The sequence below is a fragment of the Phycodurus eques genome, chromosome 7 (assembly GCF_024500275.1).
Source record: "Phycodurus eques isolate BA_2022a chromosome 7, UOR_Pequ_1.1, whole genome shotgun sequence".
Classification (NCBI taxonomy): Eukaryota; Metazoa; Chordata; class Actinopteri; order Syngnathiformes; family Syngnathidae; genus Phycodurus; species Phycodurus eques.
Window position 1 is genome coordinate 22,288,708 of NC_084531.1, and position 54,914 is coordinate 22,343,621.

Consider the following 54,914-nt stretch of genomic DNA (forward strand, 5'->3'; position numbering starts at 1 on the left):
AACTTTTGGAGAAGACTCGAACGGATAAATTACTTTGTGATATTAACAACAGACAGCCTTATGGGCATAATAGAGGGTGAACAAATTAAAGGAATGGTTTTTAACATGTTATGCAGGTAGCTAGCATACAAAACCATGCCAGTGAAGGCAGACTTCATTTTCTCAACCTTTTTCACTTTTATAACCCCTCAGCAGTCATACATGAATTAAGGTGACTAAATTCAGTCATAGGAAATGGGTATCTCTGGAATGTGTACAATTTGGTGGTTGTATGGTCTCTGCGCTATGATTTTTCTCTGCATACAGTACTTTTGTTGGTCAATCAATACCAGTTAGACTGCTGTGTCATCTTTCATGTAACTCATGACTTTTTATTCAGGAGATCGTTACGAGTCCAAATAGCCATTGCAGATGTCAACCACGCTGACCTTCCACTACTTTGAGCAGCGAGCCTTCCTGCAGGCCTTCAATGGACTTGAGCTCAGCGAAGTTGGCCAGTACGTTTCCGTCCAGCTGCAGAGAGAAGCAGGTGCGGTGGCAGGTGTCCTCTCTATCAGTCAACACCTGATGGATCTCCTGCACCATCTCCTGAGGAGACACCTAAGGAGAAAGAGGAGAAGGAGATTAAAACAAATTTAAAAAAAATAAAAAAATAAAGAAAATCGACCTACTTTTCATTATTTATTCTGTACCTGGAGGTCAAAGGGCTCCGCTCCAGGTGCCTGGATCTTTACGGTGAAGCCCGTGTCCTGGATGACGATCACCTCCTGCTCGTTGGACTCGTCACCACCATTAACTTCACTGTGCCCATCCTTCTTTGATTCCAACTCCTCCGTGTGCTCATGTGCCCCTCCACCATTCACCATGACTGTGTCTGCACAGAAACGCAAACCAACTCTCTCATTCAGTTTCCAGGGAGAACAAGACAGACAAACAAACAAACAAAACACGCTGCAACAAAACCTCCAGACGATTGAAACACATGACCAGCTGATGTCCTGCCAGCCAGTCACATCACCAACAAAAGCACATAGAGCCGGAGGTTGGATGAAAAGGATCTCATGAAATGTACACCAACGGTTCAGGCGACCCGTTTAGCCTCGACGAACAAAACTAGGATTTTGAAATTATGTTTTACATTACTAACACGTTTTAAGCATTACTACCTAAAGATTATCACCTAAAGATGCACATTTTGAACACTCCTTCCTCAATTTAGCAGGGTATTTCCTCCATATAAGAACAAGAACAATCAAATAAAATAATTTAAAAATTTTTTTTTTTTTTTTTAAAAGCATTTGTTTGAGCCAGTGGGTATTCGCACGTGTCCGAACAATGAATCTGGCCCCCCACTTTTCTTTTTTTTAAAGTGCGCGAATCTGCTGGGAGTACAGACAGCAAGGCTGGCGTGTGTTTGCATGCAAATGATTGACATCTCTTCTGTCACACCTACTGTCTTTACAGTCTCTCGTAGACTATTATTTTACAACTTGGCATGGTGTAACAGGAACAATTTAAATTAAAGACATTAGATGTGGCCAGAGAGGGATGATTTTGCTGAAATGTTGATTAAAACTTTTTTTAACAGTAAACTCTAGCTTTAAGTTGAACTTATAATAACCTTAAACACATTAGCCAAACCTGCAAACATCTCCTGACACTGCATGTATCATTATTACCTCCTGAAGTAAATATCAGTTTCAGTGAAAGAGCTGTAGGACTGAGTACAATAAAGTGGGATTCAGCTGTTGTCTCTCTCTGTGTGTGCGCGCGCCTTTGCTCACCCTCAAGGGTGACACAGCGCCAGGGTTGCTAATCTAGGGGGTGGAGCTTCATAAACTAGACCACGACCAGCACTGGCAACAACTGAAGGAAGGGAGGCTGCAGTCACAGGACAGAACAGCTAGCAGCCAGGCTCTGAATACAAAACAACTGTTTCAACTCTCCTAAACCAGGATTAGACGCGATACAAGATTTAAGATAGGTGAGCTAACACACCTGGATAATGTGGTCAGAAACCAATTAACATTTTTTGCAGCATGTATAAATCTTTCTTAACTGGAATAAAATAATCCGTGCAGAGGAAAAACATGCCTCGAAAGTCGACAAAGTGAGTTCAACATATTGCGCAAGACCTCAGTTCAGCAAGCATCAATTATCTCTGCACATGGGTTTTGCTTTTTCTTCAGCATGTTGGGGCCTTTATGCAAAAGCTAAGGTAGTATTGCCACAATACCAAATTTCTCATTTGATGCTATACCTGCACAAAGTACCTCATTCGCGATACGAAAACAATACCACAGCAAAACCCTTAAACGTCAGTAAAAGAGGTGAAATCATACACGTCAAAACATTGAACTTCAAATTGTTAGTATGTTTATACTTCAAAATAATACTGGGCAATGGAACGCCCATCCATCTTCTAAACCGCTTATCCTTACAAGGGTCGCAGATGAGCTGGAGCCCAGCTGACTTCGGGCAAGAGGCGGGGTACACGCTGTACTGGTCGCTAGCCAATCAGAAGGCGCATATCGACAAGCGTTCACACACACACGTGAAATTATTATACATGTATTATTTTCATGCTCTGTTATAATACTTCAGTATCCCCATATGCTGTTTAGACTTAATTAAAACATTCTTAGCATTAGTCCTTTATTTAAATATACATTATATATTAAGTAAAAAATTACTTCTATCTCTGATGATTAACAAATGATGTCACAGGCTTTGTAATTGTAAGCTATGACACAGTTAAAGAATAAAAGCACAATTCATCCTTAATGTAACACTGTAGCTAGCCAATTTAATCAGTTAGAAAGTTGATTTGATTGAGCGGTTAGGAGAGGATGCTCTGTCTTCAGTTGATACATATGATTTATTTTTCTTTTTGTTCTTCAGCTTTATTTCACACACACACACACACACACACACTCACCTTATTTTCACGACCATAAGGCGCACTTAAAAGTCTATTGTATTCAAATGATAGTCCTAAGAATAAACTGTGCATGTAAAAGTACTGGCTGCGATACTAATGCTCACAAGTGTTCATGACACTGTTCCAAGAATTTAGTTGGTCATGCAAGTTCTCCAAAGTCTTAAATATCTATTTGTGACCAAAAGCAGTACATTTGACTGTTGAGTACTTGTGTTACATCTCATGAATGTTTCATGTGCTGATGACAATCATTTTCTATTTTACGAGCAGCAACGCCGTATTATCGTCACAGATGGTTATTAAAGTAAAGCAAAAAAAAATAAGTATAACAGCATTCTTGATGCGTATGGCTATCCAGATGCCCAGTCAGTACACAACTGCCCCCTTTTTTCTATGGAAGAAAGTCAAGCAGGATGTCTGAAGTAGAGTTAGGAGTTACAAAAAGAAAAAGACCAGATAATGTCACTCAGTATCATTTCAAAAGGGAAAGCAATCTGGATGCAAAGGGATATTTATAGACTGTATCACAGGGAAAATGAATTTTGGAAACCCAGGAGGTTATGCAATTAGCTAATGAAATTAAACTGTCGCATGCCCTATGTCAATATCTAATATCTAATCCAATACTCTGTCTTTGCCTTATTTCCACAAATAGAGATATAATGCTCGTTTGCACTCAACAGTAAATCCAGTAAACCATCACTGCCTTGGATCAGCTGCCTCCTTTCTCACTAGCCGGCCGGCTACCCGGGGCTACGTAGCCTTGTGGCTACCTGCCACAGTGTGTTGGATCAACCTTCTCCCATTCATTCCGCCGCGGTTACCGTCCAACTCGGCGATGGCTCCTTTTCGGCTTGAAAAGCTTTGTCACAATAATCATGGACTCAACAACAACCAAAAACAGACCGGATGCCCTTTCACGGGAAATACAGCAGGTAAAAGCAAGATTACTTTCTATCGATAACTAACAGTCGGAAATCTCAAAGTCCACTTGAGAAGTTTGATGTTTAGCAACAAAGGATGGAAAACATGTCTCATAAGAACTTGACTTTTTTGTAAGTTAAACATCTTAACCCATACAAAAGGCCATATTACAGCATGTGTCTCATGAATGGTTTTATGTTGTGATGCATCTAATCTAACCTTACAAGCAGTATTATACACAGCATTTATTGCACTTCAAATTCTGTGGACTATTACACAGTACATGTGTTTGATTTGTGGATGGTTGTTCATCTGTTAGTAAGTTAGTACATTTTTTTTGTTTTTTTTGTTGTTGTTGTTTTTTTTAAATGGTAATTTTGTTTTTATTACACAATAGTTAGTGATTTTTTTTGTTATCTCACACTTGACAAATACCCCGAATAAAAAACTAATACTGAAACTAATAAAAAAAAACTAAAACGAAGCATTTAAAAAATAATAATAAAACAAAAACAAACAAACCTGCTCTAAAAACTAATTAAAACTAACTGAATTTTAAAAAGTCAAAACTAAATAACTAACTATAATGGAAAATCAAAAGCTAGTATAACCCTGCCTACTACCTGGGGAAGTATGTCATTGCAACAAATAAAATAACTTGTTTGTCAAACAATAATGGAACTTGGGTTAAAAGCAGTGAAGTTTATCACGCCTGAGAGCACAAAAATGAAGTCTGCAGCCTGTTCCAGGCAAAAATAGGAGGTCAAGGCAAAGGGATAAATTGAACATTAATCTGACATAGAAGCAGTCAAGTAGCAAAAACAAGACTATAAAAGTGCACAGCCCTCCTGTGAGCCACTCAGAACATGCACAATCAACTAAAATGAGCTAAATGACAAATGTATGCAGTCCAAGGCCCTAGACATGAGGACCCTGACGGCTACCATGACGTCAACCAATCGGAGAACAACTCTGAAAAACAACACACAAGGTCATATGCGATGTTTGGTGCACCCTTGACTCTGTCTTCTGACACATCCAGTTATTAGGTATTTCTATCTACGAGGTGGGATTGTGCCTATGTAGACGTCTGGCATGAGTACGGTAACACAGACAGGAAGTGTCATTATCTAGATGGATCAGATGAGTTTGTGAGCAGGGGAATAGTGCGAGGGTGTCTGTGATTCCCGGGATTAACCCAGTCATCATTCACCCGCCTCGGGAGCATGAAAGACACAGAGAGTCATCCTTGACTGGGACCACATGGTCCTGGAACACAGTTTTAGGTCCTATTCACCTTGCATGTGTCATGCATACGATAAGCAACAATTGAGCTCAATCAACTTAAATGTGGGACGTTCCATTTCGAGAGGGATTGAAGACAAAACTTTGGGGTCAAGATTGGTTGCAAAACTGGGACCAGAAATGTGGTCGTTCTGCTTTGATAAGACCCACATTCATGAGTGTATTTAATGTGTTGTTAATTACAGCTTCCATGGGTTATTATTTGCAGATAGATAAGAGACCTTTGAGCCAAATGCTATTTTTATTTACTATAAATGTATTTTTGTTCATCTAGCTATGCCTCATACAACAAAATAATAGCTTTGTGTTCCACTAAACAGGCCGAGATTTCACAGAGCAAGTGAATTTGCGAATAAATTGAGACAAGGCCATTATTATTTCAGCTCATACAACAGTTAGTTCCAACCAACCAATTTGATTCCATGAGTGATGATATATTTTTTACATTACACCATGGGTATGGCCTAGATCAATGGTCAGTGTTCATTGACAGTAACATCACTGTGGGTTGTTAAAAGCTTTGTGTCACAAAGATGGACATTTCCAGAAATAACATGAAACGTATGAGTAGTCGTGAGATGAGGACGAAGGCAAGGAGATGTCATCGCAAACTTTCAAGTGTGCTGTGCTCACGTGATGAAATGACAGAATAAGTGTACAAACAGGGGCCAGACACTCTGCCAACATGTGCACAGTTGTCAAGATAATTGGCTTCATTTTGTATTTCCGGACTACGTCTAACTTTTGCTTGGCATGAAACGCTCACTAAATGAAGTAATAGCATGAGGCGTCTTGACGTGAAGTGGACTAATCGTCCAACTCAATTCGTTAGAATGAAACAGTAAAACAATCCTTATCCGTTTAATTTTTGTCAATGTTGATGGTTATGCTTTGGCTAGTTAGCATGTCATGCTAACAGCCAACTACGAGCCTCGTGCTACTGTTTGCGGAATCATTTGTGTTGATTGAATACACGAAAAATTATTTGTTGTTGCTTAATACTGTCAACAAATAAATGGCACTTGTACAACTGTTGCATACAAAAGCGATTTCACACTCGAGGTTGTAACGTTGGACTTTATATCAAATATATCATGATCATTTCTGTACCGATTCATAGCCGTGACGATATGAGCAGTGATTCTCAAAAGAGTGGCTTGGGTACCACTAGTGGTAAGCGGGCTCCCTCTAGTGATACGCAAAAGATACACTGAGAATGAGCTACCTGTGAATTAAATTATGGGAATTTATGCTTTAAGTTATCATTATTTAAGTAGTTTTGTATTTTCATATATTTACGTTCAGTGCTAATGTTTACTGTGTTAGTGTTAACTGTGTATAATGTTACAGCGGCTGACAATAATAGTATGTATACTTTTTAGGAATAAAGTCTCTGCTTTGTTTTTAACACTTAGGCCTTCTACACGACTGTTTTTTAATGTTGGTAATGGTACTCAGAGAGCCAAGTACTTTTCGAGGTGGTACTTGATGTTAAAGGTTTGAGAACCACTGAACCAGAGGACAACGTCACTCCCACACAAGAGTTGTGATAATGCTAAATTATGACTGTGGCCATAAATAGTTTATTCAGTTTTTGTGACATTTATGTTTGGTGGTGCACTGTGAGATTTTTCAAATGTTAAATATGTGCCTTGGCCCAATAAAATGTTGGAAACCTCTGATTTATGTCCTTCATGCATAGGATGAAGAACAATTGGGCTTCAATCCACATAATTGGGAGAAGATACAATTTTGAGAGGAATGAATTCAAGATGGATGACAAGAGGATGGCTGTTTGCCTAAATGTGATAGCTTTGCTTGGATAATAACCACAATGCATAAATGTATTGAATGTGTTATTTTGCAGATGTACACGAGATCATTGAGCCCAAAGGTAACTACAACAATAATGTGGATATTTAATCAACACATATATATCTATATAATCAACATTATCACATGGGCAGAGGTGCGACACACACGCCAATGGTGTTTTCTTGTCAAATGATGAGAGTCAAAAAGTGCCACATGACATCCACGCAGGCTGCAAGTGAGTTCCTTCCCAAATTGTGGAACTTCTTCCCTGGCTTGGCGTCAATCTAGCAACACGAACACGGTTCTCCGGCTTCACCGAGAAGCGCACCCCACGCCACAACTTTAGCTCGCCGAATACTCACCAGCTTGCATGTCTCATATGCAGCGTAACCTTCCCTCTCACTGTGAACACACCCACATGACTTTTTCTATGTAACAACTAGCGGCTTCCGCTTCCCGGTCGAGGAGGGACACTCGACTTCATCCTCGGCCGCGGGGGAGGGCGGGACGCCGGGGGAGCGTTTCGACGGCCTCCCGGGTGCTTTGTTGGCTTAACAGCGAGTCGTAGTGTCTATTTATTGTCTACAGTCAATGACTTAAGTGTGAGCTAAATTCATAACGCGTGGGACACACATTTAAGGGAAAAGCTTTGGCAGTAACCTCCCCATGTTCATGCAGAAAATGTGCGACGCCACTGAAGGTGACCTTCAGTATTACGTACGTCATTACGAGTTTGCGCAAATGAGTTCAACTTCGGATAGTTCGTCTTTTTGGTTATCAATTAAAAGTAGAAGTTCTGCGGTTATTGCGTATGCGGAGCAAATTCCTCCCAAGCATGGCTGAAGCGCTTCCAGACAGCCGAGCTGATGTTAGCATGTCAGTTAAATTGTTGGGGTTAGCAACTTATGCATCGGCATCCAGTGTCACGCACTGGTCGTTACGACACACGGATGAAAACAGTCCGCTTCTGTATTCTGCTTTAAAGCTATGGGTATATCGCTATTATTATATAGTATAGATACTCAGCAGGTACTATTCGTGTACCACTGGCAATTTGAACTTTTCGCAAAGAACGGTGAAGTGAGGCAGCAGCAGATTGGGTTTAAGCGGGGACGTCCGCCAAATTAGAAGGCAACCACCCTACTGTTTGAAGCATTTATGGGGCAGACAGGCCGGTATGATTGCTCACCGCAGCCGCACGTTTCCTTCAAATGCGTCCTGCTGCTCTCGTGGGCGTCCTGAGCTCCATCCCCGGCTTCCTCCGCAACATCAACCGGACCGCAGCCTGGCGCTGAAGCCGTGGTGTCGTCCGTCTTGCTCACCATGGTCAAAAAGACAAACAAGCGACGTGACAGTTTTGGAGAAGAGCTATTGACAAGACGGCTTGGTGTGCTTTGGGCCCTTGTGTTAGTCTACATGCGAAGGAGACAGGCTTAGGGAAAACCAAGTGTGCTAAGGAAGGACAATGCTGTGTGGCTCACACGTGCTTTCCTCCTCTCCGCCTCTTGACCTGTTTGCCTTTGCTCGCTTGGCCCCGCCCACTGACTGAGGCTACTACGGAAAGTCACGCGCGACAAATTTCTATCACTCAATATGCTCGTGATATTTTGTAAGGCTGTGTGTTTCCTATCCCTTATCGAGCCAAGGCACATATTCTACATTACACAAATGTCACAAAATGCATATATGGTGAAGTAAACTGATCTCGACTCAATTTACTCACGAATCGTCATTTATTTTTATCCATCCATCCATTTTCTGAGCCGCTTACCTGGAGCCTATCCCAGCTATCTTCGGGCAAGAGGCGGGGTACACCCTGAACTGGTTGCCAGCCAATCGCAGGGCACACATAAACAAACAACCATTCGCACTCACGTTCACACCTACAGGCAATTTTAGAGACTTCAATCAACCTACCGTGCATGTTTTTGGGACGTGGGAGGAAACCGGAGTACCCGGCGAAAACCCACGCAGGCACGGGGAGAACATGCAAACTCCACACAGGCGGGGCCGGGGATTGAACCGTTTTAAAAAGTCTGAACTATCGCTAAAGCGAGTTTCAATTGATGGCCATTTTGTTAAAATTGTGCAAACCTTCAAATGTCTTGGTACAGTCCTTGAAAGTCCCTTGCACATTTCTGAAAATACAGATTTTATCTTTAAAAAAAAAAAATCAAAGCGAAATAGCTTTGAAGATGCTGCTGTCTTTGTGTCAGTCTGCAAATGTTAGAACTTGTCTATTCTGCACATATTGAGAGTGTTTATACATTTTATTTCTGTGCTTGGTTTCATCACTTGAGTCGTAAGTGTGATGTCAAAATTGATGAAATGGCAGGTAAAGTTGTTCGGGAAAACCCAGAAACCTCTGGTCCACATTTGCACTGACAGGGCGAGGCAAAAAGCTCAGAGAATACTAGCAGACAGCTCTCGTCCTGTGTCCTGCCACTTTGAGTTTCTGAAGTCTTGGAGGTGCTTCAGAGCTCCACTGGCTAAAGAAAAATATTTGATTCCAAATACCATCGCAATCCTAAACTCAACAAAGTAACCAATCCACCTTTACGTATGACCTGAACGGCTCCATTTCAATGTTTTATTTTACTTGATCTTATTGTACTTTTATATATATAAATGTATATATGTTATTTCCATTGTCAATATCTATTATAGTGCTGTATATCTTCTGCGTTAGTGAGCCAAAAACAATTTTACATCCCAGTGGACAATGAAGAATTATTGTATTCAATTGAAAATTGATTTAGGTATACTCAGTGTGAAATCTCAGCGTCTTGAGTTGAACACAAATCTACTACAATGCAGACACATCATTCATCATACTCCACATCACACAATACAAATTTTGGGACCTATTAAGTGAAAGTGTTTGGGAATCATTAGTGAACTTCACAGCACAGAAAGAGTGTAAAGACCACCAAACTCAATGAAGAGATGAACTTTGACCATCATATAATCAACTCTTGATAATCTCACAGTGGAGTCAAACAATGAAGGGTATCAATTACACTCAGAGGCATGCATAATGCAGTAGACCCTGCCAACATGTAAAGTATGCCTTACACCTTTATTATTCCATCAACTCTCTAAAGAACAGGTACACTCAGAGTCTAATCTTGTGATGTACTATATTCTAGCTGCATAAAAAAAAACTGATAACACAGTAATACAATAATGTTTGGTTGACAGTGCCAAATACGCTAGAATCATATAGTTTAACCTATATTAGTAGCTTTTTTGGACAATGTGTATAAAAACTAGATAATATATAATTATTTGATGCAGTTTAAGTTGTGGCCAGCGATTGTGTGTGGATATGAATTTCAATAATTTTGCCAAATATTTAATCATAATTAATTTTAAGTTCATGTGCTACATATCAAAATTAGGTTTGTTATACATTTGAAGAAGAGGTTACCCTAAGAATTTAATTACACTGCGAACCTATGGTGACTTCTACTGTGTTGCTCCACACGGGAGGCATTGATAAGCTGTCAATATTAAATCATTACAATTGTAAATGTTGAGGAAATTTCTGTTTGTCGTAAGATGAAGAAATGAAAGTATCTTATTTAGAAATGTCTTTTAAGAATATTTATCTTAGAACTGCTAAGAGAGAAACGTTTTGAAAAAAAAAGTGCTTTCAGCCAAGCATCTGTCCCTTGTCTTCTTGCTTTCTGACTCACATCATCATCATCAACTGTCTATTATACCTTGACCTGAAAGGTGGAAGCCCCCTCCTTAAATAGCAATTAGAGCCCATTGGAAACCTAACAAGCAAGGCATTCGCCAAAGCACTTTGCGATCTTGGTATTTTGCAGAACACCGGAGACAGTTGTATTGTCTGTGCATTTCCTTAGTCTGGTCCACCAGACTAGGGAGAGGTTGCTCTTATCACATCCAAGGACAGATGTTTAGTTTCCCATGCATAATTGTCTAGTTACAAAATACAGTACATTATGCCATGACATGTGTCCTTGTTTCTTTCAATCAAAAACTACATGTGAAGATTACGATTCCTGTAGTGTTCTTGCACTATATAGTCTGAATATGTGTCAGATATTTATTAATTTAGACTCAAGTCCTGCATCTAAATCTATTAAATACAGTGTTAACTGAATATGTAGTTGCGGTCATGTTTTTGACTCATCACTTTCTTTTAATACACTTATTGGACACTGAGGTACTCATGCACTAATTAGATCTATATGGTATATAAAAAAAAAGTTGTAGCGTTTTACAAAATGTGGATATTTGTGGCATGTCAATCAAATCTGAGTATTATTTTCCATTGTGATACAGCCCTTGTATTGGATCGCATTAGATTGTGCCTAGCTAATGAACTGTTCGTGAGCATTCAAAACATGCAGACACTGACAGTGATAGGTATTGGTTTTTATTCCAATCATGTTTAGAGTGGTTTACAGAGTTGATGCAGTTGTCATATTAGAAGGAACTTCTCCTGTGTGGTTGAGAATGGCAAGCATACATCAAATTACACGTCACCGCATGTGCTTTATGGTGCCGCTAAAAGTTGTCTGAAATTGTTCTAATAACTCCAAATGCGATATAAAGATGGAAGACATTTTCTCTGGCTGAGGGATGTGGGGTTACTGTATATTGCAGTCGACTGAGGATTATTGACTTGGAACTACAAATAATGAAAACAATTCATCATACGGGCACTCACTTTCGAGGGAAGCGCTCTCATTCTTGTGAGTCACACTGAAGCACAGATGCAAAACAAGTTCGTTAAAGCTGAATATGCACAAGTCCAAAACAAGTTAGTTAAATCGGAATATACACAAGTCTTGAATGGGACCTACTGCACTGTAGTGCTACATACAACAAGCTCCAACTGGGTGGATAAAGAGTTTAATCTACCTGATGTTTCATTTTTGGATACTGTGTGTTTAACAGTCTTAATTCAGAATTCCTGCTGTACCAGGAATTTGAAAGAAAGATCCCCTACTGGAATAAGTCACACAGTTATGCTATAATGGCTTACCATTTGGGACAAAGGTTCGAGCTGGCATTCTATCCTGACAGTCATATGTGGAATAACGGCATGGCCGCGTTTATCGCTGCCACTCATGCAGCATATAATCAGAATGTTACGGTAAGTGTTCAAATACTCCTATTTATCAGCTCAACAGAATCTTACAAAGAGGTATTAAACAATGGACAACAGTAATGAAATATAAACACATTTAGTCTGTAGAACAGCTGTCACAACCTAAAGATTATATATATATAAATATAGGACTATATTGCTCAATTTAAGACAAAACATAATACTTCTAGTTCTAATCAGACGTCACAGTTAGGATATGCCTCAAGTCTCATTCATTCATTCAGCTTCCATTCCGCTTCTCCTCACTAGGGTCACCGGCGTGCTGGAGCCTATCCCAGCTATCTTCGGGCGAGAGGCGGCGTACACCCCGAACTGGCCGCCAGCCAATCGTCACAACTAAAATGTTTTAAAGCAGGATTGTCACATTAACATAAAGGAATTAATAAATAAAAAAATTATCATCATATTCTTTCATAGAAAACCAAATGAATTGTTTGCTCTCCCACAAACCATCCATTACATTGGAGCTCTGAATGTATACCAGAAAAATTATTGACTTACTGTAAGTATCCAGAGTTTACTTATTGAATTCAATTTGCTCATTCTTACACATAAGGACTTCTTTTTACACTTGCATAACTAACAAGGCTACTCTCTTTACATTCTCCCTGTACATTGATACAGCTACAGTATTAAGAGTTAGTACTGTACACGTGTTACAACTACACCATCGACTTAAAAAAATCCCTCACTTAACCAGCAATCACACTCTTGTTTGTCCATTTTTTCCTGAGATGTAAATAAAAGGAAGCCCCTCGAGCAGATTAGTTGCCTCTGGTGTTTTTGTTTGGAACACAAAATTCAATCGTGGTGAGTGATTCACGGTTGAATAACAACTGAGCAGCTGTTTATACAAAGCAATTTGTGTATCAAGAACACAGTTTTTTAAAAAACGCTTAGGACTGTGTCATTCACGAGGAACATATTCAAATCATTGACAAAAACGTTTAGTATTTCTATTTAAAATTGACAATTTGCGAAAAAAATAAAATTAAATTAAAAAAAAGCCACAGCTACCTCAGCAGTCCAACTTTCAGAGTTTCGTCGTGTTTCATGGGATAATTAAAATGCATGGTGTGGTAGACATTTTAAACATTTTGCTGTCTGGTAAATTGTGCATTTCACCTGTCAAAAGGTAACAAGTGTCAACAGTGAGTTTAATTCGGTCATTAACGAGCAGACTGTTTGGTGTTAATGTATTGAGTGAGTACAGTACAAATTCCAGTACAATTCCTTAGTTATTTTGCCACCACCTCCAAATCTAAACACATAAAATGTATGAGAGATACAGCTGTATGAAATAAAAAAAAGTTCGTCGTTGTTGATCTGCTGTAGTCCAGTAACGGACTCATATGCCTCAGATAGTTCACACAAACACAGTGTGGGGCTGATTTATGGTTCACCTTGAAAGGTCACAGTTGCTCTCGGCCACACAAAAAAAGCTCATGGTCTTCCCAACATGGCTGCTCAGCTGCACTCAAAAAAGAAAAGATTGCTTTACTAATAAGGCCCCACAGTATACAAGTGACACCTGTATGCACGTTCTACTTGAATCAAAGATTGACTTAAAGTGACACGTACTAAGTTCTGTATCGCACTGTAGTTCATATTGAAAAAGGGTCTCTGGCAGAGGTGGGCAAACCTTTGTACTCAAGGCCCAGCTTTGATTTTTAAAATGAAAACATGGCTCAGTTCATTCATACATAAGGTAAAAATAATTTTAAAAAGTTAAAATATGAAAATTCATTTATCCATTTCCTGTATTGGTTAACCTCAATAGGGTCGCGGGCGCGCTGGAGCCTATCCCAGCTATCTTTGGGTGAGAGGCGGGGTACACCCTGAACTGGTCGCCAGCCAATCGTAGGAATACGAAAATTATTATATGTAGATTTTAATATATTACAATAATTTATTTTAATCAATACAATAACTCATGGTGGGCGGCTAGTAGTGCCGGCTAGTAGTGCCTCATAGTTCTGAGGACCCGAGTTCAAATCCGGCCGCACCTCTATGAAGTTTGCATGTTCTCTCTGTGCCTGTGGGGTTTGCTCCGGGTACTCCGGTTTCCTTACACATCCCAAAAACATGCATGGTAAGTTAATTGAAGCCTCTAAATTGTCCTTAGGTGTGAATATGAATGGTTGTTGGTTTATACTGTATGCGCCCTGCGAATGGCGGGCGACCAGTTCAGGGTGTACCCAACTTCTCGTGCAGTCAGCTGGGACAGGCTCCAGCACGCTCGCAATCCTAGTGAGGATAAGCGGTACGGAACATGGATGGATGGATAATAACTCATCATTTTTATTCATTTTATTAAAATTAACCTGTTTAATGCAATAAAAACAAAATGTTGCATATTTTATCTTTTCTAAAAATAACCAATTATTATAATGAATACAAATACAATTTTAAAAAGGAATATATATTTTCATTAAATTGTAGGGGGGGGGGGGGGGGGGGGGGGGGGGGGGGGGAAACAGCTAAATTAAAGCTACGAAAATGACGAGCCTTGCTAATGGAAATCCTTGGTGGGCTGGATTAAAGAACGCAGTGGGCGGTATGTGGCTCCCGGGCCATACTTTGCCCACCCCTGGTCGATGGTGTATATCAGTCAAAATCCAGAATAACAAAAGAAGTTCAAAGATCAGTTCTTTGCTAATCTGCCTGTGCCTTAGCAGCAGGGGCCGCTGCAGTTGCAGACATCAGTCTGGCTGCATCTTCTTGAGGCACCACTGGTTCTTGCTGACCCACTCCCTCCGCATCTTCTTGTTCCACGCCAAGTGGAGGTAGTCTCTGTGTTACGGTTTGCCTGGAGTTCACTCGGAGCCTCCAGGCGTGAAGGAAGAGGGCGGGGTCCGGCATGGCTGCGGGCTCCGCAGGGCCGGTCACTTTCTCCATGGGCACACATTCCCGGGCGCGCTCCATTCTGGAGAAGCCTCTCGTGTTCTTTCGCTTGGGTTTAACTACAGGAGAGGAGTTGGTTGCTCCCAGGAGCACCTGCTGGGGAGAGATGCTGTTGCCGCAGTACTGAGGTGCCTGACTGGAAGCTCTTGTCAGGAGCGCGTGCCTCTGCTGCAGTCGCTGGTGATGCAGCTTCTGCTTGGCAGCATGCAGCTGAAAGGAGAGGTACGCCGCTGCCTCAGTTTGTTTCTGCAGCTCAGTGTTCAAGATGGTGGAGCAGTGGCTGCGCCGTTTGAGCTCCTCCAGGAAGTGCCGTTCTTTTTCCTTCAGATTGGCTCGAAGGGCTCCCACCAATGCGCCCTTGTGGCTCAGCTCCTTGTGAATTTCTCCTATGGTGCACTCCTGCTCGCACAGACGGTCTTCTACATACCTGCAGCGGACCTCCAGCAGCTCCTCCTCTTCTTGTATTTCTAATACAGTGAAAGATCAAAGAAAGAGATGTGAAATTTCAAAAATGATTCACAGCAGTGTTTTGAAAACAATCCTATCACACTGAATAGCAAAATGGATGAAAACACTAATATGCATGCCAAGCAGTGTTACTTTGATAAGAAACATTTCAGTGAAGCAGGGGATACTTTCCAGACCCTTCCGCAGTAGGTGAAAATCTGCTATACAGACCAAACTTACTACAACCCCAATTCCAATGAAGTTGGGACATTGTGTTAAACAAATAAAAACAGAAATACAGTGATTTGCAAATCATGTCCAACCTATATTTAATTGAATACACTACAAAGACAAGATATTTAATGTTCAAACTGATAAAATTTATTGTTTTTAGAAAATAATCATTAACTTAGAATTTTATGGCTGCAACATGTTCCAAAACACATGGGACAGGGTCAGGTTTACTCCTGTGTTGCATCACCTTTTCTTTAAACAACATTCAATAAACGTTTGGGAACTGAGTACACTAATTGTTGAAGCTTTGTAGGTGGAATTCTTTCCCATTCTTGCTTGATGTACAGCTTCAGCTGTTCAACAGTCCGGGGTCTCAGTTGTCATATTTTACGCTTCATAATGCGCAACACCTTTTCAATGGGAGACCGGTCTGGACTGCAGGCAGTCATTTTGAACATTAAATATCTTGTCTTTGAAGAAATAGAAAATGAGCAAGGCAGTGAAGAAACATATTTTTTCTGACTGTAAAGTGGAGACGCTGCTAAATGAAGTGGAGGCGCGGAAGAAAATCCTCTTTGGCACGCTGTCCTCTGGCGTGAACAACAAGCAAAAGAGGAGTGAATGGGCCAGGACTACAGGCAGGCCAGTCTAGTACCTGCACTCTTTTACTCCGAAGCCACGCTGTTGTAACACGTGCAAAATGTGGTTTGGCATTGTCTTGCTGAAATAAGCAGGGGCGTCCATAAAAAAGACGTTGCTTGGATGGCAGCATATGTTTCTCCAAAACCTGTATGTACCTTCCAGTATTAATGGTGCCTTCACAGATGTGTAAGTTACCCATGCCAATGGCATTAACACATACCATCACAGATGCTGGGTTTTGAACTTTGCGCCCATAACAATCCGGATGGTTATTTTCCTCTTTGGCCCGGAGGACACGACGTCCACAATTTCCAAAAACAATTTGAAATGTGGACTCGTCGGACCACAGAACACTTTTACACTTTGCATCAGTCCCTCTTAGATGAGCCATGGTCCAGAGAAGCCGGCAGCGTTTATGGGTGTTGTTGATAAATGGCTTTTGCTTTGCATAGTAGAGTTTCAAGTTGCACTTACGGATGTAGCGCCAAACTGTATTTACTGACATTGGTTTTCTGAAGTGTTCCTGAGCCCATGTGGTGATATCCTTTACACTTTGATGCAGTGCCGCCTTAGGGATCGAAGGTCACGGGCATTCAATGTTGGTTTTCAGCCTTGCCGCTTACATGCAGTGATTTCTCCAGATTCTCTGAACCTTTTGGTGATATTATGGACCGGAGATGATGAAATCCTCCTTGCAATTATACGTTGAGGAACATTGTCCTTAAACTGTTCAACTATTTTCTCATGTACTTGTTCACAAAGAGGTGAACCTCGTCCCATCTTTGCTTGTGAATGACTGAGCAATTCAGGGAAGTTAATTTTATACCCATGGCACCCACCTGTTCCCAATTAGCCTGTTCACCTGTGGGATGTTCGATGAGCATTCCACAACTTTCTCAGTCTTTTTTGCCACCTGTCGCAGCTTTTTTGGAACGTGTTGCAACCATAAAATTCAAAGTTATTGATTATTTGCTAAAAACAAAGTTTATCAGTTTCGTTAAAGACCAATTATGGATACATGAGAAAATGAGACATTTCACTTCATGAACGACCAACTGGTTTCCTCTTTTAGATGATCAACAGTATTTTTCTTAAATTCACATTGTGCAAATAGGAGTAGACTGCATTTTCTTGTTTATAAACATTTCTAGTGAGGCAATTTCAAACAAAAAGAAATATAAATAGATTTCAGTTTTTAAATGTTTTTGCGAGTATGAAAAACATAAGACAATTTTAAAAAAAATAAAAAGAACGCAAGTGCTTCATCTTATTATAAAAGGCACCATTTCATCCAACTGTAGTAGTACCAGTCAGAACACAGGTGGGCACTACGTAAAAAACGAAGTTGACAATGTGGTTGTGTTTTTTTGTTTGTTTCCCACCAAACGTCTTACTGGGATTTACAATTGGTACCGAAAGTATTTAGACCCCCTTAAATTTTTTACTTTTTTAATATATATATATATATATATATATATATAGCAGCCATTTGCTAAAATAATTTAAGTTATTTTTTCCCACATTAAAGTACACACAGCACTCCATATTGACAGAAGAAAAAATGAATTGTTGAAATTTTTGCAGATTTATTAAAAAAGAAAAACTGAAATATCACACAGCCATAAGTATTCAGATCCTTTGCTCGGTATTTAGTAGAAGGACCCTTTTGAGCTAAGTTTTTCACACCTGGATTTGGGGATTGTCTGCCATTCCTCCTTGCAGATCCTCTCCAATTCTGTCAGGTTGAATGGTGAGCGTTGGTGCCCAGCCATTTTCAGGTCTTTCCAGATATGCTCAATTGGGTTTAAGTCAGGGCTCTGGCCGGGCCATTCAAGAACAGTCACGGAGTTGTTCTGAAGCCACTCCTTCAGTAAGTTAGCCGTGTGCTTATGGTCATTGTCTTTTTTGAAGGTGAATCTTCGGCCCACTCTGAGGTTCTGAGCACTCTGGAGAAGGTTTTCGTCCAGGATATCCCTGTATTTGGCCGCATTCATCTTTTCTTCGATTGCAACCAGTCTCCCTGTTCCTGCAGCTGAAAAACACACCCACAGCATGACGCTGCCACCACCATGCTTCAATGTTGGGACTGTATTGGACAGGTGATGAGCAGTGCTTGGTTTTTGCCACACATGCCACTTAGAATTAAGGCCAACAATTTCTATCTTGGTCTCATCAGACCAGAGAATTTTATTTCTCACCATCTTGGAGTCCTTCAGGTGTTTTTTAGCAAACTCCATGTGGGCTTTCATGTGTCTTGCACTGAGGAGAGGCTTCCGTCGAGCTACTCTGCCATAAAGCCCCGACTGGTGGAGGGCTGCAGTGATGGTTGACTTTCTAGAACTTTTGCCCATCTCACGACTGCATCTCTGGAGCTCAGCCAGAGCCTCTTTGGGTTCTTCTTTACCTCTCTCACCAAGGCTCTTCTCCCCCAATTGCTCAGTTTGGCCGGACAGCCAGCTCTAGGAAGGGTTCCGGTCATCCCAAACGTCTTCCATTTAAGGATTATGGAGCCCACTGTGCTCTTAGGAACGTAAAGTGCAGCAGAAATTTTTTTGTATCTCAACGCACGACTGTATGGTGTCGTCGATATATGCGGACACAGTGCAATATTGTGTATGGCCACTATAATTTATTGCTTGTCTGGCATCAATATCTAAAAATAAACCATAGTTGGACTCAAGGAGCGTATACTAAAAGTTCATTCGGTTAGTTCTGATACATATTGTCCCACGAGACACAGTGGCTGCAGCTTCCTCTTCACATGAATTTAAAGCTGACAACAGTATATTCTTTTTGCTTGCTTGCTCTGTATACAACCTTTGCGCCCTTCATTGCTGTCAAACTCTCTGGGGGTGGGGGTGCACATGAAAAGCAGAGTTAGACCTGGCCATTAGGGCTTACTGAGCAAAGCTGGCCAAGGGAGGAGATTGCCGTGTGGGAAGGAATTATCCACTTGTCCGCCAGATATATCCAATTCCCATACAATGCAGTCGAACAGGCCCAGACTAAAGCAGAATTCACTTAACCACTGTATTTAATGAAGCAATTGTTTTTGAGAGGACACCTATGAACTGATCAAGGCGATCATTTATGCCGCCTATTGCCCTCACAATCCCTTGTTGTGACTCCAGCACAGCACGGGCGAGGACACGGCCAGTCAGGCGGGCAGCAGCCTGTTCTTGGGGCGTAATTGCGGCGGATACGCCAGTAACTGTGGACGAACCCTCCGCGTCTGTGACACCAGGGACGGACGGGAGAGGAATCCCGTAAACATGTAGCACGCAGAAAATGCGTGTCCTCTCCTGTGTATTAAAATAATAAATTGAGTAATTAAACATGAGTCACAGTCTTTGATATACTGACATGCTTCTATTTGAATTCAAAAGATTTATTACAAACTAAATACCATACACACAACATTTACGCATGAACCTTTATCTCATAGGGCTGAGTATAGGTTACTGTATGAACATATTTGTTGTGAGTTATAAAAAATAAATGGTATTTACCTTGGGGGTAATCAGAGTCAGCCACCTGTGAGAGTAGCGTCATCCATGATTGCAACTACTCTCTCCTCAAACGTGGTGAGGCCCTCCACGCCGGTTCCTCTGCCAGATCTTGGCGGCGGGCAGCTGTGCGCCACTTCATATCCACCTTTATATCAGCCCACTTCTTTTTTAGTTCAGGGTGTGTGCGCTGTTGTGACCCCTCAGCAATGACAGCCCCACACATGCTGTCCCATTCACTCCTCTTCCGCTTGTTGTTCACGCCGGAGGACAGCGTGCCAAAGAGGATTTTCTTGCGCGCCTCCACTTCATTTAGCAGCGTTTCCACTTTACAGTCAGAAAAAATCATTTTCTCAAATACCTTGCTCATTTTCTATTTCTTCAAAGACAAGATTTTAATGTTCAAACTGACTGCCAAACTGACCCATTGAAAAGGTGTGGCGCATTATGAAGCATAAAATATGACAACGGAGACCCCGGACTGTTGAACAGCTGAAGCTGTACATCAAGCAAGAATGGGAAAGAATTCCACCTACAAAGCTTCCACAATTAGTGTCCTCAGTTCCCAAACGTTTATTGAATATTGTTAAAAGAAAAGGTGATGTAACACAGTGGTAAACATGACCCTGTCCCAGCTTTTTTGGAATGTGTTGCAGCCATAAAATTCTAAGTTAATGATTATTTGCTAAAAACAATCACGTTTATCAGTTTGAACATTAAATATCTTGTCTTTGTAGTGTATTCAATTAAATATAGGTTGAACATGATTTGCAAATCATTGTATTCTGTTTTTATTTATGTTTAACACAACATCCCAACTTCACTGGAATTGGGGTTGTACAATGGAAATGTGCTTGGATTCATGCATACACAGATTCATTCTGGATATTTTTGGATTTGAGCGTACGCTATGTTTCAGTAAGAAATCCACGGAAGTCTTTGTACACGAGGGCCCTGGTGAGCACATTAGTGACCTCTGAGCTCACTCATGCTCTTCTGAATTAATGGACAAAAATTCCCTGACACACGCCAACATCTTGTGGAAAGCCTTCTCAGAAGGGGAACAGAGTCTATATTTTCTTTCATGTTCACTTCCAGTTGGCTCAATACTTGTGTCCATATAATGTACTTAAATGTTTAACTTAAGCTCTCCTTGATATTCCTGCACACCATCTCTCTTTTTTGTATTCCAGGAAAGATACTCAGACATAGAATCCCAGGATTGCAGTCGCTCATCATCACCACACCCAGGTTGAGCTCATAATACTTGAGACTTCATAATGTGATCTTCGTATAACACCGCACGCTTCTCCCCTCCACCCCCATCGTTTCCCTTGAATCTCTCTCTCTACCTCCCCTTTCTTTGCATCTTGCTACCTCTCATTGCCTACTTCTGGTTTCTCTCGCTGTCTGTTGTAAACAGACACCCCCGTGGGACAACAAGGGTAGGACGGATCAATTTGCCAGGGTGGGAGGAGAGTGCATTCTTTTGAAGGATAGGCACATAACTTTCCTTGGAAAAAGAGACGCTTCTAAAAGCTGAGTAATGCAGCTACACAGGCACTGCTCGCCTTTTGGCTCCTCTTTTTTTTCCATTTTCGCTTGCTGTTACAAAATGGTGCACATCTCTAAATTGAAGCAACAATTAAAACATCCAGCAGGGACTGCGTATTGTGTGTCAGAACAGGCTATCTTTGCAGCAGTTCTTCCTATTGCCACTGCCCTCATAAAGCCTTAACCAATTTGCTCTCTTCATTTCAGATTATTGGGTCAGCTCCCATCAAAGCACATACAGTATATGTGAATAGAAAGTCCGTTTTGTGTAAGGGTTGTAAGGACAGTGTGTGTGTGTGTGTGTGAGAGAGTGAGTGAGTGAGTGAGTGAGTGAGTGAGTGAGTGAGTGAGAGAGAGAAAGAGATGTCCCTGGGGGATGGGGAGGACGCAGGGACTGATGCAGCCATGTTACTGATGCTGCATTGGGGGTTGTGCTTGGATAGGGACTGAATGCTTAATCTCTGAGAAATGTAGGCCATGTCGAAAGATGGAAAAGACAGACATAAATTACGTAATGTGATATAACGGGACTGCAAGGGATTGGGCTCTCTTTCAACATACCTATTTGGCTGTGGCCCGGAGGTTTCAACTTTAGTTCAGTTGTCAATTCTGAAAAGCAAGAAAAAAGGCAGGTTAAAGAAAAGCAAATACAGAAATCCTGTCGGAGTGTCAATTTTGAGCCAAACGTCTCATTAAAAAGACATTTTCTTACAAGTTAACATTGCTAGATGCTGCTCCAAGCACATTTCCACATGTTCATACATAAATAATGAAGCTAAATCTGAGACTTTGCATTAAAGAATCACTGTCAGAGACGTGGCCAAGTTACACTTGCTCGTCAAAACTGTCTTTATTGCAGTCAGACATACAGCTTCACATTTATAACCATTGCTCTCCGAAATCAATACGTACTCAAAGAAAAAACGCTGCCTGTGCACTATTATTACGTTTAATAACAGAAGGCAACTGCCACAAAACCATGCAATCGAAAGCAAATTCAATCATCTTAAAACAAAGAAATAGTATCAGATTTTAAATAATACACGATATGGACAAAGACCATGTGACACACCCATTATAAAATCAGAGCAGTCCATCTTACAAATCCCTCCACTGTTTTCCCACTCTCCTATAATAATTAAAATGTGTCCAGTGAGTGTTTAATATATACGGTCACTGTCACACCCATGCTTTCCAGCACTGCAGTATTCTCACATGCATGACCATGCAGCTGGAAGAGGAGAGGGGAAGAATACAGGAAGAGAGATGGAAAGAATCAATAATTTTATGGAGATTACTGTCCTTAAGAGACTACTGTCAAACAGCAGTAACGCAGTATGTCTATGTTACAAGGGGTGGATCATTGTATGGAAATTGAGATTGGTAGTCGGAGGTGTTGTTTATATAAAGGAGCGACTGAACCCCGAACTGCTCTGGCAAGCATCCCTTGTTCAACCTCTCGTCATCTACATTTTGGTGCAGGATCAGACAAATGTACACTTTTTAAAGGCCCAGTAAACTGACCAAAAAATGTCCACAGAGAATAGTATTATTGACAAGCTTGCCAAATTTGAATGAATAAAAAATAAATATCACAAAGTATGTGAACATCACATCAACCTCCGACTGCCCTTCAGGTAGCAGCACTTTAGCTAGCTGGCAGAATGCACTCCTTGGCTATTTTTTTTTTTTTTTTTTTTTAATGTCTGGCAATAACAATCCAAACACATAAAAGACTCGGACCGATGACAACTGATCCTCTTCAGTGTGCTGAGACACAAAGCTGTTCTGAGTCGCTACCAGGTGGTAATGAGCAAGACGGGGTCCTCTGTTCACGAGGAAGTTCCGTTTGCACGGTTTACTGTAGATCTCGTTGTTTTGCAAGTACAGTGGTAACTCAGTACATGAACACCCAGGTTGACAGACTATTGAGTTAGTGAACAAAGTTTTCAAAGAAATACTGCCTTGGTTCATACACTATGCATCAGTTCACTAACAGTCTTGGCATGGACGCAAAAGGCTCAGTCGTGCTTTTTTTTTGTGCCATATAGAGATCATTGACTATGCGTCTCGCATTGCAGGATTTTAGTTTTTTTGCTCAAAAATAGCCATTTTTTTTGGCTCCAGAGAACTGAAAACTGCTAGCAATAGTGTTATTTGGAAGCCTTTTGTACTGCATTACGGTTTAAATAAGTGGACATAATAGCTAAACATGAAAATAGTGTTTGTGATCTCACTGTGCAAATCTACCATCTGTACTATTAAGAACAAAAAGGCAAAAAAGACAGCCATTGTGATTTGCGCATAAAGGAGTGACTGTTTCGACGATGCCAAGAACTCAAATTGCCGAGGAGGAAGAAAAATTATTGTTGGTGTGTATAAATAAAAAGGGGCTTGCTGGTGATATGATTAGCCGATAGCTATCTATATAGCCTCTTTATTTCAAAAAGGCGAAGATGTGATTTGCTAGCGAACACACCGTTATTTTCTTTCCATAATAAAGTGTTTTCACTTATTTCTACATTGCACTGTATTTAGTTTTAACTAAAAACTGGGTACAACAAGGTAAAAAAATTTTTTTGACTGGAACGGATGAATTCTATTTCTCTTCATTTCAATATGAAACAGTGCTTTGGTTCCAGAAAGTTGTAGTTCACGAATAGTTTTTCTTAACCATGAAGGATATACTTTGCATACATCATTCTGAAAGCACTACATTACACTGTATGTGTATACTGTATTTCTGTGAATAAATATATTCTCATATCCGGAACTAAAATCACCACTTATATGGTTAACCTTGTAATTTTAAGGTTTTAGAGAATGAAAGTCATAAAATGTATTGAAGGGCCACAGACATGCACACACACACACACAGACCTATCCTAGTATATGTATATTAGCTGACTTTAATCTAATGAACGATAGATCCACAAGGTGGTCAGAGAAAATGATGTCATCTCCAGGAACTGTAACATGACATCATCACGTTGTCATCATTGTCTGGCATTGATTCATGTCAAAGGGACACTAATAGGTTAGGAGCCTGGTGCTATTCATGCTGATTAATACAGAACACAAGCACAGCATAAATGAATACTGTGCAACCTCTCAAGTGCAATACCCCAAAAAGTACAATAACAATTTGAGTTCAACCTTCAGTTTTCTGTGAAACTTGACACAGTGCACATCTTAAGGTTGAACTACACAAGTGTGTTGTGCTTTTTCTTTGGTGTTTTTGTTTCTTTTGGAATTTCCATTACAATCGACCAACTATTCCATCCAACTATTTTCTATAAGATTTGTCCTCGTTTGGGTTGCTCGTGAACTAGCAAGACAATCACACACACATTCGCACCTATGAACAATTTACAGTCTTAAAATTAACCTAATAAGCAAGCACTTTGAACAGATTCCCCCCCCCCCCTGAGTTTTATGGTGATTATTTGAGCCTGGAAAACATCAATTCACTATACATTATTTGTGAAAGATATTTTTTTCACTTGTATGTCAGCAGTTATACCTGCTTGGTCATGTTAGAGAGTACGAAGTTATTTATGTTAGGAATAATAAGAATTTTTGATAGTGGAAAAATTATAATCTGCAACATGCAAAATATTCAGATCACTCATCATTGCAAAATAAAATATGACTCAATTCATTGCTATCAAAATAGATCAGCATCTTGAAAAACACGCTTGAAAAGTCATGGAGGTGGGAAAAGTATTGATTATGTACTTAACTATAGATACTACTCTGGTAAAAAGTACAAGCACTGATTCAACGGCTATACGAAATGTACTGTAACAGACTTCTTACATGTACTTAAGTACATAAGTAAAAAGCGAGCCATCATTGGCTCAAATTTTATGCAATCAAAACAATGTGTTCCCATAGATTTGCTAATTTTGTGAAGGTAACAAAAAATTATAAATTAGCTCATGATAACAAATGAAAATTAATTGTACAGTATGTTTTTTTCAAATTAGACTTTTTTCTTTAGATTTACAGTAGATTTTTGAGATCCAGAAACTGGTGGTTTAGGCTTGCGCAAAACAACGCATTTGCCGAGAAACAGTCTTCTCGCCAATAACGTCAAACAATTCAATTAAATAACGCCAGGGATGGGGAATATCCAGCCTCAACGAATCTGTTACCATCGTCGGTAATGCGCCCTCAACTGTGGTTGACTTTACCCGTCTCTATTTAGTGACGTCATCCGCGGAGGTTGAAAACGTAATGTGCATGTTTTAACAAAATAAGGAGTAGAAAGTACAGACATGTTTCCCAACGTAGGGAGTAAAGAGTCATCAGAAAAAGAACTCCTCTTAAGTACAGTAACTAAGTATTTACTTCGTTACTTTCTGCCTTTGCATAAGCATAGAAGTAAACTGCTGAATCATAATTTGCTGCATACATTTTTAATAAGACACTCACCCGAGCACCGCCTCTGCAGGGAAAGGATCTCCACGTGGAGCCCGTGGAGCAAAGTGAGGTGCTCCTGCCTGAGGAACACCACGCTCCTCTCCGTGCTCTCCAGCTGTCGGGCCACGTTGCTCTCTTCGCCCATGGCTGGGTTTGCACTCACAGGGAGGCAAGGGGCAGAGGGGCGCTCACGAAGATGGGGCGAGGGTTGCAAAATTCAGGCAAATGGGAAACTTTCCATTGAAAAGAATGGGAGTGTGTGGGTGGGAACAAGTTGGGGGGGGGGGGGGGGGAATTCACAAAATTAAATATTGGTACTTAATAAAGAACTTTAAATCTAGTTGGGGGGGGAAAAAATTATCATCCTGACTAAAACAAGCACATTTCATGCAAGTACGAGCCGTTTCAAAACAAGCACATTTCATGCAAGTACGAGCCGTTTCTTGGGGGATTTTTTTTTTTTTTTTTTTTTTTTTGCTTTGCGTTGCTCGGGAAAATGTTGGAGTGAAGTAAAAAAAAAAAAAAAAAGTAATTAAGTTACTGTAATGCACTCAAATGTGGGGAATGAGAGCTATTTTGCATGGATGTCTGCTGATGACAAAAGAAAATGTTTTAATGTGATACATTTCAATACCCAGTTAAATACCATTAATTCCATAATTTTCATGGAAAGTTTCCAATTTGGAATATTTCCTAAATCCTCCGGTTTAATTTAATTGGATGTAAACTCAGTGGAAACTTTCCAGAAATTTCCTGAAAATGTTCCACCCCTTTGCAAATGTAAATGGAACACACATTTTATGGATGTAGCCCGTGGCGCTCCAGCACTGCTTTTGTTAAAGATGTCATCACTAGAGAACTTCTTGCTGAGGTTCTGTCCAAAGGAAGAAAGAAATTAACATTGGATGCAGCTGGATAGGAAAATAATAACAGCGTTTTGTCTCCTTACCTTGAGTATTAATGCAAAGAATAGACGAAACTCGACCCCCAATGCTCACAAACGTGTTGCTTACAGGCTTGTATCCTTCACGCGACTCCATGCAGTGAGCGTGAAGCAGTCTTAAAAGTGTTGCTGTTGACATAAAAACCGAACAACTACTGCTCCGGTAAAAGCTAAATCCAGCGTTAACATGAGCTACAATCCTTCTGGCTCGGATTCTGTGGGGCGGGTGTGGTGTGAACGAGAACACGGTGGTTAGATCACGCGAGAACAAACGTCGTACCACAGAGGCGACCTGGCAGCTGATTGGTGGGATCACAGATCGGAATAGGTTGATGTGACACGTCACAACGCAGTGTCAGTGTCACATGTCTGTGTGAAGTTGTCGCTAAATGGAAATGGCTGTTTATTATTTGTTCCATACAGATCTCAAATGTTGTGTTATTGGCACACGCAATTCTTTACTTGCATGAACATACGAAAAGAAGTTAACAAAATATATTATGGAGTTTTCGTTTTTCCAGCGTTGGTAGTTATTTTTTCAAAAGCAATTATTTAAAGATAAATATTTGTCGTACAGGGTGTTTTGGTTTTTGGGGTGGCCTATATGGTCTTTCTTGCTTGGGAAACACCCGTGTACGTCAGGCAGAGGTGATAAATGAAAGCTTTGTTATGGCACTGAAGGGGGGGGGGGGGGGGACGTTGTGGCATGACAACAATGTCAATTATTGTTCCTCAAAAAAAAAAAAAGACAAGGGATCTACAATGATTATCTTTATTATGACATGAAATAATGTTATTTTATAAACATAAATGGGAGTGTGATGTAGAAAATAATGTGTGCCAGAAGATATAAGTGATATTGACACTAAACTGAGGTTGTTTTCTCTCAGGTATCTTGTGCTTTGTAATTCATGAGATTCTCACAAGTGTGTAATCACATTCACAGACACTCGTCCAGTTGCAAAAAAAAAAAAAAAAAAAAGTTACATTGCACTGGTCTAAAGAGGTCCTGCAAATGACAAAACAGTATTACAGATCTTTATAAGGCTGCTGGGATAAAGACTGAACAGAACTTCCACTTTCTGATTTGAACTGATGGTATGCGTTCGGTCGGGAACAAGTTTGGGTGGACAACTGAAAGTCCAGTGCAGAATCTGTTTTGTAGTCCAGTGCAGAATCTGTTTTGTAGTCCAGTGGACTCCGTTAATAACAGATTTAATTAAAAAAAGAAATCTTTTTCATCTTTAACGGAACACTTCTTTCAGGACAAATAAATTACAAATATTCACAATTAACCCCCAAAATAAAAATTGACAAAAAAATATAAACACAAATGGACTGTGATGTGTCAAAGCCTGTGCGCACCTATGTGTGTTAGACTGTTTGCAGTACAGTGAACTTCCATATATTCGTGAATTCGACCACTTTTTGGTGGAACCTATATCCTCCATTTGCTGAAAATCTCAACTACTTGCTGTTTTTGTGCTCAAGTCAAAGCAATTAGCTTATTAATCTACCGCCATCTGATGGTAGAATGGTGTTGTTGTTGTTGTTAGATTTAATTCATTGATGCGTTTTTCGACTGCATTTGAGATGCCGTTTTGTTGGCGGTCCATAAATGCACCACGTGGACAGTCAAAAGTGAAAGTCAAAAGTGTTTCTGCTTTTCTCCTGATGCTTAAACTGCAGCCCCTGCGACCCAATCTCAGATAAGCGGAAGAAAATGGAGGGCTGGATGCTAACTAATACTATTGATGAGTCAAATGTGAAGGTGTTTTGTGTTGAATAATTTAAATACTGAAAGTTGTAACATGAGTTCATGATTGTGTACCATCGAGAAGCATGCTGTTGATGCTTTATGATCCTGTTTTAAGTGCTTTGCTGCCGTCTTGTGGCATGTACACACAATTGCATACCTTGTTCGGCGTAATTATTGACAGATTTTCACTATTCGCTCCAGAGCTTGGTCACCGTATTCATAGCTCTCAGATGTTTTTATTCCAACATTAACCTCACAACCAGGCATCGATCACTCATTAAAAAATATAATAGCACAGGTCTCCACACAATTAAGATACCTCTCTTCCTGCCTCATTAAAGGGGACATATACAAATTTGAATTTTATTGTTTGTATTCAAATATTTAGTTCTCTGGTGTGTCTGACCACCTATCATGACTGAAATTCAACAACCGTGGTTAAATTAATCAGTGGCTTTGACACAAATGCCATTGATTTGGAGTCTGTGACCCAGAGGAGTACGGTCATAAAACCACAAAAATCACTAAATTGGCAACACACACAAAAAAAAACAAAAAAAAAAAAACAATCCTTGGCGTTTGCATGAGACAGAACTGACACAACCAAGTGATTCCAAACAATGTGACATTGATCATTATTGAGTGTGCTGCCTGTAATTCTTTATCCTTTGTGTAGTTTAATGGCAGAATCGGACAGACCTTTTATTGAGACATCTGGGAACTGTTTGAAAGTGTGTGTGTGTGTGTGTGTGTGTGTGTGGGCGGGGGGCATAACGTCTGTCTCCGAAATCACTGAGGTAATTACCGAGTGTACTGTCCTCTAAAGGCCATTATAAGAATAACAGTTCCCATATTTCACAGGTTTCTTGTGAGCTCACAAAAGTGGTGACACTTGGCTGCTTGATTTGAACATTTGGATATACAAAGGGGCATCTTATGTAGCTCATTTGAGATCTTTACTGGTAATAACACTACTCATATTTTTTTCAGTTACTGTGCATGGGCCAAATATATTAACACATGGGAAGATCACCCTTAATATGTGGATTGGTTGTGCCACATTTGACAATGATTTACAATGGTCTTTCTGACAGAGGCAAACACGTGTTGAAAGCTTTCTGAGGTAGTAAGTGGCTTGAAGTTAATCTCACAAAAATACATCACCTTTGCATGACTAGTTGAAATAAAGTTTAGATTTGCTTGATTAATTCATTCAGTGGTGATGGAACCCAAAGCCATACGTTACATATACGATGATATCCATTAACGGCATGAAGTGTTGCTATGGAGATGCTTGTGAGCTTCACTCACCATAAGCTACATTTTGGAACACCCAGTCAGCCTATGTAGTGATGCAAGTTAGTATGAAAAGGAGAAGAGAAATGCAGCTGTCAGTGAGGCCAATCAACAACAAAAGCGGAAATAAACGTACCAAATCTAACACGGTGCCGAAATGAATTCTCTCTTATGTTTCCTTGTCTTTCTTGGCCTCCCGAGTGCTGCTCTTCAGGAAGTCACTCCTGAGCAGCCGGTAAAACAGGATGATGTTCATGACCGTCATGATGGCCAGGCCCACGCTGCCCAGAGTGTAGGCCAAGAGGGGCACCTTGTCTCTGTTGAGCACCAGCCAGCGGGTCATCCAGGCCAGGGTGTTGATGCGGAACACCACGTAGGTCCCCAGGTTGATCATGCTGTTGACCCGGTAGACGGTGCTGGCGGCCTGGTTGGCCATGCGCAGGATCTGCCTGAGGTGGAGGAATACCGAGTTGATCTCCACCACCAGGGCCACCACGGCGAAACCCACGTAGCGGTACGTTAGCACAGACAGGCCGAAACAGGTGATCACCTACAGGGAGACACAGGAAAGAAACATGGTAAGGTGGAAGAAAATAGAGAATACAGTGGTGCCTTGACTTAAGAGTTGAATTTGTTCCATGACCACACTTGTAACTCAACCCCCCCGGCCGAGTTGAATTTGTTCCATGACCACACTTGTAACTCAATCCTCCCCCGCCCCCCAATTGTTTTTTTGTTTTTTTTACAATTTCTAAAATGTATTTTAATAGGAAAAATAGCACACACTACCATTTTACTTTAGAAAAACATACAGGAATAATTAAATAGAATGTGAACAATTAAGCAATTTGTGCATCATGATAATTCAATGGGCATTGTGCTGCTCCTTTTGGTGTGCACGCCTTGGCTACCAGGGGGCAATACAATACATATGGACATACTACATATAGAAAAATACAGATTTGATGATGAAACAGAAGCATCGCAGTAAATTAGAATACTGTAGATCAGTTCACTGTATTTCAGCACTCTGATTCCAAAAGTGAAATTCATAAATGATACATATTCAACACAAGAAAATACTTTCCAGAACGCCAGTTCCAAACTCATTTCCATAGTAAAATCTTTTTTTGACTGCTTCTTATGCAACATTCTGATTTCTTGAAAATGGTACAAATTTTGGGGTTTGTTAGCTGTAAGCTAAAATAATCAAAATAGCAAATACACTCATAAACTAGTTTACTCTTTGTTGTGAATGTATATGTTTTTTTTAAATTGAACTCCAGAAATAATGTTTTCTAATTCTAATTTATTGAGCTCTACCTGTGCATCAAGGTATTGAAGAATACTGAAGACATCAGTAGTGTATTTCACTGTTTGACAGGATTTAGGAGAAAGGTCAACACACCTCTGCGAAGCAGTTCTTCTAAAATTCTGTTGAATAACAGCTAACATTAAATACCCACAAGGTGGCAGCATCGAAAAAGCAAGCAATATAACAAACAGGGCCCTCATGAGATGTGACATAATTAAGATATTCCAACCAGTAACATCCGATGTTTGAGCCAACCCATTCGAAAATAAACACTAGCCATTCCAAGTCAAAATGATACAAAGTGAATAGTGTGACAACTTGGTGTCATGGGACCAGGTGGAGACGACACCATGTGAGCAAAAGTGACTCATGACAACTTGAGTTTTTTTTTTGTTTTTTTTTGAGCCATTACTTTTGCTAAAGACTTGAACCAAACATTTTTTCTGTGACCGCTAAATTCAGTAGTCGGCAGGGGTTTGCTTATTTTTCTAATATAATAGGCATTTTACATTTGATCATGATGATTTACTGTGTATAAAAATAATTGCTTGAGCCCTCTGAATTTAGTCTCAGTCTAGAGGCAAAGCTATGATGGAGTACTGGGGAGTGGGCCACTGCTAGGGAGAGTCGTGTGGTCATACTACTCATACTTTGCACCACATACATTTATGACACGATCAAGAAAAAGACGCTTCTCAATTTGCAATTCTGTTGAGCTCTGTTGCTGTGCCTGTTCGACGCTGAACAGTTTATTTTGGTTGTGTTGTCCATTTATAACATTGCTTTTGGAAGAAAACTAACAAAAAAACACTGACACCAAGTTGCTGGTTGCCCACATATAAATAAAAATTATAAAACATGATGACTCACATTTAATAGTTGTAATTAACAGTAAAGGAGGAGTAACCTCATTTCTGAAATTAATACGATTCCAAAATTGCTTCTGTTTATATCCTACTTCTTATCAGTACACATGTATACCTTCGACTCTCTGGACTAGATGACAATGGTAAAAAACAAAAGCATTTATGACGACACACAGAGTGGCCCAACTGGGGTCACAGCCAAAGGCTAAAGAGCACTGTGTGTAGGACACACGCTGTTAAGTACAAAAACAAAAAGGCACAATGATGACGTGGTCATTTTATAACAAAAACATTGGAGGCCATGAAGCGCATGTCTGGTTCTGGCTGGTGTCTGGCTCACCTCCTGTAACAGGAAGCACTGTATTGCAGCGGTAGCATTAGTAACTTGGCAAGTATTTACTATACTGCATATGTCTCGTCATACTGCAACAATCTCACCAGCTTGCAAGAGGAGTCCAAATCAAAGCAGTTTGACAAATAAGGTGAGGCCAAAACAAGGCCACCGCAAGTAGGTTCGTTGTAAGAAGGGTGTGGGGTTCTTAGAATAGTTTTATGACTAATGTTGTTGACTCTAGTTAGTCAACAAAAAAAAAAAAAAATTTTAACGCAAAGGCGACAAGACAAAAAGGTTAGCAGTGACCTGATTTGTCTCAAAAAAGGACCAACATTTTCATGAAAACTCTAAAGGTAGACATAACGACATTACGTCACACAAACTTGCTCAGTTTAGATCATCAATGGATGAGATCAATGAGGATGTTTGGCTTTTTATTTGGCTTTTTTTGCAACATTTGTACTAAGGAAGGACCAGGCCCAACACTAAAACTGGAAACTAAGTAAGCGGATTCACATTCAAAGCAGAAAAATTCCAGAGCCACGTTGTCAATTGTTGTTAAAGTTAATAATATATATTGAGTTATTGTTTTTATGTTTTACGAAGTCTGATTAGTTATTTTAAACTTGTGTGACAAAATGTCCATAAAAACATTGCTTGTACATTTAATCAATGTTTTATGATGGCAACGATTTGACTCTGGACAGGAGTATTTTTATTTCAATTTTTTCCCAATAGAAATTTTGAATAGTTGCACAAGCAGACCAGAAGTGGATGAACAGGCATGATTTGATAACTATTTCCATCTTCGGAAACAGTAAAAATAAATCGACAAATACTGTGTTGAATGGTGGATTGTGCGTGCGTGTAGTATAAACATTAATAAATGCCTTTTTGAATACAAAAGAACGACAGAAAAGAAAAGAAAATATACTGTAACTACAACCTTGAAAACATTATTTCGGTGCGGATACAAGGGAATAATCAAATAGGATGTTTCTAACTCGATGGTGGTTATCCTTCCTTTATGGTTTTTGGTTAAATCCATCACTAATCTGGGTTGTTAAAAACTGATAAACGGGCAGCTACCATGGCCATTGCACAATTGAAGTGACGAGAAATGTCACAAACATCACTCCATGACTCAAATGCATCATAAAAACTAGAAATGGGAGAAAAGCGCAAAGTAGTGAGAGAAAAATCTAAACCCAACTAAGTTCTCTGTGAGCTTGAATGAGACCTGGAAGCCATCCATGGAGCAAAGAGACTAATTTCTATGCTGCTGCTGGCTGGCCTGACTGAAGGGGAATCCCAGTAATTCCCAAATAGCCGGTGGTGATCAGTTGACAGCTCCGCCCCTCTCTTCACCCGACTGTCCAAGACATGCGGCCGCAAGTCCGATGACAACACCACAAAGTCGATCATTCAACTGCGACCTAGGGTGTCCTGGTGCCAAGTGCACGTGTGGACACCCTTATGCTTGAACATGGTGTTCGTTATGGACAATCCGTGATGAGCACAGAAGTCCAATAACAGAACACCGCTCGGGTTCTGATCGAGGGGGGAGGGGCGTTCCTCCCAATCACGCCCTTCTAGGTCTCACTGTCATTCCCCACGTGAGTATTGAAGTTCCCCAGCAGAACGATGGAGTCCCCAGCGGGAGCGGCCAGCACCCCCTCTAAGGACTCCAAAAAGGGTGGGTATTCTGAACTGCTGTTTGGTGCATAGGCACAAACAACAGTCAGGACCCGTCCCCCCACCCGAAGGCGGAGGGAGGCTACCCTCTCGTCCACCGGCGTGAACCCAACGTGCAGGCGGTGAGCTGAGGGGCAATAAGTATGCCCACACCTGCTCGGCGCCTATCACCGTGGGGAACTCCAGAGTGGAAGAGAGTCCAACCCCTCTCGAGAGCACTGGAACCAGAGCCCAAACCGTGTGTGGAGGCGAGCCCGACTATATCTAGTCGGACCTTCTCGACCTCACACACCAGCTCGGGCTCCTTCCCTCCCAGAGAGGGGACATTCCACGTCCCTAGAGCCAGCTTCTGTAGCCGGGGATCAGATCGCCAAGGTCCCCGCCTTCGGCCACCGCCCAGCTCACACTGCACCCGACCCCTATAGCCCCTCCCACAGGTGGTGAGCCCATGGGAAGGGGGACCCACGTTACCCTTTCGAGCGGTTCCCCAGTGTTGTTGATCGAATAATACCTACACAATTACAAAAAAAATAAATATGACTAACATGCATTTTATTCTCATTTATGAGGGATGGACTTCAATCCTTAAACTGCATATGTTGGTACTGAGTGTATGGTATGAATTTGAAAAAACCCGCTAAGTACCATTCAGGTCACTCCTACTTATGTTATCTGTACATTACACATCTAACGGTGTCTTAAAAATCAATTACAGGCGATCCTTTGTTGTTTTTGGCAAGGTTTATCACTTGCCCAACATTGCATCCATCTGTAATAAATGTCCGTGTTAAACATGGGTTCCGGGGCACACCGGCGGCACAAACATTGTTCCGGGGGGAACTTTTTTTGGGTCCCAGTGGAGCTTCGAGGGAAAGATTTTGTGTCGACCTATTTTTAAGTCGACTTTACTGAATTATTAGATTTTTTTTTCTACCCAGCCCTACCCATGACCTAATGAGAACTACAGAAAATCGATCCATTTTTGTATGGATTTTCACCAAAAGATATGGGACTATCCTTGTAAAAATATCTACTCATCACAAATTCAATTACAACCCCAATTCCAATGAAGTTGGGACATTGTGTTAAACATAAATAATAACAGAATACAATGATTTGCAAATCATGTTCAACCTATATTTAATTGAATACACTACAAAGACAAGATATTTAATGTTTGAACTGATAAACATTATTGTTTTTAGCAAATAATCATTGACTTAGAATTTTATGGCTGCAACACGTTCCAAAAAAGCTGGGACAGGTGGCAAAAAAGACTGAGAAAGTTGAGGAATGCTCATAAAAAAAACCTGTTTGGAACATCCCACAGGTGAACAGGCTAATTGGGAACAGGTGGGGGCCATGATTTGGTATAAAAGCAGCTTCCCTGAATTGCTCAGTCATTCACAAGCAAAGATGGGGTGAGGCTCACATCTTTGTGAACAAGTGAGTGAGAGCTCATCGAAGATGGACTGATGCAAAGTGGAAAAGTGTTCTGCGGTCCGATGAGTCCACATTTCAAATTGTTTTTGGAAATTGTGGACGTTGTGTCCTCCGGGCCAAAGACGAAAAGAACCATCCGGACTGTTATGGGCGCAAAGTTCAAAAGCCAGCATCTGTGATGGTATGGGGCTGTGTTAGTGCCAATGGCATGGGTAACTTACACACCTGCGAATGCACCATTAATGCTGGAAGTTACATATAGGTTTTGGAGAAACATATGCTGCCATCCAAGCAACATCTTTTTCATGGACATCCCTGCTTATTTCAGCAAGACAATGCCAAACCACATTCTGTTTTTTATTTTTGTTTGTTTGTTTTAACCGCTTGACTGACTGGGAGCATTTCCGGGGTGTGCATTGTGCAAAACAACATCGGTTTGGCTGAGGACCCCCGAAAATGGCACCTACAAAGAGACACGCTTACGAAGCACAGTTTAAACTGCAAGCTATCAGTTACGCGGAGGAACATGGGAATTGAGCAGCCGCGAGAGAATTCAAGATCAACGAATCCATGGTTCGCAAGTGGAGGAAGCAGTAAAACGAGCTTCGCCAAGTCACGAAGACGAAGCTGAATTTCCGCGGAAAAAATAAATAAATAAAACGCGGAAACAAGGCGAGGTGGCCTGAGTTGGAAGACCAACTTGAGCAATGGATTAATGAGCAAAGAACAGCCGCGAGAAGCGTCTCTACAGTCACCATTCGACTGACTGCAATAACTCTGAGCTTGCCATCATTCCGGGAGGCTTGACTAAGGAACTCCAACCGCTGGCTATCGGTGTAAACAGGCCGTTCAAAGTGAAGTGAGCGGCGTGGGAGCCATGGATGAACGATGGCGAACACAGCTTTACGAAGACTAGGAGGCAGCGCCGGGCGAATTACGCCACAATTTGTGAATGGATTGTGGATGCTGGGGCTAACGTGTCTGCTTGCACTGTTGTTCGAGCTTTCGCACGGCAACGAGACTGACTTGAACCTGGCGTGTTTGATTGAGAACTTGCCCAGCTGTTCATTTCGGATACATAAGACGAGGACTTTGATGGATTTGTGGATGAGGATTGATCAAAAAATAATGTGAGTACATTGTTAAATACTTCAATAAAGTACAACCAAACTCAGTTTTGCTCCCGCTGCCTTTTTAAAAACATTGTTTTAGCGTGCATGCATGCTACCGTATGTTTTAAGATATCATGTTTTACCATGCCTGCGCCGAATAATACGGTGCGCCTTATGTATGAGTTAAATACAGAAATAGACCCTGTAACTGAGGCTGTGCCTTTTAATGCGATGCGCCCTATGGTCGTGAAAATATGGTACATACTGAACTGTTGCAGCCAAAGTCACGCGACCTGCATTTTCTCCCTATGGGCTCAATTAAATGCTCTCTATACACACTACTGCAGGACCGGCTTGTGTTTCCAACTTCAAAAAGGAAACATTAGGAGCAATTACCTGAACGCAGTTACATACACGGGATGAGGTGATCCGAACGGGAGGGATGAAGATATAACAACCAAAGAAAAGAAGCAAACAATCATCACAGGTCCAACAAGTTCAGATGATAAGAATGTTTGTGACCTTCAGCATGAAAAGATAAGACAGGACAGGAAAAGCTGGGACTGATAAGAAAGGAGAATAAGAAATCATAAAAAGACAGCTCACTTACATCCATCCATCTTCCGATCCGCTTTATCCTCACTAGGGTCGCGGGCGTGCTGGAGCCTATCCCAGCTATCTTTGCCCGAGAGGCGGGGTACACCCTGAACTGGTCGCCGGGATGGACTCCGGTGAGTGCCAAAACAATGTGAAAACTCGCTGGTTCCATTTTTTGGAAAAATAGTACGCCCGCGACCCTAGTGAGGATCAGCAGTACAGAAGATGGATGGATGGGTAAAGGTTACAGGTCATATTAAATGTGGAAAATGTTTTGAAATGATTTATCTTGGTCTCATTTTCTTATATCATGAAAACCTGGAATTTAAGCAAGGGTGTGTCGACTTTTCTTAGACTTTAGACACATCTGATCGGTATCGGACGATGATTTGCATTTTATGCTGATCGGCTTTAATGTCATAATTCGCCGATCTGATCAAAAGACATTTACTCTGCGACGCCAACGTGTACAGTATATATGAATCCAAAAGCTAGTTTATTTTTTGCCTTGTCGCATGTTTTTTGACGTAGTATTGTAAATATCAGACAACCAATAAATAAACAAAACACTCTTTTTTTTTTTTAAAACATGTCGGCGGTGTGGGACAGACAACACGTAATGCCTGGATCAGACTGCAAGACAAATTTGGTCTTTCGTGATTATTGTCATAATTCGATGATTCGATCAATCCGCTAAAGACATTGACTCCGGATCGCTATCGTGCACAGTATATTTGAATCCAAAAGCTAGTTTATTTTTATCCTTTTTTAGCCTGACGGCCAATAAAATAAATATAAAAAAAAAAAAAACATCTGCGGTGTGGGACAGACAACACGTCTGAGACAGACAACACATAATGCCCGGCCGGATCAGACTATAAGATAAACAACAACAGGCCGTGGTTCACTGCTCAACTTAAGCAGCTTCGCCAAGCTAAGGAGGACGCATATCAGAGCGGGGACAGGGCCCTGTATAATTGAGCTAGAAACCAGCTGACTAAAGAAATTAACATTGCAAAGAGGAACTATGCAGCAAAGTTGGAAAAACAGTTTGGCGCAAACGACTCTAAATCAGTCTGGCATGCACTCCAATCGCTGACTAATTACAAGCGACGATCCCCCCAAGCTGAGAACAATAGCACACTAGGCAACGACTTGAATACCTTCTACTGCAGATTTGAAAAGGACAGTTTCACACCACACACACACCCGGCCGCACCCGCGACCACAATCACACCTCTGATTTCTGCGTTAACCATCCATGAACAGGATGTGAGACGCATCTTCAAACAAAAAAAGATTAACAAAGCGGCAGGCCCGGACCATGTGTCCCCATCCTGCCTCAAAGTCTGCGCGGACCAGCTCGCTCCAGTCTTCACTCAGATCTTCAATAGATCTCTGGAAATGTGCGAAGTTCCAACCTGTTTCAAAGAGGATGGAACTTTTTTTTTTTTTTGCAATTTTTTGACTTAAGTTTGTTGTCACATTTCTGTGGGGCCAATTATGTATTACTCGTGCACTCACTGTAGTTGTCTCGCCATGCTGCACTATTTGCATATACTGGCCACTCATGCCAGAGTAGCATCTGCTCCATTTGCACACTGATTGAGGAGTATCTGTAACATTTGCACAACCGACATTGTCCCAGATGATCGCACTACTCGTCACTTTAAACCGCATACACTCCTTGAAGTCTCAGCGCCCTTTGCACAATGGTCATTGCACCGGACTATTGCAATATTAGTCATTCGAACTGCTCTAAGTGCTAGAGGACTCTGCATCTTTTTGCACAATTGTTTTTTGTCAATGTCTTTATGTCTCCAAAGTGTTCTGTAAATTGAATGTCTGTTGTACTAGAGCGGCTCCAACTACCGGAGACAAATTCTTTGTGTGTTTTGGACATACTTGGCAAATAAAGATGATTCTGATTCTGAAATTTGCTCTTTTGCAATTGCAATGTCAGACTACTGCAATAAAATCTTGTATTCCGATACCACCGCATCCAGTCTTTTACAATCACTGAGCTTTATCTTGTCAACTCGAACACGACCGCATACACTCATTACCATGGCGATGACAGCAACAATGGATCGCGTCGTGTGTTTTATAAAAACAAAATGGGGGAAAACGTGTGCTGGTGGCCACCGGTGCTCGGGAGATTACGTTCATTTAAGGCTTGCTTAAAGTATGTTCATGTACTTTTAATACGATTTGGATCGTAAGCAGGCAACAAAACGTTATGTAGCCTAGCAAGCTAATGCTAGCACTAAGGGTTGTACCGGCGTTATGTCGAATCATGCTCTGAAGTTTCGGTGTGTGTTAAGTAATTTAATTACAATAAAGTAATTCAACTACAGTATATCCATTATTTCTGTCATGTTGTCATGTTGGTTTGACCTGACTGATTAGAATACAAGACCTGACAAGAGCAGTGAGCAGTTTCCAACCTTTATGGATCGAAGACACATATATTTTACAATTGGAAAATCTCACAGCACACCAACAAACAAAAATGTCACAAAAAGTAGATGCACAGTAAATACTGTATGTACTTCCTGCCATCTAATAGAAGAGCATTTATTTGTTCTGTCGGTCACTATGCCCCACTGGCATAAATATAGATACAAAGATACATTATTTCTTGAATATGAATAATTTTTTTGAGCAGTTAAGTAAAATTTGATAATTTCCCACGGCACACCTGAAGATTGCTCATAGCAGACTAATGTGCCATGTCACACTGGTTGGGAATCACTGGACTAGAGAATGAATACTTTTGAAGATACTCGTTCATTTACTGGATGTACTTGTGAATTGTATACAAGTCATTTAAATAGAGACACTGCTCCATCGTGTGATCGGATCGGTGATATGTTATCGGTTTTTTTTAAACTCGCTGATCGGCCCCAAAAAGCCTGATCGTGTAAAGCCTACTTTTTAAATCCACTGTAGGTAGTATGAGGGGATTTGGGACGATGCCGTTTGAAGAGGAATTATTCGATGGCACGGACAGGGGTGTGAAGTTCAACACCTGACACTCACTAATCCTCTCATGTTGTTTTGGCTGCAATTGTTTTAGATGTCATACAAAACACTGTAGATGAACATTCTTAATTGCAAAGTATTATGCCAGATCTCTGTGAAAGAGGCTTTGTTTAAGAAAATGTTCCATCTGGGCATACGTGAAAACTTTCAACACCAAAGTACTGTCAGCGCAAAACAGAGTTTTATCTTTTTGTACTTACGCTTACACCACTAACGGATAACAAAGTCACATTACTTGCACATTAAATCTATACATATGCTGATGAAGGGTATTCAAAAGACATTTCCAATAACACATTCATGTGTGTGTAGTATTTCTTTACAAAGTAACATTGCCAACTACTGACCTATGGTCTATTTTGATAGTTTTTGCAAACACGGGATCGTTTTGTCTTTGCATAAAATCTTTCCTGAGGGTTGTTTGAAATATGATCTGAATGAAATTCCATGATATCGCACATGGTTGCTTTTTCAAAACAAAGGGGCCCCGCACCGTTTCTGCTTTGACATGTTAGCACATCAGACGAAGAGAAGATGGCAGTTCCAAGCCAGCATCATATCAAAAATGGGGCCGGGAAATTGCTAATAAGACCTACAAGTGTTTATAAAATTACAACTGTGCCATGCAGAATACGCGGCACCGTTGATGGATAACTCAACGGCTGTACGGTTGGTTCACATAAAGTATTGCAATCAGAGGCAAAAGCCCAAAGATCAATGGTTATAAACCCTCTAAAAGCATCCAGTGGAGACCAGCCTGTGAGCTTGCTTTGTTCCTTAAGAGAAGCCATCAGGGAAGAAGACTAAGAGGAAGTTCAACTGAGAAATGGCAACCATGCAGCCTCTTCTAAGAAACAATCATTAAACCAGAGTTCAACGTTTCAAAGGACGCACACATCCGTCTTGAGGACAGGGGGTGGTGGTGGCCGTGACCGTTATCATGCGACTTCAGTTAACTCTTGTCGCCTGACAGCAGGTCACGTTAAAGTCATGGGCAGTTTTGTGCAGAATTTACCAAATGAGCCTACAACAAGATCACCCAGCATAACATTTCATCCTAATTATATTATTGAGGAAATGTTCTTCTCTATCACAGTAGATATACAGTGGGTACGGAAAGCATTCAGACCCCCTCAAATTTGTCACTCTTTGTTATATTGCAGCCATTTGCCAAAATCATTTAAATTCATTTTTTCCCCTCATGAATGTACATACAGCACCACATATTGACAGAAGAAAAAACGGAATTGTTGAAATGTTTGCAGATTTATTAAAAAAAGAAAAACTGAAATATCACACAGCCATAAATATTCAGACCCTTTGCTCAGTATTTAGTAGAAGCACCCTTTTGAGCAAAGGCATGAGTCTTTATGGGAATGATACAACACGTTTTTCACACCTGGATTGGGCATCCTCTGCCATTGCTCCTTGAAGATCCTCTCCAGTTCTGTCAGGTTGGATGGTGAATGTTGGTGGACAGCCATTTTCAAGTCTCTCCAGAGATGCTTAATTGGGTTTAAGTCAGCGCTCTGGCTGGGCCATTCAAGAACAGTCTTCAGAACAGAGTTGAGGACTTGCATGCTGCCAGAACTAAGACAAGAGCATGCAAAATCCTCTTTGACCCTCCACATCCTGGTCACCAGTTCTTCCAGCTCCTTCCCTCAGGTCGGCGCTACCGAACAATGCAAAGTAAAGCTAGCAGACATTCCAACAGCTTCTTCCCTCTTGCCATTAACTTCTTAAACAGATAATTTACAACTGCAACATGCTGCCAATTTTTTGTCTTGACTTTGTTGTCACATTTCTGTCGGGCCAATTATGCATTACTCGTGCACTCATTGTAACAGTCTCGCCACGCTGCACTATTTGCATATCTGTTGTTGACCAATACTGGCTACTCGTGTGCTTGAGTAGCATCTGCACAATCGACTGAGTAGTATCTGCAACATTTGCACAATCGACATTGTCCCAGATTATCGCACTACTAGTCACTTTAAACTGCATACATTTCTTGAAGTCTCTGCGCCTTTTGCACAATGGTCATTGTATCTGACTGTTGCTCTTATTAGTCATTCAAACTGATGTCATTGCTAGAGAACATCTTTTTGCACAATTGTCCCAAAAAAATTGTAAAATTAAAAAATTATACCGGCATTGTCAGATTACTAGCAACCTTTTATTGCTCAGTGACTGTTTTTCTCAATGTCTTTATGTCTCAAAGGTATTCTCTGTCAATTGACTTTCTATTGTCGTACTGGAGCGGCTCCAACTACCAGAGACATATTCCTTGTGTGTTTTTTTGACAAACTTGGCGAAATAAAGTTGATTCTGATTCTAATGATTCTCATTTGCTCTGACATGCACTGTGAGTTGTAAGGTCTAATACAGAGAGGTGTGTGGCTTTCCTAATCAAGTCCAGTCAGTATAATCAAACATAGCTGGACTCCAGGTGTAGAACCAAATCAAGGATGTACAGAAGAAATGGACAGCACCAGAGTTAAAGAGTGTCACAGCGAAGGGTCTGAATACTTATGGCTGTGTGATATTTCAGTTTTTCTTTTTTAATAAATCTGCAAATATTTCGACAATTCAGTGTTTTTCTGTCAATATGGGGTGCTGTGTGTAAATTAATGAGGAAGAAGAAATGTACATAAATTATTTTAGCGAATGGCTGCAATATAACAAAGTGAAAATTTTAAGGGGTCTCAATATTTTCCATACCCACTGTAAATACACTAAATTAAGAGATCAGAACTCCGATCATGATCTGTTTTCGCCTGCATATATTTATGGTTCAACCCATGGACCTGGGTGCGGTTGCTCCAACTTGCCTGTCAGCATAGCTTTAATAAATAGACGCCTCCACAAACGGCTCGCACGTCAAATGTTAATAAATACCACCTCCTTCATTGAATTAATTCATGCTTGGCTTTCCCTGTCTCCAGCCTCTTTGGTATGCATGGCACATACCGGTATGTATTGGACTGTGTGACCCATTCCCAGCTTCCGAAACACAAACAAGTCCAACATGCTCGGTTCTGTGGGAAAGAACCGAACATGTGGATGCTCAGTTTTGTCCTTGATGCTGATAACTAAAATTCAATTGCAAGTGACTTGATAAGAACTGCAGATATATAACAAGTGTTTTTCATTGGTTCCGTTCCATCTCGCAAAACCCAACAACAATTCCTGAAGAGTACAATACAGTTTTTTTTACAAGACTAAGACCGCGGTGGAAAATATTTACCCTGCAAGGGTGTTTAAATTGCCTTTAAATAGACAACACCGCACAACGCTATCATTGGCGGAGGCATGGGAAGTTATGCTCATTAAACCTCCCTTTAAAAAGATGAAAAACTACTAAACCGATAGTGGTGGGCAGCCACTTAGGCCAAGAAAGAACATATTCAATTTTTGGTGAGGACTTCGCTAAAGGTCCAGTGCACTGCTCACTGGGCTCAGCATAAATGAGTGCAAATGAATGCTTTTTATACATCTACTGTATTAGTGAACACAAGAACAAGTTTCAGATTTTTGCTGACAAGATGCAACTACTGTATTGTTGAATTCTTGTGAATTACGATGTTGTAGTAGAACATCATTGAATTAACTAAAAAGGTGTGCACATTAACAAATGTTATATAGAATTTCTAGTGTAGTACGAAAGAGAAAATGTATTTATTTTGAAACAAAACTCATGGTTTTCTACCAAATATGTTGGGATGTTAGCATATTTCCATAGGAAATAATGGAAATCAAAGTAAACATTTCCAGGTTCAAAATGTTGCTGGGATAGAGCCTTAATTAAACTACTGACAATGTTTAACATTGGATATATAACAGTGAAAATAAGTTAACCACTATAATATTAAAATCAATACATCACTTTCTGAAGTAATGAGAAGTAATGAGATGTGAAGTGATGTAATGACAAGATGAGGGGGGTATCATAAAAGCCTTGTCGCAGGCAAGCCTACCAAAAAAGCCCTATGCAACTTTGATAACAGATGACGCGCTGGTCTTGCACGTCAAACATGAAGATAGTTGGATAGCTATGTTTTTGTGGGACTTTTCAGGCATATTTCCCCGCCAAATGTAGGCGCGGTTTCCAAACGGTATGACCTGCGGGTTGTTTTTCAATGAAATCCCTCAATGATAGCGAAAAAATATGGACTACAGTTACAACACAAATATTTGGAGGGGGTGGACATATTTGTGGAACGCCACTCAGGAAGCTGGAGGTTTAGTGTTGGGGTGTGTTTGTTTCACATGAGAGACTGAGGTTCAAGTGGACACCAGATGTCTCTCCTCTTGTCTGGGTCAACACACAGAAAATGAGGGGAGACCCAAGGTCTCCCCTCATTTTCTCCCCTCACTAAAGGGATGAAACAGCTGAGAAATAAACACACCCATCACATTGTTTAGCACACAAAAATGTCCCCCCCCCCCCCCCCATTCTCTGAAACATTTTGTTCTCCATGCCTCAGTATGTGTTGAGGCATAATCTAATCGTAATGCTGTAGGGTAAACACATCAGGAGCTCACAGTTACTAAGAAAAAAATAATAATTGTAAAGACTCAAGAGCAAGGAGAAGAGCCATGAAAGAGCCGTTTCACACACATTGACATTAAAAACTGCTGCCTTTCTGTGGAAGTCCCCGTTGTATCACTATGACAATTAACCACCAAAGTGTGGACTCCACAAGACAGTGAGAGATGACCTATGGTATCGGGCAAGGAAAGTGTTGTTGTTTATTTTTCTAGGAGTATTTTTCCCCCCCGAGAACATCCCACAGATGTTTGTTTGGGTTTACATTTGGGGTATTTGAATGTTCCATCAGCGCTTTATGTCTTCGCTGAAATCATGCATCCATCCATCTTCTCTACCGCTTGTCTTAGGCTCGCTCGCGGGTGAGCTGTAGCCTATCCTAACAGACTTTGAGCAAGGGGCACGATACACCCTGGACTGATCGGCAGTCAATTGCAGAACAACATAGACGGTACTAGAGAGATCGTTACCGAGGCGACCACTCGGTTAGGCGCCATCTTGTAATGTATTCCATTAGTAAAGGCCGAGGAGTCTAAAGGAAGCCAAACCCAACATCCCAGCATTCATACAATTCTGTGTTCAACCAATATTTTCTGAAAAAAAGTAAGCCACAAAAGTCACACAAAAACAAGCATGAGGTCATGCTAGACCTCAGCATATCATGCTTACTGTGTTGTTCTTTTTTTTTTTTTGGGATGCCAACACAGAAGAGTACATATGATGGCAAAGAGGGAAAATAAAAGGATGACCATTGAGCTGAAAATGTTAAGTTATGGTGACTTAGAAAAGTGTTACACACATTTGTCTAAGACAATAGGTACTTGGATTTGCCCTAATAAATATACTGACGACTACTCACAAAGGTCATGGGTGATCACGATCAGTCTACATAAAGTGCATGCTTTTTATATTTCTATTAAATTGGGGGCAACCTATTTTACCAAAAATATATTATAAAAATAAATAAATAACCAGACATCGTTTTCCAAAGGCAGCATGGCGGAATGTCATTAAGAGTGGCTGTGGCATGGCCCACATAGCTCTCAGCAATAAGATGCATGATCCCCTTCAGTCAAAAGGAAAGGAAGAGAAGATTCCATGGAATTATTATCATTATTTTTTTTAATAGTTGTCCTGGCTTGAAACACCAGGAATTAACCACTGTCACCACAAGGAGTCTTGCAAATAGTAAAGCCAACAGTGGCGACAGTCAACAAAAGATGATATGCAGTCATTCAATTATACCTGCATTGAATTGGGCAAATACACGTTTCAAAACAATTGCTTTATTTGAGTAAAGATAGTGACACTATAATCCTCATTAAAGATTTTACAACTGAGGCGTATTGTGTAGCATTCATTTAATTTTCAGTGATAATGTGGTTTCAAGCTTGGAAAAACTGACCCTGTAATGAACCCTAACAATAATCCACAGAGGACTCTTCCCAGATATCATAATGACATGTGCAGTTGTGCTGGAAGTCCAAACCTCACTTGACTGTACAAATACTGAAGATCCTCCAGTTTAGTTAGCTCAGTCACGTTCATTATATGCTATTGCATCACTACAGTTGTTGGGAAAGAGTGAGCAAAAGAAAGCCCAAAAGTTAAAGGAAGGAAAACTGGGAGAAAACGTGAACGACAGTATGGGGGGGGGGGGGGGTGCGGGCATTTGAACAAAAGCCTCATCCCTTCCTCGCTCTGGTGACAATCTGGAGCCAGCTGGCACAACCAAAGCCTCCATTTGTGGCCTTGCAGGAAGGGAAGGAAAGAAATGGAATAAGCAATCGTCTTTTAACCCAACACTGGGATGGTGCTGAAGCCAGTTACCACAAGTCTTTCAGTATGGTACTCTTTACAATATGTTTTCAAAGTAATCAATACATTGTGACAAAGGTTTGCAATGATAATAGTTCAAAATATTATTTACGGTGAAGAATGGGAATCAAAAAATGGTTCCTTGCTGAAAATACCCATCCATTTCACTTCATTAGCATTGCGTGTAAGCGAGTAACCTATGCCAGTGGACTTTGGGAGGAGAGGCAAGCACTGGGAGAACATAGAAAGCTAAGATATGACCCTAAAACCTCTGAACTGTGAGGTAGACATGCGAACCACTAGCTTAACGCGCTGAACCCATCCATTTGGTTTATTAAAATTACAATCTAAACCAATCACATTTTGGAGGTTTTGAGGTACATGAAGACTTGCCAAATTGTGCGGATATGTGTATTTTGGTGAAAATGTACTGATTCCATTAGTCCCAGAAGAAGAAAAAAATAATAATAATGCTAATGTTCCATTGCAATATTGCAAAATTGAAGAGAAACATCAACTAGAAGTAATGGTTATAAATATTCCCAATGAGTCATGTAAGGTCATTTTCCCTTTTAACTGTATTCCCCATGCCAGGGGAATACTGAGCTGATCCAACCTGTTCGTGTAGACGACAGCGGTGTGTTGGCAAGAGAGTGAGAATTTGACTTTGACAAGGCACAAAGTGGCTGGGGCGGTTGTTAGGTTTCTCAAATTATTGTCGCTTTATTCCTCCCTCACTTGTTCTTTGTAATAAGACAAGAAAGACAGGTATTTTTGTCATCTCCTCATTTTGACTTCTGATGGGTGTGCTGGAGCTCTGGTACGACTATTTCTATGCTTTTAATTTATAGTATTGTAGTGTACTGCCAGATTGGCGTCTTGCAAACCTCAAGTTGACCTTTCATGCAACCCAACTTAAGGCCGAGCTTAAAAGCTTATTGTGTTTGAAGACTTACTACAATATGGTGCAAGGCAAGCTCCCAGAACTGACTTAACTTCTGGTACGTCACCATGTCAAAGAGGTCATAGATGAAGTAACCTGTTGGGACAGAAAACATTTCAACAACATAAATGTCATGATTGTTTTTGGCAGTTCATTAATTGACAAAATTACAACAGAATGACTGTCACAACAGCCGCTGTGGTCACATCAATGCAGTCAGGGGGGGACCCGGCTTCCATGACAACCGTGATGGCAACCAAGATGTGTCTTGGAGATCAGAGCTATTCATATCCACGGACACCCACCCACCCCCTTTCCGCCGCCAGCCGTATCCATGGTGACAGCTTTTCAGAATGCTGTAAAAATAATGGAGTGGTGAGAATGAAGGCGGCGGGGTGTGGGCGAGCGTGGGTCTTTGGTGAGGCCAGAATTAGGCACATTATGTTGGCAATTTGACACAAAGACTGATGCGTGCTGTTTTGCGAGGAGAGTTTTAGGTCAAATCTGCATTACAATCTCTACATCCAAGCACACCAGGAAATTGTACTTTCGAGTATAGAAGTCCATTCATAAAAACATTCAGACATTGTTCAGTTTTTTGCTGCATAAAAGAAACTACCTTAATGACAAAGCAAAAACTGAATTTTTATAATTTATTCACGATCCTTTCCTTTTTATGTCATATATTGTATCATGCAATTTAGAAGTTGGGTTAACTAAACTTCTTTGATTGACCAAGGAGAACATTACCGATCGATTCATCGATTGTTTTTTTAAGGTACGAGAGATGCTGTCATATTTTAACTTGCCTTAGCTTAAATCATGTTGTACAGCGGTGCATTGAGATATGACTCACCATGCTCCCTGTGTTTTGCAATACCAACAATCGCAAATCAAAATATTGTGATAATACCATATGGTGTGGAAAATAAATGTTTTAATAATTTTGCCATAAGTCTGCAAAGTACCAATGGTGGGAAAATTAGAAGGCTGATGCCAGAATAATGGTTCTGACCATCATCATTGCAGGAGTCAGACAGTTTCCACTGACTTCCAGCCAAAGCATGACTGGAGCTATTGGCTGGGGGAAAAAAAAGGTTTAGATGGGGCATTTTTCCTCTCAAGGTCTTGCAGGATTCTGAACTATTTGTTCCCTTTTCGAGAAAACCTCTTCTGATGCACTACCTTGGACACGTCATCAGTTATCATAATCATCATCAACTACAACCCCAATTCCAATGAAGTCGGGACGTTGTGTTAAACATAAATAAAAACAAAACAATTTGCAAATCATGTTCAACCTATATTTAATTGAATACACTACAAAGACAATATATTTAAATGTTCAAACTGATCAACTTTATAGTTTTAGCAAATAATCATTAACTTAGAATTTTATGGCTGCAACACGTTCCAAAAAAAGCTGGGACAGGTGGCAAAAAAGACTGAGAAAGTTGAGGAATGCTCATCAAACATCCCACAGGTGAACAGCCTACTTGGGAACAGCTGGGTGCCATGATTGGGTATAAAAGGAGCTTCCCTGAATTGCTCAGTCATTCACAAGCAAAGATGGGGCGAGGTTCATCTCTTTGTGCGTGAGAAAATAGTCGAATAGTTTTAGGACAATGTTCCTCAACGTACAATTGCAAGGAATTTAGGGATTTCATCATCTACGGTCCATAATATCATCAAAAGGTTCAGAGAATCTGGAGAAATCACTGCATGCAAGCGGCAAGGCCGAAAACCAACATTGAATGTCCGTGACCTTCGATCCCTCAGGCGGCACTGCATTAAAAACCGACATCAATGTGTAAAGGATATCACCACATGGGCTCAGGAACACTTCAGAAAACCAATGTCAGTAAATACAGTTCGGTGCTACATCCGTAAGTGCAACTTGAAACTCTACTATGCAAAGAAAAAGCGATTTATCAACAACACCCAGAAACGCCGCCGGCTTCTCTGGGCCCGAGCTCATCTAAGATGGACTGATGAAAAGTGTTCTGTGGTCCGACGAGTCCACATTTCCAATTGTTTTTGGAAATTTTGGACGTCGTGTCCTCCGGGCCAAAGAGGAAAAGAACCATCCGGACTGTTATGGATACAAAGTTCAAAAGCCAGCATCTGTGATGGCATGGGGCTGTGTTAGTGCCAATGGCATGGGTAACTTACACATCTGTGAGGACACCATTAATGCTGGAAGGTACATACAGGTTTTGGAGAAACATATGCTGCCATCCAAGCAACGTATTTTTCATTATCCTTATTTCAGCAAGACAATGCCAAACCACATTCTGCACGTGTTACAACAGCGTGGCTTCGTAGTAAAAGAGTGCGGGTACTAGACTGGCCTGCCTTCAGTCCAGACCTGTCTCCCATTGAAAATGTGTGGCGCATTATGAAGCGTAAAATACGACAATGGAGACCCCGGACTGTTGAACAGCTGAAGCTCTACATCAAGCAAGAATGGGAAAGAATTCCACCTCCAAAGCTTCAACAATTAGTGTCCTCAGTTCCCAAACGTTTATTGAATGTCGTTCAAAGAAAAGGTGATGTAACACAATGGTAAACCTGACCCTGTCCCAGCTTTTTTGGAATGTGTTGCAGCCATACAATTCTAAGTTAATGATTATTTGGTAAAAACAATCATGTTTATCAGTTTGAACATTACATATCTTGTTTTTGTAGTGTATTCAATTAAATATAGGTTGAACATGATTTGTAAATCATTGCATTCTGTTTTTATTTGTTTAACACAACGTCCCAACTTCATTGGAATTGGGGTTGTAATACTGTACATAAATCATGGTGCCCGCATCGGTTAAAAAAAAAAAAAACTCCTTGGCATAGCTAATAATGCTTACCCTTACGATTCAGAAAAGCAGTCTTTTATTATGTTTAGTATTGTGCATATAGTTTGAAGTGGTAGAACTGTACCGTGTCATACTGACAGGTTTCCTTGCATTATTACTGTAAGTAAAAAGGTAAAGGTATGAAAACTGGGTTGAATTTTATCTTTTTAACTACTGTATTTTCACAACCATAAGGCGCACTTAAAAGTCTTAAATTTTCTCCAAAACAGACGGGGCGCCTTATGTGTGCACCGAGTTCCAACATCTATAAATGTTGTTGTGTGATGAGCGCTCCGCTTGACTTTTTTATTTATTTATTTTATTTTTTTTAGCATTTCTTGCCGACACGCTGCTTACACAGAGGAAATGCGGACGTGGCTGAGGACAGGGGAAGGGTGTGTGAAGTAGGACGCTAAAGCTTTGTAGTGTATTCAATTAAATATAGGTTGAACATGATTTGCAAATCATTGTATTCTGTTTTGATTTATGTTTAACACGACGTCCCAACTTTATTGGAATTGGGGTTGTATTTATCTAGTACAGTTACAAGGATATGATCATTTTTGTAGTAGGAAACAGGAATTAAGAAAGTAAAACAGTAACCGTTCTGTGACTGACAAGTGCAAACATGACGGAACTAAACTACTATTTGTGTATGTCAGCATCTTGTCCATCCATCCATCCATTTTCTGAACCGCTTCTCCTCACTAGGGTCGCGGGTGTGCTGTGTGCTACTATGCATGTTTTTGGGATGTGGGAGGAAACCGGAGTGCCCGGAGAAAACCCACGCAGGCACGGGGAGAACATGCAAACTCCACACAGGCGGGGCCGGGGATTGAACCCCACTCCTCAGAACTGTGAGGCAGACGCTCTAACCAGTCGTCCACCGTGCCGCCTCTGCATCTTGTTTAATGCAATTATTAATACTACTGGCACACCCATGAAGAGAGGACAGTAGCACACATTAAACGCAAATGCTAACTGGATTTGTTCTGGAGATAGCGGCGGAGTCCCTAAACAAGGTCTTCATTCAAGAAGATGTGAACTATTGATGAAATGCTGTAACAAGGGTATCGTGGTGTCCCAGTGTGCACATGTGAGGCCAACTTCTTTCCAAAAACATGCAAAACCTCAGAATTACACCACAATCTTCTAATGGAAACAAACTGTCCAAACCAGCGACTTCTTGCATTGTTGTTGCCCTTATGACATCACAAACGTGAGTGGGGGTAACATGTGCTGCCACAGACCGGTCATAATGCACTCCATTGAGACGTTGAGACAAAAACACGCTTCACTCTGCCAGTTTTAGGGCTGGGCTTCTTGAAAGAATGTTAAGCATCCCGGGAATTCTTGGGGGAGTCCAAACTGTGTGGCACGTGGCAAATTAAGTGTTGGGTGGCCGGGGCAATCCTTAAACAGTTGAAGGATTAATCGGGAAAATAGGAACAGCTGCTATTTTAAGACTGTGGACTCAGGTTTGGCAGATTGTTATTTCTTGGAGGAAAAAAACAACTCGAGACTTTCACAGAAAGGGCTGAGTGTTTCTACGGTGGACGCTGCCGCTCTGCCGAAGTCAGCTGGGATAGGCTTCAGCTCATCTGTGGACCCAATGAGATCAAGCAGTATATAAAAAAAAAAATGCATCGATAATATATAGAAGAGGCGGCCCGGTGGGCGACTGGTTAGAGCGTCTGCCTCACGGTTCTGAGGACCGGGGTTCAATCCCTGGCCCTGCCTGTGTAGAGTTTGCATGTTCTCCCCGTGCTTGCGTGGGTTTTCTCCGGGCACTCCGGTTTCCTCCCACATCTCAAAAACATGCATGGTAGGTTAATTGAGAACTCTAAATTGCTTGTAGGTGTGATTGTGAGTGCAAATGGTTGTTTGTTTGTATGTGCCCTGCGATTGGCTGGCAACCAGTTCAGGGTGTACCTCGCCTCCTGCCCAATGACAGCTGGGATTGGCTCCAGCACGCCTGCGACCCGCGTGAGGAGAAGCGGCTCAGAAAATGGATGGATGGATGGATATATAGAAGACAGCATGACCCCCAACAAGTACCACAACATTATGGTTATAGTTGACATGGACTAGAGAGGCATTAAAAAAATACAGTACAGTAATATAATATATATATTTCCACTCCATGATGAATTATAATAAATATACAGTGGAACCTCGATTTAAACAGCCCGGATTTAAAGGGTTCCAGTTGGAACTCAAAATCAGCCATTTTATGCACCAGTGAGGTAAGTTTTGATAAACTTACAAACTTCTCAAACATTTTAAAGCTTATTTTTTTAGATTTATTTACAATAATTTTGTACTATACTGGTGTTTTTAGGCCCCCTAAAAAAAGTGCCTTAATTTAACAGACAATCTTATTTAACGGCTTATCCTCATTAGGGTCACGGTCAAGCTTGAGCCTCCTATCTACTAACTACTAACTTTTGACTAGAATTTAGAATCGTCAATGAAGTTGACATGGATGTTTTTGGGATGTGGGAGCAGGAGGAAGCCCAAGTCTTCAGAGAAAACCCACAAAAGTACAGAGAGAAAATGCAAACTTCCCACAGGAAGCCCGACATCCTCAGAACCGTGAGGCAGATGAGCTAATCAATTGTACTCTATGCTGCAGCTTACATTTAATTACATTTTAAATGTACAGTATAATAGATATTGGCTGTGTATGTGTGTGTTTTATGTTTACTAATTGTACACTACAGAGGACCACAACGGGTTTCCCATGTTATCTATGGTAATATGAACAATATAAACAGTGAGGGCGCACCCAGGCTGGAATCCCATCAACATAAGAAAGCCTCACAAACAAGGCACACACCCAAGTCGTTTTGAATCTGTCCATGTCAATCAATTACTCACCAATTGAAAAAGACACCAGTGCATGAGAAAACACTGAATGTGTCTCTATCAAATCTTCAGCCATCTCTGGTTTCAGGAAAAAGCTGGAAAACATCAAAGGTTCAGGCAAGAGATGTGTCAACGTTTTTCTTCTTTTCTTTTTTGTTGCTGTAGTTTTTTTCTAATTAAACCGCTCATTAGAAAGTGAGTGGCGAACAGCCTACCAAAGCACTGCCCATATCGCGGTGACGAGGCTGTGCACGAAGGACGTGGAGATGTTTCTCCATTTAAACGTGTTCCTGCGGGCAGCTTCCGGCACAGGTAGTCTGTCCACTCCGGTGTTGATAAATCGGAAGAATCCGTAGGATCCCCCGGTGGTGAGAAGGACCGAGCTCAGCTCCATGGCCCCGAAACCCTCTTAGTTGGTGAACGAAGGGTTGACGGCCAATGTGATGCACTTGACTGTGGCCCCGGCGGCCGTGGCTACCTGTTTGTTTTGTTACAGAAGCTCCACAAAATCGCATGCCCACGAAAGCACCCCCAACCCCCCCCACCCCCCACCACCAAAAAAGGCGCTTGTTTGTTTTGATCGGTTGCTCTTTTCAATCCAGAAGCGGAAAACGTGTTGAACTGACGCCAGGAGGGTACACAGCGCGCGTGGACGAGGAGGTGTAAAGCTCCGTGTTCTCAGGCGAACTCCCCCGGTAGAGATGGAAGGACAGCAAAGGCGTGGCGACTTGTCCACAGTTGTGAAACAGCCCCTGTTGTAAAATCTCGCCCTTGCTTGTGTAACTTTTTGACACCGAACGAAACCAAACAGACTGCTTCTCCCCGCCCTACTACAAGGGGGCGTGGCCACAAGCGAGCGTGTCTTGTGCCGCGTTCAATTACCTCCTGAAAATCCACGATCTCGGGTTTCGAAAGATAATCGACCACCAGAGTGAGATCATATTCCGCATGGGTGTCAAACTCAAGGACCGGGGGCCAGATGCGGCACACCACATCATTTCCGTTATTTTTGCTAAAATTTTTACCCAAATTCCAAATTGTCATAATAATAAACAATAATGTTGAGATATTGCATTTTTCTGTTACCAAACCCTTCTTCTACAGTAACTTAAACAATACTTGAACAAACTATTATCCTTGTCTTCTGATTTCAAAACTAGTTATCCCTCAATTTGTTGTTCCCATGAGCTCACCACCACCATAGGGGTCGGGTGCAGTGAGAGCTGGGCGGTGGCCGAAGGCAGGGACCTTGGCTATCCGATCCCCGGCTACAGAAACTGGCTCTAGGAACGTGGAATGTCACCTCTCTGGCAGGGAAGGAACCCGAGCTGCTGTGTGAGGTTGAGAAGTTCAGACTAGATATAATCGGGCTCGTCTCCACACACGGCTTGGGCTCTGGTACCAGTCCTCCTGAGAGGGATTGGACTCTTTTCCACTCTGGAGTTGCCCATGGTGAGAGGCGCAGAGCAGGTGTGCGTATACTTATTGCCCCCCGGCTCGGCGCCTGTACATTGGGGTTCACCCGGTGGCTGAGAGGGTAGCCTCCCTCCGCCTTTGGGTGGGGGGACGGGTCCTGACTGTTATTTGTGCTTGTGCACCAAATAGCAGTTCAGGGTACCCACCCTTTTTTAGTCCT

At 41.1% G+C, this 54,914-nt stretch overlaps 3 protein-coding genes across 5 annotated transcripts in view; all 3 read right to left on the reverse strand.

Moving 5' to 3' along the window:
* The window catches only part of cluha (clustered mitochondria (cluA/CLU1) homolog a), a 25,728-nt gene extending 17,214 nt beyond the window's left edge, over positions 1 to 8,514 (reverse strand). For all 3 annotated transcript variants that reach the window (XM_061682078.1, XM_061682077.1, XM_061682079.1), the window contains exons 1-3: positions 8,175 to 8,514; positions 693 to 874; positions 429 to 600 (exon numbers count right to left, since the gene is read on the reverse strand). In XM_061682078.1, the coding sequence (XP_061538062.1) occupies positions 429 to 600; positions 693 to 874; positions 8,175 to 8,310 (490 nt within the window). In that variant the 5' untranslated portion in view covers positions 8,311 to 8,514. The remainder of the gene's footprint in view (positions 1 to 428; positions 601 to 692; positions 875 to 8,174) is intronic.
* Positions 8,515 to 14,578: 6,064 nt separating this feature from the next.
* ccdc92ba (coiled-coil domain containing 92Ba) lies at positions 14,579 to 27,007 on the reverse strand. The gene is made up of 5 exons (XM_061682232.1): positions 26,793 to 27,007; positions 26,639 to 26,717; positions 25,856 to 26,076; positions 21,980 to 22,027; positions 14,579 to 15,502 (listed from the first exon to the last, which is right to left on the reverse strand). The coding sequence occupies exons 3-5, from the start codon at positions 25,986 to 25,988 to the stop codon at positions 14,787 to 14,789; spliced, it is 897 nt and encodes a 298-aa protein (XP_061538216.1). The 5' UTR covers positions 25,989 to 26,076; positions 26,639 to 26,717; positions 26,793 to 27,007; the 3' UTR covers positions 14,579 to 14,786.
* Positions 27,008 to 27,570: 563 nt separating this feature from the next.
* Positions 27,571 to 54,050, reverse strand: tlcd2 (TLC domain containing 2). Its single transcript, XM_061682613.1, has 4 exons — positions 53,494 to 54,050; positions 53,291 to 53,373; positions 47,572 to 47,654; positions 27,571 to 30,391 (listed from the first exon to the last, which is right to left on the reverse strand). Exons 1-4 carry the CDS (start codon positions 53,670 to 53,672, stop codon positions 30,011 to 30,013), a joined length of 726 nt encoding a protein of 241 aa, XP_061538597.1. The 5' UTR covers positions 53,673 to 54,050; the 3' UTR covers positions 27,571 to 30,010.
* Positions 54,051 to 54,914: the final 864 nt, after the last annotated feature.

Coding starts and splice junctions, on each gene's coding strand:
- tlcd2 (XM_061682613.1), bottom strand. CDS start 53,672: ATGGAGCTGAGCTCGGTCCTTCTCACCACCGGGGGATCCTACGGATTC. Junction 47,655..53,290: donor ACTGGTGTCTTTTTCAATTG/GTGAGTAATTGA, acceptor CTGTCCCAACAG/GTTACTTCATCTATGACCTC. Junction 30,392..47,571: donor TTGCCTTGCACCATATTGTA/GTAAGTCTTCAA, acceptor GTCTCCCTGTAG/GTGATCACCTGTTTCGGCCT.
- ccdc92ba (XM_061682232.1), bottom strand. CDS start 25,988: ATGGGCGAAGAGAGCAACGTGGCCCGACAGCTGGAGAGCACGGAGAGG. Junction 22,028..25,855: donor CCTGCAGAGGCGGTGCTCGG/GTGAGTGTCTTA, acceptor CTTGCTTTTCAG/AATTGACAACTGAACTAAAG. Junction 15,503..21,979: donor TCCGGGCCACAGCCAAATAG/GTATGTTGAAAG, acceptor TCACTGTATTAG/AAATACAAGAAGAGGAGGAG.